Source organism: Carassius carassius, chromosome 24 (assembly GCF_963082965.1).
Source record: "Carassius carassius chromosome 24, fCarCar2.1, whole genome shotgun sequence".
Classification (NCBI taxonomy): Eukaryota; Metazoa; Chordata; class Actinopteri; order Cypriniformes; family Cyprinidae; genus Carassius; species Carassius carassius.
This window is the reverse complement of record NC_081778.1, coordinates 31,542,108-31,606,128: the sequence shown is the minus strand read 5'-3', so window position 1 is coordinate 31,606,128 and position 64,021 is coordinate 31,542,108. Positions and strand designations below refer to the sequence as shown.

The following is a 64,021-nucleotide window of genomic DNA, read 5'->3' as shown; positions in this document are numbered from 1 at the left end:
TCTCGTTGCTTCCAGTAAAGACAGTAAAAGACAAGAGGAGTAAATGCAGATCCGCAGCGAGAGACGCAGAGGGAAGATTGAGCACGTGGGTGAGGTGCTTCCTGTTTTCATTTGGGTTAATTATACTCGTCTCCAGAGGACAACTCGTATCTCAAGACAAGAGGTTCAAGATACAACCAAAACACATGTGCAAAATAACCTTGCACACCTTGGAGCTCAAATAGCAGCTCATGCAATGCCAAGATCATGGGATCGATTCGAACTGATCAGATTTAAAGCTTGAATGCATTGTAAGTCACTTTGGATAAATGCATCTGGCAAATGCATGAACGGAAACGTCACGATGACTGTAGTGTAACTAACAGTGACGTCAAACAGAGAGCGTACAATTAGGCTTTAATGGCTCTGTGAAGTTTCTGCGTGGACTGCATGTAACGTAATTTGGGAGGATTGTGGGTTAGAGTTATACACTGCCAGTAAACACTTGGATTCATTAAGTCTCTTCTGCTCACCAAGGCTGCATTTATTTGTTTATATACAGTAAAACTGTGAAATATTATTACGATTTTAAATAACTGTTTGCTATGTGGATATCTGTTAAGGTGTAATTTATTTCTGTGATGCTCCGCTGTATTTTCAGCATCATTCCTCCAGTCTTCAGTGTCATCTTCAGAAATCATGAAAATATGACGATTTACTGCTCAAGAAACATTTCTGATTATTATCAGCGTTGAACAAAGTTGTGCTGCACAATATTTTGGTGGAAACTGTGATGGATTTAATTTTTCAGGATTCACAGATGAATAGAAAATGTTAAAAAAGCAGCATTTATTTGAAATTGACACTTTTTTGTGCATCTTTTCTGTCACTTTTAAACAATTTAATGCATCCTTGATATATATATATATTTTTACTGTATCACGGTTATTTTAAAATGTAAGGATGTTTCACAATATTTACTCTATTTTTGATTAAATAAACAAGAAGCCTTGGTGAGCAGGAGACATTTCTTTCAAAAACATATTACAAATCCAAATATTTTAGTTGTTTCACAAACTGTACTAAACAAATTAGTAGCACAATGTCACATAACGGCTGCTCCTACGTAAACTAGATCATTTGCTCGTTTATCTCTATAATGGCTCTTTCCTGTTTGCTGAAGAGTTTGTCCAAGATGAATCTGTACAATTATCAAACCTTTCAAAGCACCAGAGCTTCAGCTTTTTCTGCTAAAGGCCAAAAATACACTTGATGATGAATATTTGAGTTAAAGTTGCAAAGAGGTGGAAAACTTCCGTTTAATTTCTGGAAACTTTCCAAAAATCCCTGGAATATTAAAAAAAAAAAAAAAAAAATCCTGGAAAGTTTCAGAAATTTACTAGAAATTTCCCACCTTTTTGAAGGATTTTATAGATCTTCTCAGAATGTCCTCAAGATTTGTACTTAAGATAACATTCTTAGAATATTAAACATAAACATTTAAATAATGCTATATTTCGGGTGAGAATAAGTTAATATGAAGGTGTAACAAACTTTTTAGTAAGCTTCCAATAGCATTATAATCATGACATGAGAAAACGTACCATTTTAGCATTCGTAGAATATAAAAAAAATAAACATATAAATAATGTATTTTGTGAGAAAAGAAAGTTACTGTAAGTAATTTGTAGGTCGATCTCAAAATGTTTAAAACTGTGGCTCTACAGCAGAAGGGAAACCTGTTTGAAAACAGTAACTATTTGTGCAAACTTCACCTTTGACGATGAGAAAAACGAAGGGAAAAATCTCTGCTGTATCAAAAACTTGAATAAAGCTGGTTATGATGTCCCACAATCCTGTGCAAGGTGAATGCTATTTGATTAAAAGAGTAGAAAATGCATCTTTCAGAGCGGAAACAAGTACATTTGTTTATAATGTAGTTTTGTTTATGTTTTTTAAACATATGATTCAGTGTGTAAAAAATACAAATAAAACAGCACTATTAAGCATTAAACTCTTGAATTTGTTCTTCATTAGCAGCAGCTTTGGAAGTCTGTCTGGTTTCACCTCCACACAAACACATGGACTGACTGAGCAGAGAAGGCAGCTTCAGACACAGCCATCTAGTGGTGAACAAGAATATGATGAAATATGAATGTTCATGAGGGGCATTAGATGCAATGCTTTTCTGCTTTTACTGCAAAAGAAGCCAAATCTGAGGTAGATGCAGTGCCACAAAACACTAATACAATCTACTCCAAACTAAACACTACTTTGATGTTAGCATGCATCTCCCTCCACTCTCATGCATTAGTATTCTGGATGCACCGGGAAGAAGGAGAGCAAGAGGAGGCCACATTGCTAAGCAACTGCTTGAAGACACAGAGAATTCAGAAAGTGTTTGGAAAAAAGTTGTGAAATCGTGAAAAAGTGATTCTGTCGTGGCCACTCTTGAAATCTTATTTCATGCATTGCTTTATTATTATTATTATTATTATTATTATTATTATCTGCGAGTCCAGATTTGTTATTTAGCAATGTTCCTTACAGATTTTGAAAGTTGGTTTGGAAGATATTTTATAATATTATGTAAAATACAATATATATATAGTAAATATATGTGCTTGTGAATGCTGAATTTGCAAAGAATGTACATTTCTTACATTATACATTTTGTATTTTGTATAAAAAATTAAATAAATTATATAAAATGTATTTACACACATATGTGTGTGTGTGCGCGCATATATATATATATATATATATATATATATACTTTTTATTTTCAAAAGTGAAAGTGAAAAAATATGAAAAATACAAATAATATATAATAATAGAATAAAAATAGGAAAATATGAACATATATATTTTATATAATAAAATAAAAAATATATGTTTTAATATTTCCCATAATGAATTTATTTATTTATTTATGTATTAAAAGGCAAAGTTTGCAAACACAACACACTAAACAAACAAACCAGTGAACCAGTTTCAGCAGAGAGGAAGATTGCTGAATTTACAAAGCATGCATTTTAATTTCTCCTTTTTGCATTTCTCTGACTAACAGCACAGCAGCTATCAAATGCAGAACGTGTCTGTAAAGTAAACCAGGATCAAAGCAAGATCACAAGCACACGGTGTAATACGCATTAAAACAGCAATACAATTTACCACAATGATCAACAGTATCTAAAGAGCTCTGAATCACAACATCTGCATTTAATGTGCTGTGAGATCTGCAGCCATCTATCACTCATTTAACAAGGTGAAAACACGACACACTCAAACACACAACCATGTTATAGCAATTACCTCTTAATAATAAGAACTACCATAATTACAGCAACTTGCATTACAGCGTGTACTTGGAGAAAACAACCAGTAGTGGGCCAATCTATCAATTAACCTGCTCCGTTCTTAAATATGTGTTTCATTTGAACATCGGCAAAAAAGGATCAATCACCATAATTCACATTTTTCTGTTGCAACAAATCTTCTGCATATATACCATACTGGTCTCCAGATATCAGTAAAAAATGGATAACTGTGTCAAAATAATACACTGCAGAGCTCTGCATGTACACAGCTCACGTGACTTTTCTTGTGCTGAGTGAAAGCCAGCAGGCCAAGCATGAGCAAGCAAAGACAAATGGCACTTTTATGCACTTTTTATGACTCTCTTCCGGTTTTATGCATTCTACAAACTCAAATTCAGATGCAGAGGGAGAGGAGAGAAAATCCTACCTGATTCAATTTGACTCAAATTAGTGTGGAAAGAAGAAGTGGCCCGGTTTTGTTTGGAAGCCCAGTCCTGAAATTAGTGAACCATTTTCCCCGTGGATTCAACTCAAGAGGCTCGGAGCCTAATCAAGTGGAAATTGGGGAGAGACAGTGGGGGTAGAAGGGCAGAAAGAGGCAATTGTTCAACTCGCTCTTTGATGTCACTGCAACGAAATATAAAGGCGCAACAAAATTGTGTCTCGCGAGTCTAGAAAACTGCATGATTGCTTGTGTATTGAAGCATTAAAAATGTTTATATGTACAACCAAATCCAGAATATCAGGCTTCAGTCGTGTCCAGCACTGTAAGTGAATTCTCTTCTCTTCAGACAGGCCATTATTATTGGAAAATCTAAGCTGTTCTCTTTCTCAGACAAACTCCCAGCGCCTCTATTGTGTTGCAGAGCTTTTCTCATGCGTGCGTCTCAATGCGAGTCAGGCCTGCAGATAATCACATTTTCCTAAGAAAGGCTTAGTCGTGCAAACTAGCACAAGTGTCTCTATGAGAGTAAGAAGATGCATGAATGGGAAAAGCAGCGTAACATCTCTGGGAACAAATACGCTCATAACAGCTGATGCAGATGTTTAGAGAGCAGATGGATGATGCAGTGCATCATATATTAATGCTGTCAAATCGATTAATCACGATTAATCGCATCCAAAATAAAAGTTTGTTTACACATTATGTGTGTGTGCTGTGTATATAAATACACACATTTTAAAATATTTACATGTATATGTTTATATTCATATATATAAATATATTTAATATATAAACATAACATGTTTTTCTTAAATATGCACATGCATATGCATCTGTGCATTTATATATAGAGTACACACACATATTTAATGTAAACACAAACTTTTATTTTGGATGTGATTAAGCTATTCGACAGCACTAATATATATTATATATAAAATAAATGATCATATAGGATATGCACACAAATTTTACACAACATTTACCCAATATTCATAAAATAAAAGGGAACTTTAGCTGATATTTTGGTTACATTCTGAACAGTAAAATTAGAAAAAGTTATCCTGTCCTTAATAATTAATTACAGTTCTCAAAATTTTAGCACAAAAACATTATTTATACATTGCTTCTGAAATATTCATTTAACATCTTTTAAATATTAACATCATTATGGAACATTTGTAAAAGTAATCTGGTCTTTAATAATTAACAACAGATCGCAAAACTTGCTATTTTTATATGCAACTTTTTTATATATTTATATATGGAAGGTTTTTTTCCTGAAACATGCATATAATGCTTTTTTAAATATATGTCCAAGTTACCCGATATTTCATAATATTCTCAAAACTTTATCTATAAACATTACTTACACATATTTTAAAGAAACTTTTCCTGAAACACTTGTCTAACGTTTTTAAAATGTTATTAATAGAACGTGTTTTATTAGTGTTCCCAATGGTTTAGCACTAAAACCATATTTCCTATAAACATTTGTCTAACTTTATTTAAATGTTGCTTCATGTTTCAAATAACATTTAAAAGTAACATTCCCATAATGTTTGCAAAATGATAACATGGAATGTTCACTCATCATTTGCATAACCAAGAATAAACAAAAACATTTTAAAATTAAGAGAAGAGTTTTATAACCTAGAAAACATTAGCCAAACATTTGAAACAGTAATTTGTACACTATGCAGCAATGCTACATGTAGATTTTGAGACAGACATCGGGTATCTATAAAATTGTACATAAATAAAGTCTCAAAATAACCAAATATCGTCCGATTAATCGGCCTGGATGGTATTTCAATCTATCATTTCACCCAAATACATCGTCAAAACCAAGCTTCTCAAAACATGCACTGCATGCAATATAAAGTTTCCCTGCTGAAACAACGCTTTAAGATGACTTGCTGCTGGTCTAAGGTCTCAGCAAAACCGTTAGCAAATGTTATTTTACATTAATCATGCTATTTGAGATTTTAAAAATGGTTTGCACGGTCCGTTTTGTCATCTTAGGCCCGTGTTTTACAATGTGCATGCTGAGATTGTCAGGTGGTGGATTGTAGATATCGCTCTCTTACCTTCAGCGATGGGGCGCGTCACAGTGTCGCGCGTCTCCGTCGCGCTGCGCGGTGGCGCGCAGAGGAAGGAATGCGGGTGAGCGTGTGAAAGTGGCGACGCTAAACTGGCATTATTTTCTAACTTCCACCCACTCCCACTGGAAGCAGCCACTTGTCAATGGCAGAGGAGGTTCTCTCGCGCAGCACAAAGTAGGTACATTTGCATTTCTCCGACCCTCCCCTTGCTTTTCACCACTGTCATTGTGTGGCCCGGTTGGGGTCCTTATTTGGCCCCCGATTAAATCCTCACTGGCCCGTGCTCAAATTAACGTCTTATAAGCAGTTCTAGTCTGACACATCGCGTTAAGACCTTGTTTTCTATATGCACTTCTCAAATGCACCGAAACAAGTTCACAGAAAGCTTTAGATGTTGTATTGGTAAGTGTAAAAATGAAAAGATTGACTCTTCTCAGATATCTTACTGAATGCTGAAGGAGCTGCATTATATCTCAAGTATTTCCTTTAAGATGGGGTTTCTGGAGGACAGTCTGTGAAGAAACTTATGGTTCATGTCTTGTAAGGTGATCAGAAAGTTCCACAAGTGTGACAAACAGAAATTTTACTTTTACATTTAGTCGTTTTGCAGATGCTTTTATCCAAAGCGACTTACAATTGGGGGATACATAAAGCGATTCTTCTTAAAGAGGCAAACAGACACAGGAAGCGCTTGTAATACCAAGTTCTAGACATTGTTTAAATAAGTACAAGCTAGAAAGAGAAGCCAAGCGGTTTCGAAAGAGATGAGTTTTTAGCTGTCGTTTAAAAAACGTCAGGGATTCAGCATTCCGGATCGGAGGAATTCCACCAGCCTGGAACGATGAAGGAGAATGTTCTGGAAAATGATTTTGTTAGATATTCTACTGGTTTTAATGAATAATTTCGTGTGGCGGTCAAAAATACATATATTTTTTCATTATGTTAGCACAATGAATGTACTACATATATAATTTTTTTCAACATTTAAGATTTTTTAGGAGTTTTTAATTTGTAATAAATTATATTTACGGAATAGTTTTAATGTTCACATATTGAGTGCCAAAACCTTAACCAAGTTTCATACTTTTCTGATCAAGTAAAAAATAATAAAATAAAATTTACATCAACGAAAAATAAACCATGTTGGACTTATTTAAACACTTTCTGCCTCGTGACATCATCATAACGCATTAATTATGCATGGTGCATGCAGTTAAAATAGTTTTGCCATTTATTTGCTTTTAAAATATGATTTCTAAAAAATTAAAAAGGTGAAAAAAGAAAATTATCAGGGGCACAATGCAGGATGAAACGCGGAGAAGAAGAGAAGAAGATGATCAATATAGAGGAAAAAATCACTTGTTAATGACATGTTTATGTAGTATTTTGAAATACCCTTTTTAGAACATTTTAACAGGCAACACTGACACCGTGGAATGTTTTTACTTGAGTTTTTAATGTTTTTAATTAATTTAACTATTTTCTTTACAACAAATGTAAACTTCTGTAATTTTGTTTTAATATCAGTTACATTACTGCTTGCTTTTAATTCACCAAAAAGTGTCTTGATGTCTTTTGAAAAAGACCATTATACATTGCGTTAGTTTATACTGTACATTTCTCTAATTGAGAGAAGGAAAAGGCAGATGTCAAATGCATTAGCTGTATTTTATTAAAATATATATATATATATATATATATATAAAAATGCATATGTATGAACCATGATAAATATGCATACACAGTATAATCATACAGTAAAATGTTTATATTCATATAGTTTTTATTTTTAAACATAAAGGATATTTTAGCATTCAAACTGGCAGTGGTGATATTTCCTCGGGGACGAGAGAGAGGTTCAGTCCTTGGCAGGGTCTCACGAAAGAGAAATAGCCTTTTTTTTCAGAAAAGCTACAGAGCAGCACCGTTCACCTGAGATTCACGAATATTAGAAAAAATCTGAGAGCATCATATGATATTACTTCTATGCAGTATATTTCATTACCCATCATACATGTCTGTATATACTCCATCAAATCTTTCAAATGGTTTGATTGCTGATTTTATTTTATTTTTATCTGGGTCTCTAATTGTAATCTTTCAAATATAATATGTAAAATATGTGTATTTTCACTAGCGGCCGTATGTTCGCTATAATAAAGATATTCTTATGTTTATGTCTGAATGATTTCTGAAGATCAGGAAGACTGCAGAAATGAAGCTGAAAAATTCAGCTTTGCATCACAGAAATAAATTAGATTTTAAAATATAGTGATGATAGAAAATAGTTATTTTATATGGTAATATTTCACAATACTACTGTTTTTTTTTTTACAGTATTTTTTTTTAAACATTAAAAATCTTAATTATTTCAAATTTTTGCCCCAAAGTGTGTATATAAAAAATAATAATAATATAATATAAATATATATATATATATATATATATATATATATATAATTTTTAATTTTTTTTATTATTATTTTTAACTGATAATTGATTTCTATTTTATAGGGTTGTCAGTATCACTTTGCTTCCTGTTTTGTGATTTTGGTTTGTCTCTCTAAATCATTCCATCACACTCGATCAAATAACAAATATCCATAAAAGCATGATTTAAAATTCAAAAGACGCTTGAGAAATATCCAAAGGAAGCTGATGTCTTCATGTAAACGGTCGGCAATGACCAACATTAGCTCTGTTGTCATTCTGTAAACCACAATACAGCTGATGAACGCAATAAGTGCCTGAGTTGAAGCAGAGCAGATTCCTGAATATCTGATGTATGCTTTTATAGAAATACTTGCTGAACATTCATGAAAATGAACTGGCATGCAGAGCTTCACGAGTGTGTTTGTGAAGTCATGTCTGATGGTAGTGATGGTAGTGGTGATGGTGATGGTGCTCGTGATGGTGATGGTGTTCGTGTCGCTGGACCACAGGAAGCACAAACCCGGCGTTCTGCTCGCGGTCGGGCGAGGGCTGTTGTTGTTGGGTGTGTTTTGCGGGCGACAGCGCCTGTTCTCTGGCTCTGGCTCTCATTCTCTGGCTGTGACTGTGTTGGTGACCCGCTGAGGGCTGAGGCTGGTTCTGATGGGGTCGATGGTACATGTTCTGACCCGCTGAGAAGGAAACACCCGGCACAGGCGGATAGTAGCTGTGACACTGGCTGGCTTTGGCCACAGACTGGCTGCCTTTGAATGTGGCCTTTGGGGACCTGATGGACTGGGGCCCGGCGCGCACACGGGGACCCGGGGTCACGCAGGGGTCGGTGAGGACCTGAGAGCGCCGCAGATGGGTGTGTGTCTCAGGCTGATGGGAACGGGAACGGTTCTGGGCGTGTGAAGACCGTGACGGCTGCTCTTGAGGAGCCACAGGAGGAGAGGAACCTTGCAGAAGGACTATATATTACAACAGGTCGGCAACATGATCATTAATGAAAATTAAGGGTTGTATTTTATAAAGGGTCAGAACAACTATGAAAATTACGGGAATATATTATATAAAGGGTCAGCGCAAATATTAAAATTAAGGGAAATGTAAAAAAAAATATGTATAAAAAAAAGGAATAAGGAATTTTATACTATAAACAGTCAGCACAATAATCAAAATTAAGGACACTATAATTTATAAAAGGTCAAAAACATGAAAAAAATTAAGCAATCATATTTTATGAAGGGTCAGAAAAATGATCAAAATTACAGTAAAAATATAAATTTTTAAAAAGGTCGGCAAAATGAAAAAAAAAATAAGCAATCATATTTTATAAAGGGCCAGAAAAACAATTATATTTTTTATAACAACAATTATTTTATATTTATATTTTATATAACAAAAATGATATTTTTATATTTAGAAATACCCCAGAATTAAGGAATTATATTTTATAAAGGGTCAGAACGATTATGAAAGTTACAGGAAAATATATTATATAAAATTAAAATTAAGGGAAATTTAAAAAAAATATATGTATAAAAAAAAAGGTTGGCAAAATGACCAAAACTTAAGGAATTTTATACTATAAACAGTCAGCACAATAATCAAAATTAAGGAAACTATATTTTATAAAAGGTCAAAAACATGACAATAAATTAAGCAAATTTTTTTTTTTATTATACAACAATTATTTTATATTTATATTTTATATAACAACACTTATATTTTTATATTCAGAATGAACAAAAATTAAGGAATTATATTTTATAAAGGGTCAGAACAATGATCCAAATTAAAGAAAATATATTTTATAAAAGTGAACAAAATGAACAAAAATTAAGGAATTATACTTTTAAAAACTATAAAATTATATTTCATATAAAAGGTCCGAACAATGATCATGGTTATTAAGTAATAATATTTTATAAAGGGTTGGCACAATGAACAAAAATTAAGGAAATGTATTATTTTAAAGGGTCAGAACAATGATAAAAATAAATAAATAATGATAAATAAAATAAATGAAACGTAAGAAAAATAAGCAATTGTGTTATAAAGAAAATAAAAGATAACATTTTGGATAAAGAAATGATTGTTAAATTAAAATTCTGCATGAATGAAAAGCAGCAACAATTCCCACAATGATGAGGAAAGACTTTACAACTAAAATAATATTATTATTCTTCCTTTTGTATTTCAATCATGAGATTTTTTAATGTTTGAAAATAATGTCAAATAAAAATAAATAGATAAATCCTAATGCCGAAAGGTTTCAAAAATCTGCTTATTTTTATGCAAAATATTTCTTATTTCTTTTAATTTTGTGGTGAAACATTTCCTGATGGGTTTTCGTGAGATTTCAGTGTTTGTGGAATAACTGATAAATAATTTTGGAGTGAAACCTGCCCCTGAGATTCTGTGTTTTCTGTGTTTCTGTTCAGCAGAGTCTTACTGTCGAATCTGGAGCTGTAGTTCTCTATTCCCGCCAGATCCAGGTAATGGTTTCGTCTCTCTGTGTTCTCGTCCACACAGTAGTGATTCCTCTCGTGAACCGACTCAATGTGACTCAGACGATTCACGTCTCTGTCTGGAGCAGGACGAAAGAGAGGTCAAAACGTAGGCTCAAACCCTTCAAATATGTCTTATGCAATCAGAAATATAATAAAAACTATAATAGTATATACATAATACTACAATTACACCGCGAACAACAAAGACAGTAATACAATAAACACTGTGGTACAATGTATATACAGTATATATAAGAAAAACATAAAAATACAAAAAAATCACTAAAGATTAAAATGAAATCTGAAAATATAAAAAGAAACGTTAATACAAAATATTAGTTAAAAACTCAAATCTGAAATAAAGAACAAATACAATATTTAAAAAGAGTATGCTAAATTTAAATAGTACCGGTATATTTTTTTTTATTAAAAGTGAGTGTGTGTGTGTGTGTGTGTGTGCGTCTGTGTGTGTGTGTGTGTGTGTGTGTGTGTGTGTCTGTGTGTGTGTGTGTGTGTCTGTCTGTGTGTGTGTGTCTGTCTGTGTGTGTGTGTGTGTGTGCGTCTGTGTGTGTGTGTGTGTGTGTGTGTGTGTCTGTGTGTGTGTGTGTGTGTGTGTGTGTGTGTGTCTGTCTGTGTGTGAGTGTGTGTGTCTGTGTGTGTGTGTGTGTGTGTGTGCGTCTGTGTGTGTGTGTGTGTGCGTCTGTGTGTGTGTGTGTGTGTGTGTGTGTGCGTCTGTGTGTGTGTGTGTGTGTGTGTGTCTGTGTGTGTGTGTGTGTGTGTGTGCGTCTGTGTGTGTGTGTGCGTCTGTGTGTGTGTGTGTGTGTGTGTGCGTCTGTGTGTGTGTGTGTGTGTGTGTCTGTGTGTGTGTGTGTGTGTGTGTGTGTGTGTGTGCGTCTGTGTGTGTGTGTGTGTGTGTGCGTCTGTGTGTGTGTGTGTGTGTGTGTGTGTGTGCGTCTGTGTGTGTGTGTGCGTCTGTGTGTGTGTGTGTGTGTGTGTGTGTGTGTGTGTGTGTGTGTGTGTGTGTGTGTGTGTGCGTCTGTGTGTGTGTGTGTGTGTGTGTGTGTGTGTGTGCGTCTGTGTGTGTGTGTGTGTGCGTCTGTGTGTGTGTGCGTCTGTGTGTGTGTGTGTGTGTGTGCGTCTGTGTGTGTGTGTGTGTGTGTGTGTGTGTGTGTGTGCGTCTGTGTGTGTGTGTGTGTGTGTGTGTGTGTGTGTGTGTGTGTGTGTGTGTGTGTGTGTGTGTGAGACTGGCACCGGTCGTGGTGTGTGTCGTGTCTCTCCGGCGAGCTCCAGGTTCAGGAGTCACCGTCAGCTTCACTCGGAGGATCTTCTGTTTGCGGTTACTCGAGTGATTGACGGAGGAGTCCACCACATCATAGATAGTGTGCATCAAACTGGACATGTCCTAAACACACACACACACACACACACACACACACACACACACACACGTGTTTCACTGAAGGGAATGAATGTCAGGTGTCTGAATGAGGTCTGTATAAACGTCAGTATGTACCTCCTTTGTGACTCTTCCGCTGTTGTCGAAGTCGTAGAGCGTGAAGACCCACTCCTGCCTGTTCTCATCAACCAGAGACACGTTACACTCCAGACCCTGACACACACACACACACACACACACACGCAGTTACACACCTGACCAGCAGGAGGACCTCAACGACTGCACATCACAAATAAGAAGAATTCACTCAAAGATCAAAACTGTCACCATTTACTCACATCATCTCATGTTCTGTATTTATGTATTTATTGGTTTTTTTCAAGAGGGAGAATACAGAATAAGATTCATGCACAGGCCTTTTACTACAAACTGAAGAAATACAGCAAACGACCAGGGTTATTACAGTAAAAACTACAGCTATTCAAAACATTTATTTCATTTAAATACAGATTAAATTAAATTAAATATCAATTTTAAATGAATGAAAATGAAAAAAAAAAAGTTGCATTGGCAACTAAATGTCCAATGCAAGTTGAACTACTAAAACTGGTAACTAGAAATAAAAATAAAATAAAAATAAAAACACTAAAACCAAAATAAAGGAAATTTAAACATAAATAATAATATTAAAAAAGACAAAAGCATGTAATAGAATTATTAAAACAAACTTAAATGAAAAAGAAATTACAAAAATACAAATATAAGATAATTTCAAATATAATATATACAATTAAAACACAGTAATACAATATTAGAAAATAAAAATGTATTGCTCCAAACCATTATTTTCTTTCAAATTAAACCTAAATTGTAATATAAAAAAGTGAATAGAAATGACAAAACCACAAAACAAATTTACTAAAGAAATTCACTAAAACCACAATAAAAACTGAGAAAACAGAACTAATATTTGATTTGATTAAATTATTAAACTAAAAAACATATAAATAATACTAAAATAACAATGCAACCAACAATAATCTAAAATTTAAAACATTATTATACTATAAACAATTATTATTATTATTATTCAAAACCTTTTTATTTATTTATTTTATTTGAACCAAAAAGAGATAATACATCAACTTTACTGTACTGCATGTATTGTTTTTAAACAGAATAAAAGTCAAACAAATTAATGATTCAGTTGGTTTGGATGATGAATCAGTTCAGTGAATCGGTTCATTAATGACTCATCAGTTCATTTGAGTTATCACTTAATAACGTTCCCACAAATTTCTATGTGTTGTTTTGTAGAGAGATAAATATAAAAATGTTAATGACAAATGAAAATATACACTGAATTTATATTTTCTTTTTAAAATTTAGCGGTGTGTTTTGTAAAAATTTGTATGTTTGAGTTCAATAAAATATAAAAATGTGAAATAAATTAAATATTTAAAATTGTTATGCTGATGATACTCAGCTCTATATTTCTTCACGGCCCGGTGAAACACACCAATTTGAAAAACTAATGGATTGCATAGTCGATATAAAAAACTGGATGACGAGTAATTTCTTACTGCTAAATTCTGAAAAAACAGAGGCGTTAATTATAGGACCTAAAAACTCTGCTTGTAATAACCTAGAACACTGTCTAAGACTTGATGGTTGCTCTGTCAATTCTTCATCATTAGTTAGGAACCTAGGAGTGCTATTTGATCGCAATCTTTCCTTAGAAAGCCACGTTTCTAGCATTTGTAAAACTGCATTTTTCCATCTCAAAAATATATCTAAATTACGGCCTATGCTCTCAATGTCAAATGCAGAAATGTTAATCCATGCATTTATGACCTCAAGGTTAGATTATTGTAATGCTTTATTGGGTGGTTGTTCTGCACGCTTAGTAAACAAACTACAGCTAGTCCAAAATGCAGCAGCAAGAGTTCTTACTAGAACCAGGAAGTATGACCATATTAGCCCGGTCCTGTCAACACTGCACTGGCTCCCTATCAAACATCGTATAGATTTTAAAATATTGCTTATAACTTATAAAGCCCTGAATGGTTTAGCACCTCAGTATTTGAATGAGCTCCTTTTACATTATAATCCTCTACGTCCGCTACGTTCTCAAAACTCAGGCAATTTGATAATACCTGGAATATCAAAATCTACTGCAGGCGGCAGATCCTTTTCCTATTTGGCGCCCAAACTCTGGAATAACCTACCTAACATTGTTCGGGAGGCAGACACACTCTTGCAGTTTAAATCTAGATTAAAGACCCATCTCTTTAACCTGTCTTACACATAACATACTAATATGCTTTTATTATCCAAATCCGTTAAAGGATTTTTAGGCTGCATTAATTAGGTAAACCGGAACCGGAAACACTTCCCATAACAACCTATGTACTTGCTACATCATTAGAAGAATGGCATCTACGCTAATATTTGTCTGTTTCTCTCTTGTTCCGAGGTCACCGTAGCCACCAGATCCAGTCTGTGTCCAGATCAGAGGGTCACTGCAGTCACCCGGATCCAGTACGTATCCAGACCAGATGCTGGATCAGCACCTAGAAAGGACCTCTACATCCCTGAAAGACAGTGGAGACCAGGACAACTAGAGCCCCAGATACAGATCCCCTGTAAAGACCTTGTCTCAGAGGAGCACCAGGACAAGACCACAGGAAACAGATGATTCTTCTGCACAATCTGACTTTGCTGCAGCCTGGAATTGAACTACTGGTTTCGTCTGGTCAGAGGAGAACTGGCCACCCAACTGAGCCTGGTTTCTCCCAAGGTTTTTTTCTCCATTCTGTCACCGATGGAGTTTCGGTTCCTTGCCGCTGTCGCCTCTGGCTTGCTTAGTTGGGGACACTTCATCTACAGCGATATCGTTGACTTGATTGCAAATAAATGCACAGACACTGTTTAACGTAACAGAGATGACATCACTGAATTCAATGATGAACTGCCTTTAACTATCATTTTTTCATTATTGACACTGTTTTCCTAATGAATGTTGTTAAGTTGCTTTGACGCAATGTATTTTGTTTAAAGCGCTATATAAATAAAGGTGACTTGACTTTTGACTTTAAAATGGGGGGGGGGGGGGGTTAAAAAGTGCCCCCCTCCCACATTTAAAATTCACTAAAATTGTGAAATAAATAAATAATCATTAAAAAGTGTCTCTCATAAATTTGAGATCACATTTTAATAAATAAAAAAGCATTTAGCGACATTTTGCTGTTTGATGTGAACTCACATCTAGACTGATGCGTTTCTTTCCTTTGCAGGTTTCCTTTGCATCTTCAGACGGAAGAAAACTCTCACATCCTTCAGCCTTTTCTGGAGGCAAAACCACTGAAAACACACACACACACACACACACACACACACTGTGAGCACACTACTGAGTGCACTACAACCAGTGCACTACATACAGTAGGGTCCAAAAGTATGAAACGCATTGCAAAAAGTGTCTAAATATTCTTACATCAAGATACATTTGCTAGAGACACAAAATAGTTAAGATATGAAGTCTGGTTTTCAGAAATCATGTGAGTTTATGCTTAAAATAAGAACAAATAACTACCAATGAAGTCAGAAAAATCTAATTAATTTCAAGAAAAACTAAATTATTATTCCTCACCCCACTTTTGAGCATAATATTTTAGTATTATTTATAAAATATTGTAGTATTTATTAATATTTTGAGTGAGCTTTTATTTTTTATACTTTCAGTATATAATATAAAGTATATTTATTTTAATATTTTCAGTTTTCCGTATATAATATAAAGTATATTTATTTTAATATTTTCAGTTTTCTGTATATAATATAATATTTTTTTTTTTGTATTTTTTTTTCAAATAATATATTTATTTTAGATATTTTGAATTACTTTTTATTTTACTTTTTGTGTTTTTATTTTAACCTTAGTTTAAGTTTTAGCCATTTTGTCATTTTTTTATTTAATATATTTATTTTTATTTTTATTTTTTTTATAATTGCAGTACAACTCACTTCATTTGGATCATTTTCTCATTTTAATCTTGTGTCATTTTGTATTTTTAAATCAATGCATCTCATTTATAATAATGTTTCTATATTTTGTTCTGGAAAACAGGACACAAATCCTGACTATTTCCGTCTGTCGGGTGTCTGATGTCTGTACTCACCCTGTAGAGGGCAGCGCTGGACCTGACTCTGTCTGTCCTTGAGCTCCTGGAGGAGAACCACAGAGAAAAAAAACACAAGAGAGGAGATGAAGAGAGGAGTGTTAGTTCAATATACAGCCCAGAAACCACAGGAAAAGCAAACACCTCCATCTGAAGCATCTGAAACCATGACGGCATCACATGCGATTACATCTCCTGAAAATTCAGTAACAGAGGAACGAGGAGATCTGATGTTTCCCTGAGGCTGCTGTTGTGATGATTTGAGACATTATCATTTTCTCGTACCTTTCTGACAGGAACGTTTTGAGGTTTTGTTGCTCAATGATCACACAGACCGAGTCAAATCCAGAAAAATGACTGAGATCTGCCATAAACACCTTCAGGAACAGACTAAATCATCTGACGTCTGGACCACAAAAATGCTCAACCGCACATCGACGTACAAATCCCAACCTGCTCACGATTACACACGTAAAGAAGCAGTCGACAACCACCTCAAATCAACCATCAGAATTTCAAATAACTGTTTTCTATGTGAGTATATTGTAAAATGTAATTTATTTCTGTGATCAAAACTGTATTTTCAGCATCATTCCTCCAGTCTTCAGTGTCACATGATCTTCAGAAATCATGAAAATATGATGATTTACTGCTCAGGAAACATTTCTGAGTATTATCAATGTTGAAAACAGTTGTGCCGCGTGCAAACCGGATTCACAGATGAATAGAAAGTTGAAAAGAACAGCATTTATTTGACATAGAAATCCTTTTTAATGTTATAAATGTATTTACTGGCACTTCTGATCAATTTAATGCATCTTTCATGAATAAAAGCATCAATTTCTTTTTACTAAGCACAAAATGTCGAACATTAGTGTACAAGTGCATTCACATAACTAATTTGAACATCTTGTAACAATTAGTAATTAATTTTTTCCCTTAAAATCTATTTTAATTTGTAAAAAAACAAATGCAGTTGATATGAAATATGAATGATCTTAACATGATTTTTATTCCACACTTTTAACATATGCTGAAACACACTCGTGCAATCGACCAATGAGAAGCTCCGAGAGGCGGGTCCAAACATGTTTTCTAGAATCCAATTAGCAAACGGATCCGCCTCCCAGAATGCGATGATCTCCAGAAGTTTTCTTTAAAGTCACATGTCTGTAAACTCATTACCACCCAGCACAACAGATGCATTGCAGATCTGACCGCCCTCTGCATTTTAAAGACTAACACATGGTATTTTACCCATAATGCCATTACACACTGAGGCCCTTTTTAAGCAGCAATGTGTGGGCCATATGCTTCATTAAGAGAGAGCTGGTTCCAATCCACAGCTGAGGAAAAAAAACAGGCCCTGGTTTCTTTATTGTCTCGCGCCGCCTTGGTTTCTGACGCTTCAAACTCTCATCAGAGACTGGAAGTGAGTTGAAAAGGCATCATGTGTTCTGAAGGCCTAGATTTGTGAAATAAGCATCTAAAATGCGTCAGATCTCAGCATCACGAAGCCTTTGCTTCTGCTTCATGCAGAGTGGCTTCAGACGTTACATGTGTGATTGAGTAACTAAATAAACCCGTCTCACTACTAACCAGAGTTATCATTTACTAGAACCAGTGGCATTTTAGTATCACTGATATACTTTTAAAAATCTTTGTTAATGTTGATGAATAAAATTCAACTGTTCAGATTTCTAAGATAGTAAGAAATGAACATTGATTCAGCAGGGACGCATTCAGTGGATCAAAATATTCTGTTTTCAACATTGATAATAACCAGAAATGTTTCTTGAGCAGTAAATCATCATATTTTCATGATTTCTGAAGATCATGTGACACTGAAGACTGGAGGAATGATGCTGAAAATACAGCGGAGCATCACAGAAATAAATTACACTTTAACACAGATTCACATAGAAAAAGAAATTGGTGTAATATAATTTGTATAATAGCATGCTGCAATATGATTCAATAACAGTCCAAAAAAAAAAGAAGAAAACTATGGCAAAATTGCTCATTTGTAATATTTAAGCATGCATACAAAATCACAGAAAAAACAAGTTAAGCATTCAAAGATTATATTAAAAATAAGTTATGCATGCATCTCTTAGTTCCATTTCATTGATGTGCTTTGTTTCGGGGAGCGTGCTGATGGATAACACAGCACCAGTGTGCCACAGATGTCCGAAGGGCTTTTACTCCAGAGCCGGGAGACTTTCCACCCTGAGGTCAGATGTGAGGCAGAGGCACAGTGTTTTCTTGGCAGGACATGAAGCGCTCCAGAGGCATCAGAAACAACAGCTGTGAAGCGAGTTTCTTCGCTCATCTGCGTCAGAGGCTCGGCCAGACGTTTGAAGTGCCCCAGGCCTGTAAATCACAGAAAATCTCCTAGACTTGTCCAAAGCTCCCATTCGCTAATCTCAGCCATGGCCCTACTGTCACGACTATTTCAGCTCGTCCATTACTGCGCTTATCTGCTTCCTCTGTATGTGTAACACTGCTCATTTCATCAAGCGAGCTACAGGCCAAACGCTTCTGTTGTTCAGATTCACGAGGAATTACTTGTCATTTACTCACAATCTCTTGTTTTAGCACTTAATTTAATAAAACAGTTGCAAAAATAAATTAACCTTCTTTCTGTAAGTAGACTCATCTCTGTCCTGGATGAGGATGATGACTGTAGAGTCGTCTGTGAACTACGGCAGCTTGACAGAGAGCTCTTCAGAGGTGCATTCATGTGTGTAAAGGGAGAAGAGCAGTGGGGAGAGCACATATCCCTGGGGGGCACCAGTGCTGATGGCACACGGCTCTTTGACAGGACATTTCCCCAGTCTCACTAACTGTAGCCTATCTGTCAGAAATCTGGTGATCCAATGACAGATAGAGCTAGGACCAGAGGGCTGGGTTAGTTTGATCTGGAGGAGTTTTGGGATGATGGTGTTGAAGGATAAACTGAAGTCCACAATTACAAGATACCCAGACATAATTATGAGATAATAATGGCATTATCAATATCATGACAACACTTAAATAATTGTAAAAATGATACAAAGGTACAAATGCACACAAAAGGCATGTGCTGATCCCAATCTGCATGCAGCAATTGTTTCAGTCAAACTATCACACTAGTTACCAGGTTTTTGTCTCGTTGCAGTGAGTCTTGTCCAGAGAAATACATTTTCTAAATACATTTGGCTGTTTCTGAGCCACTTACACACAGCTGGCTAACTGACTTCAAGCCCTACAGTACAAGGCCTTCTCTCTAAATCCCGAATCCTCTAGAGAGCCTCTCTGAAACATCTACCAGATGTCTCTTTATGAGCAGCCCCTCCTCATGCAAATGTGGCGCACACTTGAACCTCAGCAGCACCTCTCAAACAGCTTTTACGGGCCGCTCTTAAATGGGAGTTGCAGAACACTTTCTCAGACTTTCAGTGTGGTTTGTGTATAATATTTAAAGGTTAGTATGAGCACAAGACATAGAGTTCAGTGAGATGGTGTGGTTTAAATTTAGTAAATCTAGCTTAGTTATTCTAGAACGTCAAACAACTACATTGCTCGAGTTATTCTGGGTGTTTTTCTGATCCTAATAAAGATGTAACTGGTTGTATTTTTACTTGAAAATCACATTGGCTTCTGGCTAAATGTGGAACCATGCTTTGGTAAATCAATAAAAAAAGACATTTATTGGATAAAAAGTTTAAAGTATGATATAAAAAAGTAAACTTGACAAGTCAAAATTATGATATTCTAAGTAACAATTATGAGATAAAATGTAAGTTGTGACAAAAAGTCAAAAGTATTAATTCAATAATTGAATTTTGATATTAAAAGTTGAAAAACTGAGATACTAAGTCATAATAATGTTGCAAAGTCAGAATTATGAGATACAAAACTCTAATTATGACAAAAGTTAAAATTATAAGAAAAGTCGTAATTATCTCATAATTATGTACGTCATCATTTTGACCTCCTTTTTGACTTTTTATATGATTCCAAATTTATATCTTAATTATGACTTAGTATGTCATATTTATGACATGTTGAGACACTATCTTCATGACATACTTAGTCATAACTTTGAGATAAAAAGATATAAAAAGTAATGTCATAATTATGATGTGCAAATCATAATTAACAATCGGAATAAAAAATAATTAGAGAAAAAGTCATAATTGTGATTAGAGTCATAATTATGATACAAAGTCATTATTATAGGTCATAGTTATGACATAAAAGTAAACTTTTTATATCTCATAATTATGACTTAGTATGTCATCATTTTGACTTCTCGTATCTACTGCAACTTTTTTCTCATAATTATGACATTAAAAGTTGAAAAAAAAAGATTTTAATTCATAATAATGCGATCAAAAGTCATACAAGTCATATTTTTGACATAAAAAGTCATAACAAAATCAAAATGATGAGACTAAGCGATAATTAGGACATAGTAGTAGTTGAGATAAAAGTTTAATTATTGCATATGACATGATTTTCATTTCAGAATTACTTTTCATCTCATAATTTGAACTATATCATAATTATGATTTACCAAAGCATGATTTCTGGGGGGAACTAGTCTTCCATGAACCAACATGAAGTGCCTTTTTACATTTTACTTCCATAATCTGATGCATTTTTAAGTGAAATTGGAAAATTCAACAGGAGAAGATATATTTGGCGGAACAACTGTGAAATGCAATTTTACTTTGATGAACAAATGCATCTTTAAACATAATGGAGGGTTTAAACATGCAATAGTAGCATGCAACTTTACACTATGTGCTGTATGTTCCACATACTGTTTTAAAACAAAAGTCACATGCTATGCTGTATCCAGTGCACTAGTACTTCATTCATAATTTTGGCCAGTAAAATGTATGCTTCAGCTACGCAACATCTAATGAAAGAGTCTGGAGTTCAGAAATTGTGCCACCTTAATCATAAGATCCAACCGCATGGCGTCTGATCGCACAGCAGATTAAAAGCCCTTTAAGAGCTTGACCCGTATCCACTCCAGAGAGTGTCTGAAATACGAGGGTTATCTCTCTATTGCCTCATCTCTTTAGCACACACTGCACACGCTTCTCCCAGCTGGGCTGGCAGACCAAAGAAACAGGCTCAAATCCAAGACGTGAAGTTCCTCACGCCCGTGACATCGGCCAGGGGTCACCGACAGGTCAACTGTGACCCGCTCCTAAAAATACAGCCCTGCTCCTCCACGGGAAGTGAAGGCATCTGGAGATAGCAGTGGAGCCAATGGACCCTTGGTGTTAACAGCACATGGACGGACGGATCAACACAATGATTTAGTTTTAAAATATATTTGAATAAATTAATTGGCACAAAATGCATGTGATAGCATTACACCGTATTATTTATATGAGCCTAAAACACGGTGAGCAGCAAAATGTAACAAAATATTTAAATACAGAAAATGTATGCCAAGCAGAGATTCAAATTAATCAGAGAATCTTTTATAAGACAGTTCACTGAAATGAATCATCCATATGAACAGATTCACAATAAATAATAAATGAAATAATAAAGTAAAAAATAAATAAATAATAAAGTAATAAATTAAATAAAAAATACAAATAAAGTGAAACAATAAAACCAATAAAAAAAACTGATTAAAATAAAATAAATAATACTTACAATTAAATATAAAATGTAAAATAAAAAAAGAATTGAAAAAATGTTAATACATGATAATAAATACATTTTGTAAAAAATAAAATAATAAAACAAAATAAAAGAATTCAGATATATTCTCTGAAAACAAGTCTTATCTTACACATTTCTGCTCGTCAGGGAAATACAAGTCAAAAATACAGATAATGACCCCAAACGTTTGAGCTGATCTCAGCTGCGCTCGGGAGACCCTGAGGAGCCCAGACACACAAAGATCAAAGGTCTCCACCTTCCCTGTTCTCCACCGCACCGTTCCAGAGATATTTACTATGAAACGCAAGACCGTGACAAAATCTAGACTAAACCCAGCTGTCTACAGCCCACACAGACGACCTCCAAACACTGCTGATTAAAACAAACTAAACTAGAACCAAGTCAATTTCAACTGAATTTGACAGTAAAAAGTTGCTAAGCTAATGATGCCACACTTCAATAAGCATCCAAAATACATTACAGACGCAAAATACTTCATATTTAACTATTTTGATATATATATATATATATTTTTTTCACCACTGAATGATTTATATTTATACAAATAATAAACAAACTAAATATAATATGTACATCCTCCAAATTTGGAGTTCATCATTGAAATTCTGAAAATAAAATGTAAAAATTTGACATGGGAGCATTATATATATATATATTTCAAATAATATTATAAGTTGCTATCTATATTTTTGTTCACTACTGAATTATTTATAATTATAAAAATAATAAATGAATACACACACACACACACAGAGACACACACAAATCATAGATTAAAATTCTAAAAATAAAATAATATAAAATAAAATATATTCTGATGGACAGAATAAAAAAAATTATATATATATATATATATATATATATATGCATTCATCCATGCATTATATATTTATATAAATAATTTGTCAGAATACATATACATTTTTAAATACATAAAAATATATATGTAAATAAATGTATTTACATACATATGTTTACAATTAAATTATTATTAAATTATTGTATATTAATATTATATATAGTATATATATATTACATTTTTACCGTTGAATGATTTACATATATATATATATATATATATATAAGATATATATACACAACTGCACACTTCACCATTAAAGCATCAAGAGCTGTAACAGGAAGAGAGACATATAAGAAACCACTGGATAGAGCCGGCACAGAAACAATGATGAGGAGAAACAGGAAAACCGAGCACTTCCCAAACATGTAAACCGGTCGAATGAGAACGAGGTGAAGAGTTCAGACGTGCTGATACAGGACTGATACCATCAGCCAGACCCCTGTCAACAAACAGGAAAAGATGTCGAGTGCATCCTGAAAAACACCTCCACATGTCTCTGGAGTCATCTTGGGTTTCTAAACGCCTCTGAAACAAAAAAAAAACACCTCAAAACAGCGTGAACACAACGCTCTCCACGTTCCCTCCATATGACGCCTTCAGAAAGGCACGAGTGTTAAATATCCGTCTGAATCAGTAAAGGAGGAGTTTGATGTTTATTTCTGCAGGTCAACAGTGCGTGAAACAGCAGACAGACGTTTGAAGTCACGCTGCCTGTGGAGGAAGTCACCGAGAGAAAAGAGAAACCGTTTGTTTTCAGGAAGACATCGAAACAGTGGCGTCTTTCAGGCCGTTCAAACGCTCATCCAGTCCTCGTCTCGTGATGAGATGCCGGCGTTTCTTCAGAAAAGAGTCTGTGGCTGTTCTGAGAACCACAACAGAAAGTAATCGACTAAAAAACCAGCTCCGGTCTCTAATTCATCTACAGTCAAGATACTTATACAAGCTACTAATACATGTAAATATATTTTTAAATAAAAATAAAAAATAGAAGTATATATATACACATATATATATATATATATATATTACAAAATTAAATATTTATACATATGCATTTACATTCATATAATTATAAATCATTATATATAAAATGTAAATATACATGCATTCATTATATTTTATATTTATAGTATATTTCTATAAATCATCTATATATATACACAATAATAAATTATTTATTATTATATTGTGTAATTTAATATATTATTAGATATTTATTTATACATTTATACACATATACATATGACATATCAGCAATCGATTTACATTCTCATTTAAAGTGACAGACAGTATTACACAATTTGTATTACATACTATCAAAAACGAGTGATTATTTGATAGTAAAAGAAATGCAGATTCATCTGAGCAGCGATTCAAATGAATCAGTGAATCAGTTTTTTGGGGAATCCTAAAATCATTTCAAATAGCAGTCAAATGAAGGAAACCCAAACACACTGACTCATTCAAATCAATCTCATTTCCCAACTCTCCATACTGCAAAATGCTAACAAGTTAGCAGCGTCGCTAGTTACTTCACGAATTACCCCACAACACAGACAGCGATGGTTTATGGTGTCTGTGCTTCATAAACAGTCAAATTACATTTTGTTGGTGCCAAAATTTCAAAGACCAACCCGAGCACTTCTCTTAAACACGGGACTTCATCAACCCCAAAATGCCTCGTGAAAGATAATGATTTAAACATTTGATTCTTGCGGTGGAGCCACATCTGGAAGTGGCTTTTGATGGAGCGAGTGCTTTGTCCAACTAACAAAGGCCCATTCGCAGCTATTCCCAATCCGAGAGGAATTCTGCTCCGACTGCAGCCCCAACCCCGCGCTTTGAAGCCGCCGGTGAGTTTCAACAGCTAACCACTTTCAGATGTGGCCGTGTAGTTTTATGGCTTGAATAATAGCGATACCTACACATGTGCGAGCTAGAGGTCCAGAACGGGGAGAAAAATCTGCTTCCATTCACTCCTGCTTTTCTTATGTCACAGGAATATCCAGTTCTCACCATTTCTGAACGCCTCCAACTTCAAAACTTCACAAAAGTGTGTCGTTTCTGAATGCAGCAATGTGCAGCATTTCAAGGCGTCTTCAAGCTGCCTTACTCGTTAATTCTGTTCACAAAAACTAACCTTTTTTTGGCAATGATTGAGACTAGATGACACTGAGAACATTACACACAAATTGTGACTATATCAGCATTAAATATTGATGATGACAACAGAGACTACAATTTAGTAATAACAAAACTCTACTTCTCTATATTTTCATCAACAACAAAAAAGAAGAAGAGGAAAAATATATATGCTTAGGGTTGCCAGATGTCAAGATCTTAAATCCCCAAAACAGAGCTTTTCTCTTTCAAGAACATATTTTCTGTCCTGTGTTTAATTTATCTTCACATCCTGGCAACACAGGCAAAATAAAAGCACTGATGATCTGAAAACATTGACAAACATGTAATTTCACAGGGACCCTCATGATATGATACGATACGATACACGGCTCACGATACCAATAATATCATGATACAGCAATTCTATGATAATCAATATACATTTATAAACATAGTACAGGTTCTCTCTCTTTATTCAAGTCCAAACGTCTGAAAATTGATAATTTACTCACGTTCAATTAATTTTAAACCTGAAAGAGTTTCTTCTGTTGAACATAAAAGTTATTTTGAAGAATCAGTTTCTGGTCCCCATTGACGTCCATAGTATTTTGTTTCCTTCTATCAAAGTTAACAGGGGGACCAGCAACTGTTTGGTTACACAGAATAAAAGAAAACATTTGCGTTCAGAACAAGAAAGAAATGAATACAGGTTTGGGACAACATGAGAGTGAGTAAATAATGACAGACTTTACATTTTTGGCTGAACTCTCCCTTTTAATGACAAGCGGCAGCATGGTTAATACTATTAGACTGCTGTCACTTTAAGAGCTACATGCATATAATATTCAGTACAGGAACACATCTATTTTTCTCTAAACAGTTTAAATTTGATTTAGACATAAGCAACTATGTTTATATTAAAACCTTGTGTGTTTTTGACAGTATTAGTGCAATCAGATGCGAAAGCACACTTGTGCGCATGCTTCAGGTGTACGAGCTCAGAAAAAGCACATTTCAGAACAGCACGCAAATTAAATGTTTAACTGGCAAGGCTTTAAAGCACATGCAAATAATGCAGTTCTTTGTTGATTTTGTTTGTCCAATCAATGGTATAAAAGCCGACATTGGACTTAAACTTGGCCGGGGCATCTATTATTTAACTCCATTAAAAAGCTCTTTTTCTTCGGCAATTAACTTATATTCACGTTTCCCTCATTTACATGTTGAGCGCCACCTCGAGGAGCCATGAAGTAGTGATGCTGAGAGCAGGGAAATCTATTTGGAGCGCCTTATTAATTAATTAAAATATTGATATTTAGCGTCAGCATATCGATTCTCATATATTACGGAGAAGGACAACATAATATTTTGCCATATCAATATTGTTCCCCACACCTAATATAAATATCCAAGAGATTTTCAAGAGATTCAAGAGTCTGGGGTAAAAATGGGTATTGTCTGTACTGTATTTATATCGTATGGTATAGTAGCAATAGCAATATCACATGAGAAATAAGTGCAATATCACACGAGTGCTGTTTTTGTCCCAAATAGCACGGGTGCAAATTTGATATTGATTTTATAAAACACCTCAATAAATAGGAAGTTAATATTGTGCTATATTTCAGACACAATATTGTCTGTTTTTGCAGATTTTGTAAATTTCCACTGATAAATTTGAACTATTGTGCGTCTCAGAGTCACTCGCAATTTCTGAATGAATCAGGTGAATCATTGATTCAATGGCCCATTCATAAAGAGATACTACTTCATTGCAGAATGAATCAGCCATTTGAAGGAATTAAATGAATCAATGACACAATGACTTACTGATAAAGATATTTACACCACCTACTGGCAGCGTGAGTTTCTTATTTAGACTAAATGCTTTAGATGCTTTTCTCATTTAACACAATAGCACTTTAAAAAAATGAAATGGTGATCATTATTTTGCCCTATTAACAATAAACAAAATGCACATTGCTCTGTTCGGTGTTTCAAAGGAATCAGTGAATCACTTAGATCTTTTAATCCAAGTTCATTTAAATTACCAGGCAAATGAACAAACAACAAATGCACTGACTGCCTGAAATGAGCTTTTAATCAACTAAAACAAAAACAGGACAGGTTGACTAAATACGCTATAAACTAAAAAGGACACAGGACTAAGACTTTATTAAAAAACGGACTAAATGAACACTAAAGAAAGAGATGCATTGTGTGAAAATGCACAAGATTCGTGCCGTTTGTTTCTGGCTCAGTGTTTGTTTAGGGCTCAGACAGGAAGCTAGGTTTCGGGTGTCTGTCTGTGGCCGTCTGTCTGGGGGAATGTGGAGAAAGGATGAGGTTTCTGAGGCTTTCACAAAAGGAATCTCTTTGAGGCATTATTACATAAGAAAACACTGATACACCGCGTCTGAAAGCGACACGTTTAGAGTTCGAATTATCAGATTTATGAGCACGAGTGTCTGTTTGCAGCACCTGAGCAAAGAAACACAGGCTTTTCTGTGATCAAACATTCAGAATAACAGCGTTTACAATCCCCCGTAACATACCGCAAGCAGAAATATCAGTCACGGAGACTTACGAACAATCTGCATCGCAAAACACAGCAGAGAAACTGACGGAAAAACTACAAAGCACATTATTACTCACTTTCATACTTATTAGAGTTTGGGTGATGGTCTGAGATTCTGCTTTATAATATTGGTTAGACCAGTTTAAACTTAATACATAAACATAATATGAATATTTAAATAAACCCTAACCCTAACATACATACATATACACACACATTATTATTATTATTATTATTATCATTTATATAATTTAAATTCTTCAGATATATATAAAGTATAATATATAAATATATAATTATTTTAATAAATGTATATATGTAAATAAGGGTACATATGTATTTATTATTAATATTATTACATTTAGTATTAAACATACTGTTTTTAAAATATATTAACATTGGTTATGTTGATATTAATATTTTTTTATAATTTATTTTATTTTCAAATATTCATTAAAATATATTTATATTATATATTTTTACATATTTCTATATTTTAACATTTATAACAATTGTATTAATTAATTGCATTTATTTTAAATATTCATATAAATATATAAATAAGTGGACATATGTATTTATTATTACCATCATTAAATAAAGTATTATTTAATATACTATACTATTATGTACATTTATATATTATATACATTTATATATACTTTGGAAATCTAAAGCAATCAGCTGAGCAAAAGCAGAAATATCAATCTGAAAGAAACATGCATGCATTAAAAAAGGAAAAACTGATGTAAAAGTCACGAAGCACATTATTATTTCGAGGTTGGGCGGTGTTATACACTGCTTTATAATATTAGTTTGTTTTGAACTCAAGTGTTTCATCATCTGAAGCTATTTTTACACTGATGTCAGACTCATCATAAATGTATTATGAATAATCTCATCTTCCGAGTTTTTCCAAATAAAAAAGAGAAAATCATTCGTTGCATTATGCAAAAATAACTATTGCTTAATTCACACACAATACATTGTTTCTATGAAGATCCCGTAAAATACCTATTCTGATATAAAATGACTCGTACTGTGATATTTGGTCAGTAGGTAAACAAACAAAGGCAAGTGAAGCGGTGTATGTCAAACAAACATTTTAACTTTGATTGCAAAGTTTTTCCAAATGCCTCGTCATGAAACAACTAATTAAAACACAGGTATTCAATTAATACTAACCACAGTACTAAATAAATATATCAAATATTCCCCAGACTGCGCTAAGGCTTGCAAAATGTCAGTTTGGATAAGTTTTCTACAGCGGTTTATATGGAAACATACCTTACACACGAAAATGCAATAACCTCGGCGTCTCCTGCTGTTTGCCTTGGCCTAGAGCTGCACGAGATCAAACGCTGACTGCCATCCAGCAGAAAAAGTCACCGCACAGGAGTATTTTCTTTCCTTCTCCTGTAAGCGACGCAAAGTAAACGGCTGCCATAACATCCACCACAAACGCTCCATTTCCATTCACTCATTCGGCGTAGACCGCATGTATGGCATCGCTGAACAAATCTGAGATTTTCAAAACATGAACTTATAGAAATATTTTGTATATGCTCTATCAGTACCGATTACAACATAAAATAATTTCACACTAACAACCAGGCCATCATTCTGGATGACTTCAAAGCAGAAATGCGGAGCTGAAGCACTTACATCAATTAAAGCCTGTTTATTATTTGAGGTACAACTACTTTTCTAGATGTGGTGTGCAAAATCACATCATATTGACATGACATGCGGATTTTGTTTAAATCTTAAAAGGAATAGTTCAGGCAAAAAATTCACTCGAGCTGAAAATGTGTTTAACCTTAGGACGTCCAATATTAGGATGAGTTTGTTTCTTCATCAGATTTGGAGAAATGTACTGTAGCATTGCATCATGGGTGAATGGGTGCCGTCAGAATGAGAGTCTGATAAAAACATCACAATAATCCACAGCACTCGAGTCCATCAGTTAACATCTGAAGAAGACAAAAGCTGAAACAAATCCATTAAGACGTTTTTAACTGTAATATGAGTATATAATCCATAATAACATGAAAAAGTGGTCTGGTCTGAATCAGGAGAGAAATCTGCACAGATCAAGCACCGTTTACAAGCCAAAACATATATGTGGTTGGATTTTGATGTGAGAGACAACAGGAGATGCACTTTTTCGCTGGAGGAAGTGTAACTATGGATTATTGTGGATTATTCATTCTGACGGCACCCATTCACTGCAAAGGATCCATTGGTGAGAAAATGATGCAATGCTACATTTCTCCAAATCTGATGCAGAAACTGAAGGTTTCATAGGTGAACTATGCCTTTAAAGTCAAGATAAAATGCCAAAACACAGTGCTTTCCAAATAATTTTTTTTTTTTTTTAAACCCTGCAGAATTCATGACAATCTGTTAAAAGATAAGTAAAAGTGCACTGATTAATAGTCGGCAATAAAACCAAGAATGTGAAAGTACATAGACTCAATTCTGACTTTATGTTGACTTTAAACACAGCTTGAAAACGCTTAACTGCCTAATTATGAATAATTGCACGTCAAAAGCCCAGAATAAGGAAAAGGCAACATTATTGGCATCTGGAGGAGATCAAACAGTCATCTCCTGATGGCACCTCAGTATCTTTGAAGCCATGAACACTCAACCCGCTCAGAAAGAGTGCTTAGACAAGGAAACCAGGGAACGTAAGCAAACACCTTCAAAGTGCCTTTCCCAGCATAAATATCTTCGTATAAATAAACATACAATCCGCCTGCAGTGTTCAAATGTATTTTTCCATGAAACAAGGGCCATGAAAAGTGAGAGGAGGAAGTGGGGAGGAGGAGAAAGAAAAAGATCTCGCTCATGCAGTGTAGAAGTTCTCATGCTCAAACACAAATAAATAACACGCTCTGACAGAATTTGAACAACAATGATGATACAATCCTTTTATTTGCATGCTGAGTCACTATTAGGCTTCTTTCTAAGGTTTATTTGCATATTGAATTGACCTAATTTAACAACATTTTGGCAACTACACAAATTCAGTATGCAAAGAGGTAAGAAAGATGATTGATCATAATGTAGTATGCAAATATTACGAAATAAATATTATTATGATGACATCATTACTGGTGATCATATTGCATCAATAGCTATGTTTACACTCACCCAAATAATCTGTTTTCTAAAGTGTTTTCTGGCTCAATTTAACTAAAAGGCCTTTTAATATAAACTCATAAATTCTAATAGAGCAAAAAATGAACTGTGAGATATAAAGTCTGAACTGACATAGTTTCAACTTGTCAGAACTGCCGGTTTTAAATCATGCAAATGTACAATTAGGATTTTATATCCTGAAATTTAACTTTTTTCGCAGAATTTACGTGTTTATATCTTGCGATTCTGACTTTATATCTCACAATTCTGACTTTATTTGCAAATCAGACTTTATCTCATAATTCTGACTTTGTAAATCACAATTCTGGCTTTATCTCACAATTCTGAATTTGTCTCTAAATTCTGATTTTATTTTGCAATTCTGACTTTATATCTCATAATTCTGACTTCATCTAGCAAATCTGACTTTATATTACATTTGCATTTATGCATTTACCAGACGCTTTTATCCCATGCGACTTACAGTGCATTCAGGCTATACATTTTTTTTTACCAGTATGTGTGTTCCCTGGGAATTAAACCCACGTCCTTTTGAGCTGCTAATGCATTGCTCTACCACCTAGCCACAGGAACACTATATCTCACAATTCTGACTTGATCTCGCAATCCTGACTTTATATCTCATAATTTTGACTTGATCTCGCAATCCTGACTTCATATCTCATAATTTTGACTTGATCTCGCAATCCTGACTTCATATCTCATACTTCTGATTTGATCTCGCAATCCTGACTTCATATCTCATACTTCTGACTTGATCTCGCAATCCTGACTTCATATCTCATACTTCTGACTTGATCTCGCAATCCTGACTTCATATCTCATACTTCTGACTTGATCTCGCAATCCTGACTTCATATCTCATACTTCTGACTTGATCTCGCAATCCTGACTTCATATCTCATACTTCTGATTTGATCTCGCAATCCTGACTTCATATCTCATCATTCTGATTTGATCTCGCAATCATGACTTCATATCTCATCATTCTGATTTGATCTCGCAATCATGACTTCATATCTCATAATTCTGATTTGATCTCGCAATCCTGACTTCATATCTCATACTTCTGATTTGATCTCGCAATCCTGACTTCATATCTCATACTTCTGATTTGATCTCGCAATCCTGACTTCATATCTCATCATTCTGATTTGATCTCGCAATCATGACTTCATATCTCATCATTCTGATTTGATCTCGCAATCCTGACTTCATATCTCATCATTCTGATTTGATCTCGCAATCATGACTTCATATCTCATAATTCTGATTTGATCTCGCAATCCCGACTTTATATCTCATAATTCTGACTTGATCTCGCAATCCTGACTTCATATCTCATACTTCTGATCTCGCAATCCTGACTTCATATCTCATCATTCTGATTTGATCTCGCAATCATGACTTCATATCTCATAATTCTGATTTGATCTCGCAATCCCGACTTTATATCTCATAATTTTGACTTGATCTCGCAATCCTGACTTCATATCTCATACTTCTGACTTGATCTCGCAATCCTGACTTCATATCTCATAATTCTGATTTGATCTCGCAATCCTGACTTCATATCTCATACTTCTGATTTGATCTCGCAATCCTGACTTCATATCTCATCATTCTGATTTGATCTCGCAATCCTGACTTCATATCTCATCATTCTGATTTGATCTCGCAATCATGACTTCATATCTCATAATTCTGATTTGATCTCGCAATCCCGACTTTATATCTCATAATTCTGACTTGATCTCGCAATCCTGACTTCATATCTCATACTTCTGATTTGATCTCGCAATCCTGACTTCATATCTCATCATTCTGATTTGATCTCGCAATCATGACTTCATATCTCATAATTCTGATTTGATCTCGCAATCCCGACTTTATATCTCATAATTTTGACTTGATCTCGCAATCCTGACTTCATATCTCATACTTCTGACTTGATCTCGCAATCCTGACTTCATATCTCATAATTCTGATTTGATCTCGCAATCCTGACTTCATATCTCATAATTCTGACTTGATCTCACAATCCTGACTTCATATCTCATACTTCTGACTTGATCTCACAATCCTGACTTCATATCTCATACTTCTGACTTGATCTCGCAATCCTGACTTCATATCTCATACTTCTGACTTGATCTCGCAATCCTGACTTCATATCTCATACTTCTGACTTGATCTCACAATCCTGACTTCATATCTCATACTTCTGACTTGATCTCGCAATCCTGACTTCATATCTCATACTTCTGACTTGATCTCGCAATCCTGACTTTATATCTCATAATTCTGACTTGATCTCGCAATCCTGATATTTTCTTTATGTCTCACAATAAATATTTTCTTACAATTGTGAGATATAAACTTAGAATTGTGAAACAAATGTCAGAACTATGAGGTAAAAAGTCACGATACCAAGCATCCATTTATAACCAGACAGCACAACTGAGACTGAATGCAGTCTGTAAGTTTACGCTATGGGCTCATAAAAACGTGTTCATAGGGTGTTGCTACGCATTTGTTAAAGACCATCAATCTGGAATAAAGAAAAAGAGAATAGCCTGTCATAGCCACCTCTACTGACCACTCCCTGTCCCCCCAAAACAACAGCCTTCATCGCGCCCCACCTCAAAGCCTTCAGAAAAACAGGCCCTTATCGGCCCCCGGTCGCCCTACGGGGAGCTCGAGGATTTCTGCAGTACAAACCAGGAACAGATGTCTGAAGGGGCCACGCTGAAAGACCCTGCTGTTCTGGATGGCTGCCACATGCTTCTCATTCAGAGATGAAGCCTCAAAACCCTGAACACCATTCAAGCACTTCTTAGTTTTCCTCGAAACCACCACGGCAGTTTCGACCAGGAGAATTTCGGCTATTAAACGAAGGTGCAACATCGGGCCAATAGCACAGTTCAGCTCCATCAAGACAATGGTGTTCATCCAAAAGTCAGAGAACATGAGAAAAGCAGAAGGAGAAAGATGTCATTGAATATGACGCTCTTAAACAGGCCAGATATCCACAATACACTGCCAAAGCAAATAGCGCTGACTCAAAGCGAACAAGTGAGGAGGAGATGCCAGAGTTTGAACAAGCCCAACTAAAACAAAAAAATACACAGCTCTGCTGAGGTGAGAAATCAGATTTCTGAGAGCAAACTTGAGAGAATGAGCCCACTTTCACTGGCTATCAAGAAACATCCTCATATTTACAGGTAAAGACTGAAGTCATCCATCAGGGCCTGTTATATCTGAGGGATCATGTAACCCTCACTTTTAGAGTTTTCTAAGTCTATTCCCACCACGTTTTGGAAAATTATGATTATATTTTAGCTTAGCTTGACCGTGTTTAAAAATAAGCACAAACCAAACAACTTCAGGATCTAGCAGGGATCCAAAAAGTTGCTTTAAAATATTTCAGCCACTTTGCAAACTTTGTTTTGGTCTAAATGAAACTGCCTCAATTGCATCAACCAAATGCATGTTCATACACGTAAAATATGAGATATATGAGAAACGTGATGTTAATAATCAATGTTAAAAATGATTTACAAATTCAGTATATTTATACAAATGCATATACTTGTACGTTTATAAAACATATATATATAAACTATACTTATATTACATTATACATTTATAAACATTTAAAAGTTTTACATTTATATAGTTATACATCTAGAAAAAAAAAAAAAAAAAAAAAAAAAAAATATATATATATATATGAATTATGACATTTCATAATTTATTTATAATGAATATGATTTATTGCACATCATTTCATTTATATATAATTACATTTGTAATTATAACTTATTTTTATAAATTAATTATAATTTCTTTATTTATACAGTTTCTTGACTTCATTATAAAAAATTGCACCAGTCAAATACAAAAATGTTATATTCATAATGAAATTTCAAAACTTTATAATTTAAATCGCTATTTAGTGTACATTATTTAATTTATATACAAATGCATTTTTTATTATAATAAATTATTTATTATAATAAATATATGTATATATATATATAACATTTAAATTATGATTTACAATATAATCATACAGTAATATAACAGTAAAATATATATTTTATATAATTGTTAACATTAATTATTCACATTTAATATACATTTCCTCATTTACATATCTCATTTATAGTTTATATTATGATTTACTGTACATCATTTCATTTATATATATTTTTTTCTTTAATTATGAATTGTTTATTATTATAAACAATGATTACATAAATTCTTACATTATTAATATTCTTCACTATACAATATTGCACTATGCATTTTTTATTTTTTTTATTTATGGACCATCTTTTACCAGAATACTTGAAATACGTATTGCTGATTGTGTACAAGTGGAATTTACTTCAATTAATACCAGTAGGCTACCTGTGTTCCTGCTTCCCCGCACCATTTGTATCAGATTGTTCCTACTTCGCTGGCATCAGCGGCTTCACGCCTGGGAACGTTTAAGATGAGAGGAGCGTTGAGAGGTAGAACTGAGCGCGTGTGTCATTATTTGGTCAGTGTGCAGCAGACTGTTGATGTTTCCAGTGTTGAAGCACACTGAGGCCTCACAGGCCGGCTCTTTAAGAACGTCTCCAGCTCAGTGATTTCCGTGCTGATTTTTCACAGAGAGGCCTCTTGTATGGCTTTCCAACAACATTCTGAGCCGCTGCTGCTATTTTTGCAGCTCATTTTGATCTCACCTCTGGAGATCTCTCTAACCCCGTGCCAGGTGTTTATACAGGTAAGAACCGAACACCTGCAATGATCCGTCAAACTCGCCTTTCTAAAAACCAGCTAACTCATTCTTTCCCTATCGCCGTTTCCTTTGATCAGCCAACAGTCACCTCTGTGTCCAAGTCTGTAATTACCGCATACGCCGCTCCAACTTTTTCACTCCTTTCACTCAATGTGCTTTAATTGGAAGTGCAAATCTTTCAGGAAGAGCTCAAGAAAAATTCAAATCTGTCATGTCGTTCCAAACCCATATGCAACATGAAAGAAGGGGTTTTAATGAACTGTCATTTTCCACACAATAGTGACTCTAAAAAGGACAAAAGGTAGATGATTCACATCCACTGAGGATTTCATTTAAAGTCCTCTGAAGTTATATGATACCTTCATGTCTACATTTTGACTCTAAAATTACATAAATGTCCTCATTTGGACATTTTTGCAGCTTAATAGATGTGTTGTACAGGGGAAAAAGCTGCATAAACGTGTTATTTTAGTATCACTGATATGCTATTATAGTTTCTGTTAAAGGGTCATATGATGCAATTTACATTTTTCCTTTCTCTTTGGAGAGTTACAAGCTCTTGGTGCATATAGAAGATCTGTAAAGTTGCAAAGACTAAAGACTCAAACCCAAAGAGATATTCTTTATAAAAGTTAAGGGTCAATCAAACCCTCCTAAAACGGCTCGTTTAAACACTCCCCCACGTGTCTACATCACTATGTGGGAAGATTTGCATAACCCCGCCCACCTGTTCTCCAGAAGAAACAAGGCTTATGTTTTATTGTGGAAGTGAAACTAATTTGTCTGGTCTGCCAAAAGAGGACACGACTAGAAATCAGTGGTTACGTTGTATTCACAACACTTTTCCAGAACAGTTCAACCAAAATATACAGATGTATGCAGTGCATTTTCCAGAGGATGAGGACTGTTTCTATAAAGTTGGGCAGTTCGACAGTCTGGCGTTCTGACATACAGTCTGTAAGTACGTTTTAATATTTAAAGGATTTCCCATTGGTGATTCAAACGTGAGTTTTGATCAGTTTGTTAAGCGGCGTAAAATTTCCGTCACACGCTTGAGGTATTCAGCCAATCACAACGCTCTGCGTAACTGACCAATCAGAGCACACTGAGCTTTGTAAAATTAGACGCGTTTCAGAAAGCCGGGGGATAGAGGAGCAACAATAATGTACATTATGTGGAAAATAATGTGTTTTTTTTTTAACCGTAATCAGGTATAAACACATTGCATTACACCAAAAACACAAAATAATGTTATTTTTAGCAGCATCATATGACCCCCTTTAAGAAAACATCTGACAGCAGCTAATGAGCTCATTATTGCTCACTGAACACAAATGGCTTTCAGAGTTAATACTCAGAGCTCCACACCAGGAAAACCCTCGGGATACTCGCCCGTCTGTCTCTGTCCGTCCGTCCGCCCTTCCCCCAGATCCGGGCTATCAGAGAGCTTTAATAACTCCCAGCTTCGCTTTGAAGTCACAGCCAGGCAGCTGAAGAATCCCATTCCCTCTGCTTCCCTGACAATGGGATGGGGGGGGGGGGGGGTTTGCCGAACGCCGGATCTGGCCCTTTTCTAATCTGCAGCCATCAGGATTTTACCTGTCTTTACCTGGGTTTAGTGCGAATTAAGAGGTTTCAACAGCAGCTGTGGCCGGAAAATAATTTTGACTCTTTGACTAAATTCTTTGAATAAATGCATGCACAGATTATGAAATCATGATTGTTCTGCTTATAGTGTTGCTTATTAAAGAAATAATTGCCCATCACTGAATCATCTTTTATGAACTATAGCTGCCATGCACATGAAAATTGCCCTGTGGATTGAAAGCACAGCCATGCAACTTTAACATTCACATTATATATGTAAACATAAGATTACAGGAGTAGATCACAAAAAAAATAAAATCGTCAGATTTGGAGAAATGTAGCATTGCATCGCTTGTTCTGCAGTGAATGGGTGCCGTCAGAATGAGAGTCTGATAAAAACATCACAATAATCCACAGCACTCCAGTCCAGACAAAAGCTGAAATAAGTCCATCAGGATGTTTGTAAAATTTTAACCAGTGAAAAAGTGCATCTGCTGTTGTCTCTCAAATGTAAAAAAGCAGACACATATTTGTTTAGAACGGTTTAATCTGCTGTGCAGATTTCTCTCCTGATTCAGACCAGAACACTTTTTCACTGGAGGATTATGGATTATAGACTCATGTTTTAGTTAAAACGTCTTAATGCTGGATTTGTTTCATCTTTTGTCTTCTCCAGATGTTGACTGATTGACTCTCATTCTGACGGCACCCATTTACTACTGAGGATCTATTGGTGAGACCCTGATACAATGCCACATTTCTCCAAATCTGATGAAGAAACAAACTCATCCTGATCTTGGATGGCCCAAAGGGGAGTAAAATTACATCTAATTTTTATTTTTGTCTAAACTCTAAACTAAGTTTTTTCTTTTCATCTTGCCATAATTGAAGCGCTGCTTTGTTCACAGCGGTAAATCATTTTCCTGTTCATTACATGCGAAGCTGCTTTGAAACGGTATTGTATTGTTAAAAGCAAGGAGAGGTAGAAAAAGCACTTGATGTAATCCAGAAATACGTCATCTTTACAGAGATTCCTAAACACTGAGTCTCAGATGATATATCTTCTCTCTCTGCCGTGAGCACGAGCATCAGTCTGTGTGGAGGTGTCTGCTTTCAGTTCATTTAGAGGACAGAATTACAGCTGCTCTGGGCCACAGAGTCAAACCACACTTATAATGACAATACAACACTACGAGCGGCTCGACAAATGTCAAAGCATCCCTAGAGGTGAGGGACATAATCACCTCGATTCTACTTACGCTGACGCAACTGAACGACTCCAATCAGAAGAAATTATAGTAACAAGAATTGTATGGAGTCGTTGCAGCATCAAAGAGAAATGACATGTAGACAGACTATAAAAAGATAACAGGTCTGGAATATAATTTACACCAGCTCAACTGCATTATAAACCAGCATGGCACGATTCCTGATTATTACGAAGAGAAACAGAATGAAATAAACTCGTTCTCATGCTGGAAACGTGATGGGGCTTCAAATACTGTAAAATAGATTGGCACAATAGATATTTACATACAGCATAAACTTAAAGAGCCCAGTGGACTCATCTCAATGACAATTAAAGGGAAAAATGATGCATGATGCATCATTTAGTCATATGCACAAGTCTAAATGTACATGATTATTGTATTTCCCTGCATAGAAAATCATCTGAAATGTGCTGACTTATTTTTCAAAGTGACTTATATTATGCAATTAATGTCAAATATGCAAAACAACACAAAAAATATTGTTTGTTGAATGCATATGAATGCTTGAATGAATTGTGTCTATTTAAGACAATGTGAATGTAATAATAAAGCATGACTTATGCACCAATTGTGATCCAGTGTGACTTATTTTCTGGAAAAAAGAATATAAGACTCTTCTTTTGTACTTTATAGGAACTTAACGGTTAAATTCACCATCCACTTTTAGGTAATTGGAAAACAAAAGTGTTCATAATCTCCTCAGGATCACCTTTATGCTTCACGATAAACAAAGAAATATTAATAACATGGGGTTGAAGCAAGAATGAAGCAACTCCAAAAAACCAAATGTGCTCCACTCACACAATGGCTATTTATCCCTGCAACTCTAAAGAAATTTCAACAGCGCGATTCATAAGCCTATAGTTCACATGCACACATGCATTAGTTTTGTTTGCTTTGATATAAATATACACAATATGAGAAACTGCAAATTAATTTGCAACTAAAATTCCACAAGTGAGATGGCAAAACAAAAGAAAATGTTTGTTGTGATATAAAAACTGCAAAAAGTAATGCAACGAAACTAGTTCAATCAAGTGACTCATGGTTTGATTGTTGGGTCCAAACCAGAGTTTCACATCAACTAAACTCTGACCTGAAATGGACTCAGATTAAAAGCTCCGGTTTGAATTTGGCTCTTTCACTTCATCCACCCTAAATAAACAACTTAAACACATTTTATCGCAAATCAAAAGTCTCCCGCGATCTTGCTCACCGTTTCAAAGAGTCTTTCAGGTACTTGACGACTGACAAAACACAATCCAGAGCCAAAACATTGATGAAATCAAACCCTGGACCTACTCATTAATGACACATGACGGCGGTGGTTTCCCCTCAAGGCCGCTGTCAGATTTCCCAAATAACGTTCCCATTCAAAAGGGGAAGGACTTTTATAGGGCTTCTATTAGAGCAGGTTTATCATCAGTTAGAGTCTTTTTACTAGGATGTCCTTCAGCATCCTTCAGTGACTAATTGAAATGATGCAAAACCATGCACAGGCGAGAGTCATAGATAACGAGACACATCGGCTTATGTCCATTTCAATATTTCAGTTCCTTTGAGACTTTTGAGGTCAACTCACTGAACCGATTCTTTGAAATGGACAGTTTGAACCCATACAAAGAAATCAAACAGAGTTAGAGTTGGGTAAATTCATTGGGAACTTCTGTCCATTTCAAAGAATCAATTCAGAGATTTTTGAGAGTGAATCTTGAATTGGTTCTTTGAAACTGACATTTTTGAGCCCATCTAGAGAATTGATTCAAACTAACTTTGAGTCAGAGCTGGTTTGTTTCTTTCCTGTGAATTTCTGTTCATTGCAAATAAATCCAGAGACTTTTGAATTGAAACTTTAAAATGGACAGTTTGAGTCCAACCACAGAAATAATTTAAACAAACTTGTTAAAAGTCTGTATGATTCATTATTGTGGATTTCGGAGCATTCCAATGAATCAATTCTGAGATTTTCGTGATTGAAATTTCAATTGATTCTTTGAAATGGACAGTTTGAACCATCCAATGAAATAATTCAAACAAACATTTTAGAGTCTGTTTGATTCAGTCCTGTGTATTTTTATCAACTTCAATGAATCAACAGAGATTTATTGACTTTTGGATTGATTCTTTTAAAATTTGACATTTTAACCCATCCACAGAAATGAATCAAACAAACTTGTTAAGGTGAGTCAATTTGATTAATTCCTGTGAATTCTTATCTAAATCAATGAACTGATTCATTGAAATAGACAGTTTGAACCCATCCACACAAATGATTCGAACAAACTTGTAAGAGTTGGTTCGATTCATTCCTGTGAAATTCTCAATGAATCAATTCAGAGATTTTTTTGAGAATGACTTCAGAATAGATTCTTTGAAAAGGACATTTTGAACCCACGGACATTGGGAATGGACATTTTTTATGACTGAAGTATAAACGAAAGACACTAATAACAAGTGCAGTAAAAAGTGCATTGAAATCATTGCAATATTGTGTAGTATGAACAGAACAGTTACTGACATACGTATGCCATGAGGCAGGTTACTCTTTGCTCTCAACCTGTCTTATGTTTTAAAACATGCCAGAAAATAGCAGTATTGTGTGGTCAAAGAATGAGACAAAACTACTCAGGTGGAGTAGAAAGAGAAAAAAATCAACTGCATAGATACAGAAAAAAAGACATGAATATGCGCATAAATATATGTATAATCCTAGTACGTCTCACACAGATGTCATGCACGACTGTCCAGGACTAACCATGACTCTCAGCTGCACGTCAAAACGCATCAATCCCACAACTATCCCACAGCCAAACACGACAAAAACACATCGCCAGGCGCTGGACGTGTCGCTGCACAGCCCTGAGAACACACAGCACACTCCTGTCTGTTTGTTTCAGCCGCTGTAATGATGATTTCTCAGTATTGGGAATGTGGTCTTTGGCAGCGGGATGGCACACGGCTCACCGCAAGTTGTTCCTTCTGTGGTGCAACTCCCGTCTGGATTCTTGCAGCGTTTCTCTTACAGTCCAGTCTGAGACGCTTCTGGGATCTCATGGGTTACGTTTATAAAAGCATAGCAAATCTAAGTCTAAAAGATACCATTTATGGGCCAGCATCAAATTTTGAGAAGTAGGCAATCCCATAATGCAGCACCACAAATGAAACGACAGTTTTTCTTAGTCTTAGTTGCTGTGGTGTATATTAATGCTTATGAGAAAATCTAAGCAGCATGCAAACTAGGTCTGGGTATTCAGACAGATTTCATGATTCAATTTGAGATTACAGATACTAATACTTGAAACCAAACCTTGTCAGTTGGTACATTATTAAATTAAAGTGACAATGTTGTAAACAAACATTAAAAAAATTGATTTCATATTATATACATATATATATTATAAAATAAAAAAAATGTAATAAAAAACTGCACATGAGGTCATTTTTATAATAAAATTATTATAATTTATAATATATTTAAAATAAAATTTTAATGATATAATTATGTTTCTACACCAGTTTGTTGCTGAAATATAAAAATTTAAACCGTTTCATCTTTTCAAACATGCATTAGATATTTAAAATACAGGTTAAGTCAAAATATAATGAATATGTAATATACTGCACATATTTAGCAAAATACCCCTTTCTAGAATTAATTTTGTATTTTTTTGGATAGCTATCGAGTTTATGGTCACTGAATGGCTTTCCCAAGTTAAATATGACGTTATGTGACACTGTTCACTTGCTGTTTTATGGACATTTTTCCCAGTCTGAAACACTGTTTGAGTGATTACATGAGACAGGATTCGTTTCAGTAAGTTTTTGGGTTCCTTTCATCACTTTCTTAATGTTCATTCATGTTTATTTGGTGTTATAACTAGTAGTAAATAGGAAGACGTGATCGAGTCATGATAGAATTTGAAAACTGAGACTTTGTTTCATATCAAAAGTAACAAAGATTTGTTCACTTTCCTGCAGGGGAGGCACTACAAATAATGTTTCATTACGTTTTGTTCACACATCGACTGAAAACAGCATAGATTGATTCTTGGCATTTAAAAATCGAGATCAAAATCTATATTTTCAACCGAGCCCTAATGCATATGCTACAATCTTTGGAAAAAATGTATTGAAATCCATTGGGTTTTCCAAAGGAAGTGCTTTTTGAATCTATACACTGCAAATTGGCACAGAGGCACTTCATACTTTATTAACTGAGCACAAAGCAGCCTTAACTCACCTTATGATGCATAACCAGACAGATTTAGATGCTAATGCACAAAAACAGACATTTCTTACCTTGTAATCTTTAAGATTTGTGTCGTATCTCTCGCCTTCTTCAGCTCCTCTTCTTGAAATAAAGCCATTCACAACAAAACTGTCCCCTGAAAGAGGATTTGAAGAGCATTAGGAAATGTTCTGCAACATTAAATCCATTAATAGTTCATGTATAACAAAAATAGACTCAGAACTGTGTCAAAAGCAAAACTCACCCTCAGGACTTTCCCGACGTCTGCTAGCTAAACCCCAATGACAAAGACAAAAAAATATTATGTATTATGCACAATGTTTGTGCATTTCAAGAGCATTCATGGATAGGATCAGGACATATGAATGTTCCTGGAGCACAAAAGCAGTCTGAAGTCTCTGGGTATATTTGTAGCAACAGAAAAAATACATTGTATGGGTCAAAATTATAGATTTTAATTTTATGCCAAAAATCATTAGGATATTAGGTAAAGATCATGTTCCATGAAGATATTTTGTAAATTTCCTACTGTAAATAGATCAAAACTGAATTTTTGATCAGTAATATGCACTGCTAAGAATTCATTTGGACAACTTTAAAGATGATTTTCTCAAAATTGTGATTTTTTTTTTTGCACCCTCAGATTCCAGATTTTTTTTTAATAGGTTTTTTTTTTTATGACCCCTTATTATGACTGGTTTTGTGGTCACAGATAGACTTTTATAAAAAAAAAAGTTTACATTTTGTTTTTATTAAAATGCCCAAATACACCTAACGAAGCTACTTTTATTATGTAAAAATAATGACATTCCTTAATTCGATTTTATATAAAAATAATAATAATAATAATAATAATAATAATAATAGATGGCCATTTTTGCCTTTCAACCCTTAAAAAGGTTAGGGAAAAGTAATTAAAGAAACAAAACAAAAAGTTAAAAGCTATCTTATATTTTAGAACTAGATTAAAATCATAAAATCAGACAGAAAAGTTATTTTAACTGAGCATTAAGCTATAAACATGCGCGTGCACACATATTTCGGACTCGTAGATGTGTAACTCACCATGTTTTGAGTGAAGTTTCCCCATTGTATCACTGCTGTGGTTAAGAGAGCTCGTGCATCTCTCGCTCACAGTTGCACATCATATCCCGTTCAGAGAAATAAAAGCAGATCCTGCAGGTTCCACAAACACACGAGCGGCATTAAGCGCGCGACTCACGTTCACTGCGATGCTTTACTACAGAGAGGAGGAAAGAAAAGCGTCTGTCTCTGGACCACACGAGTGGATGATCCGCTGCAGATGAAGAGGTGAAGCGAAGTGAAAAGCTGGAGAAACGCGCTCCTTCAGTCCGGCCCCCTTCAGCATCACTGCTGCCCCCTATTGGACACGAGCCACATCAACACAGGACTCCAGCTGAACCGAGCACAAACCTTACAGACACAGACAGCGCATTACTTCCTCAGTTGACTCATCACAGTACTTCTCTGAAATGCTAAATTAACTAATTAGATATGCACTCATTTCCTGAACCGATAAATTAATCCAGGTTTCATTTTGTCGATATTTTATGATATGAGTTAAAAGATTTCATATAGGGGACCTCTTTTTATAACAAAATGTTAAATATATCAAGTGCATGAAAGTTTTTGCATTAATTTGATCCAAAAATTGTGAAATATTTTTACTATTAAAATAACTGTTTATTTATGTGAATCTGTGTTAAAGTGTAATTTATTTCTGTGATGCTCCGCTGTATTTTCAGCATCATTCCTCCAGTCTTCAGTGTCACATGATCTTCAGAAATCAGAATAATATGAGGATTTTCTCCTCAAGAAACATTTATGTTGCATATTGCATATTCTTTTTTTAATGGCAAATTCAAGTTTATATCTCGTGATTGAAACACTTGTTGTTTTAGCGTCTCAAACATTTCGTTGTCCAGTGTTTTGCAAGACATTACAGGCAAAACCATGTCTTGACAGACACTTTAGGAGAACCGACTTAAAACATCCACTAAAAATCACTGGATTCAAAAACACAGAGCAAATTGATTAATAAAAGTGATGTTAGTGAAGAGAAAATCAGCATTTGTCTCATATTTTCCCTAAAGGCAATGGTATTTAAATTTCAAATTACTTGCATGTCTAAACAACGTAGGCTAGGTGTTTGGTATGAACTTATTAATCCAAGTATTTAACTTTGGTCTATCAATCAAAATGCAAAGGTTTTACTTTTCTTACATTGACAGAGGGATCTGACCAACCTCAACACCAGAGAGACACGGTCAAACAATACACATTTTCTATACAAAAAGTAAAAATATCTAAAGAGTGTTTGATGATGCATTTTTCCAACTTCTGGAGCTCTTTAAACACCAGCACAAGCTCAGTCTGCATCTAGTGGAATAATGACATGACTAATGCTGAATGCAATGATTATGTTGCACTTCAGAACAAAAATGCAAATTCAGTTTTGAAGGCAGTACAATGGAAAGATCATCACTCTTCAGGCGCCGCTGATGACATGTAATCACCCACTTGATAACAGCTCAGCTGAAACTCTGTTATTACTCTCTCTCCTCAGCATGCTTGTGATGTTGTTCCACATATTCGTCTCTGGGACTTCACAAACTCTTAACCTGTGACAGCTTGTGGTTTAACGTCTCTGATGAGTAACACAGATGCTGAAATCCAAAGCCGGCTCCTCCAGGGTTGCGTCTTTCTCTTTCCTGATGGTATCGTCACATTTAGCATGTTAGTCATTCAGCAGATGCATATGAAGCATGACACCAGACCTGAACCCAAAGATTGAGAAGCTGAACTTGTTTCACACTGACATATGATACTAGAAACAACAGCTGAATTACCCCTTTGTGATTGGGACAGAAAAGACTGATTTTAACTACTAAATGGTATTAAACTACTAGAAGTGGTGTTTTCCTGTTCATGGCCAATTACCGATAAATGGCCGATATTATAAATCTATACTGCTTAAAGAAAGTTGATACTGTAAAACTAAAGTAAATTGATTTATTTAGCATTAAATAATAAATATCGGCCACTAAGTTATCATTTTCATATTAAGGCTAATCACCGATAAATGGCCGATATTATAAATCTATACTGCTTAAAGAAAGTTGATAGTGTAAAACTAAAGTAAATTGATTTATTTAGCATTAAACAATCAATATTGGCCACTAAGTAATCATATTCATATTAAGGCTAATCACTGATAAATGGCCGATATTATAAATCTATACTGCTTAAAGAAAATTTATACACTTTAAAAACTAAAATAAACTGTTTTTATTTCAAATTAAATAATAAATATCGGCCAATAAATAATCATTTTCCAATAAAGGTTAATAACTGATAAATGGACAATAATATACATTTTTACTACTTAAAGAAAAATAATACACTATAAAAACTATAAAGTAAATAGTTTTTTTTTTTATTAAATATCAGCCGATAAATAATCATTTTTACATTAAGGCCAATAACCAAGAAATGGCTGATATTATAAATCTAGAAACAAGTAGAAACAATTATCTACTTCTACTTTCTAATCACTTAGAAATTACAAGTAAATTTCACTAACAATTACAAAGAAAAAGAAACATTTTGAATTTAAAGTAAAAATTTGTAAAAAGATATAAATAGTATGTTTAATATATATATATATAAATATACATACATACGCTTATAATCTGTTTTTACAAAAAATATTTTTTTTACATTGTATGTTCTGTAAATAAACAAATAACACCACTAAACACTAAAATAAATCGCTTCTGTGCTTACAGTGAGTTTTACATTTTATTTTTAATAAGTCAAGAAAAATTGCTAAATATCTTGGTAATTTTTTTTTTTTTTTTTTTTTTTTACTTAAGCCAGACAGCAACCACATTCTTCAGAAAAAGCAAAAAGCTAGTTGGTAATTCAAACATGCACGATCCCCACAAGAACATTTTTCATGTGCAACTAGTTTGATAAAGACAGGAAGAAAAAAAAAACAGAGATGAAAGCATATTGTGTTTGCACTTGTGGAAAATATCTGATGCAATACTTAAAGAGGAGACGGATTTGCAATACTGATTTGCCAAAAAGAGCTCATGTAGTCCTACTGAACAGCCTTAAACATCTCATGTTATTAACTCTTCAACTAATGTATTAATATTGGCAGCTCTATTGATATTCCAGCGCTTGAGGCCAGAAACCCATGAAATTCAGCGGCATTACAATGTTTGCTTTGTTTCGGAATTTCACTGACAGTTTTTAACCACAAAAGCGGTATTAAACACTGAAACAATAAGGCTTTTGATCATTTTTTGTTCCTGATTAGATTCAAACAGCTGCTTGTTTTTGGACGAGGAACTGTCAGGAAGAGAAAAAAGCCTGCAGACATTGCAATTACGGGTTTGTTTATCTGGTCTGCAGCCTGACACATTTTAATCTCACATCATATCAGAAGAATGTGGTACAGATACCTGCACAATGATGGCTCGCAGGTGTTTACCTGTTTGATCCGGTATCAGCGGGTGATGATACACATCAAGAAGCTCTTTGTGATTGTGGGATTCGCATAAAACAAATTCTCACAACTCGAATCTTTCCGAACAGCACATCAAAGCAGGCCGCTTTAAACATGGGGTCAAACTGGTTTCTAAATGACTTGAATATGAAAATAATTTTTAAACACACTGTGAAAAAAATGTACGTTCTTCCTCTGATTTTGTGTTTTGGTTATGCATTTACTTGAGAAGCAAATTAATATTTTGTGAGAAATGCATCAACATTTTTATGATTAAAACAAGAACAAATATCTGCCAGTGGAACAATAAATATAAATCAAATGAAAAATAAATTTTCATACCCCGCCGACAGATGTTTGTTCTTTGTTTAAAGCATAAACTCACTTCATTTTGTTCAATTTCTAAAGATAATAAGTCTTTTTGTGTCTCAAAGTAAATGTATCTTGATTTAAGGATGTTTATATATTTATACTTGAAAACAAAAATACTGAGGAAGATATTAATTTTTGCAGTGCAAGCAACAGAAAGGTTCTTCAGATGTTAAAGGTTTCATGAGATTTCATGATATTAAAGGCATTTCTTGAATTCATGCAAGCTGTTTTTTTTCCTGCAGTAGCACCATTATGCCACCTACTGGTTGCAATGTATAAATTAAATTAGGAATTCAGGAAAAAATTTAAATTAAATGCTTTAAATATATACATATATAATATAAAGAAAAAACATCATTTTATTCATATGCACATAGCAGCTGCTACATTTCATGTTTCCAACTTGGATTAAGGACATTAAATGTTACCTAGCAGATGATAAACGCTGTTTTAAACTCTCAAATGCGAAATAAAATGATAAATTATTATAATGGACAATTATTATAAAACAAAAAGTAAAACTCTAAAAATCTGTGATGCACAAAATGCTCAGAATTAAGAAACCACTGTTTTCTCATTGACCGGACAGTTTTGAGATTTTGCTTCCGTGACATGGAAAGAAAACATCTCAAATACACATTTAGGTGTTTATTTTATTGCATTTTATCTGTTTGTGTCTGTAGATTTCAATTTCAATTCATATCTTTAAATTCATATCTTTAAATGTGTGTGTGTTTTATAATTGGCTTTTTTTCTAAAGGTTTTTATCGATGGAAAACTGACACTTGTGACTGGTTTTGTGCTCCATGGTTACAAATATCCTTTGCATGAGCACTTCTCTGCTTTTAGGAAGAGCTGGAAGTCCCTCAGGCGTTGCAGGACCTCCGCAACGTGGCGTCGATGTTCGGCCTGTCTCCGGGAATATATCAGGATGTCATCGATATACACTAGGACGAATTGATGGAGGAAATCCCGGAGCACCTCATGCATGAAATCCTGGAATACGGAGGGGGCGTTTACTAGCCCATACGGCATTACGCAGTACTCGTAGTGGCCAGTAGGGGTGATGAAGGCGGTCTTCCACTCGTCCCCGAGTGAAACTCGAGAAACTCGAAGCAGCAAGGGAGGTAGATGGGCGGATGTATCCTTGAGCCAGCGCCTCCCTGATGTAATCCTCCATGGCCTTCTCCTCGGGAACGGATAGGGGATAGATCCGTCCCCTAGGCACTGGTTCACCCGGCAGCAGATCTATGGCCCAGTCCCATGGCCGGTGTGGAGGCAGCTTGGAGGCCCGCTTCGGGCAGAAGGCATCACTGAAGGGGGCGTAGCACTGGGGTATGGAGATGGACTGGTTGACGACAGGGCTTTCAATAGAGGTGGTGTAGACTGGTAGTGATTCGGAGGGACGTTCCACGGGAACTGGACAGCCGGAGATACATGATTGAAAGCAGGCTTCGCCCCACTTCAGGATTTCTCCGGTCTTCCAGGAGATCACAGGGTTATGCTGCTCCAACCACGGGCGTCCTAGGATGACGTCAGCGGTGGAATCCTCCAGAACCAGCAGATGAATGTCCTCATGGTGAAGGAGTCCAGTTTGGAGGGAGATTGGACCCACGCAGTGGCGTACATAATTCTTGCTTAACGGACTGCCGGTGATGGTGTGGATTTGGTAAGCGGCCGGCGTGGCCGAGGTTGGGAGCCTGAGTTGACGGCAGAGGGCGCCGGAGATGAAGTTGCCGGCTGACCCAGAATCGAGGAGGGCGGAAACTGGAAGAGACACATCAGCCGCAGTAAGTGTCACAACAGTGGTGAGTGGTTTCATAGAATATCGTGAAGGAAGGATGGCACTCACCATGGGACGAGGAGGACGGACGGGGCACCCAGCTATGGTATGCCCCGGAGCTGCACAGTACAGACAAAGATTCTGGACCAGCCGTCTTCGACGCTCCGCCATAGTGTGGCGGTAGGAGTCCACGAGCATAGGCTTGCTGGCTGGTTCTGGGGAGCTAATGTTCTCTGGCCGGCAGAGCGGAGAGGAGGAATGCGCCTGGCCCTGGTGCTCTTCTAAGCACGACTGCATATGAGTGGCGAAGCGGATGGACAGCTGGATGAATCGCTTGAGGCTGATGGTATCCTCGTATGCAGCGAGATGCAACCGCACTCTGGGCTCCAATCCTTGGCGATAGGTAGTGAGAAGGGCCTGTACCTTCCATCCACTAGAGGCCGCCAGAGTTCTGAACTGCAAGGCATAATCATTGACAGACATATTCCCTTGTTTCAAGTTGTATAATCTCTCACCTATAGAGGAGTCCCAGGCAGGTTTGCCGAAAACTTCCCGGAAGTGTTCGATGAAGCTAGAATATGACTGGGTTACAGGATTATTCTGGGTCCAGAGTGAGTCTGCCCATTGTAAAGCCTTGCCTTGTAACTGGGAGATAATGAAAGCTACCTTAGCTCGATCCGTTGGGTACGAGAGCGGTTGCATCTCCAGGACCAGTGACCACTGAAGCAAGAATCCGCTGCATTCCTCCGCCGAACCAGAGTAGGGCGCTGGCCGTGCCATGGGACTGGCGTGCACGGCAGGTGAAGGAGGGATGATAGGATCCGCGGAAGTGCTCGCTGGTGGTGGTGATGCAGGTGTTGACATAAGTGTACGGCGGAGTGCATCTACTAATTCCTGGAAGGGATCCGTGAGGCTCATGCTTGTGTCTCTCGGTGCTGGTCCGGTCATCTGTTACGGATCACTCGGAGACAGAGGAGTAACAGATGAAAGATGTAGTTTATTAAATGGACACAAGCAGAGGAGCGGGAAGTGAGGAGTGGATGGGTGTTGGGATCCGTGCCGGGAAGGAGGGGACCACACACACGCACCCTGGGGTCTTTAGGAGGATCTTGGAGGTAATCCTTGGAGAGAAGACGGAAGAAGAGACTTCGGAGGTTATCCTTGGAGAGAAGGTAAAGAGGAGTTAGTCCCAATAGTTAGCGCAGGAATGATCTTGTCGCGAACGTGACCGGACAATGACTGAGTGCGTGTGTGTGGCTTTTGTGGTGCTGAGGTGGATGAAGGTGATGCGGATCAGGTGGTGATGATTAGTACTCAGGTGAGGGTGTGCGCCGTGATTGTGTGGAGGAGGAACCTGGCGTGTTTGTGACAGTCACGCATTACAAGTAACATGAGTTACGTGATCAGATGACTTTTTTCAAGTAACTGGTAAAGTAAGACATTTGTTTTCAATTTGACAGAAGATATCTGAGTTACTTTTTGAAATAAGCAGCAGAAGTTGACTAAATGTGACCTTGGACCGTGGGTCAGTCATAATTTAAACATAATAAAAAAACGAATAAATAATCTTTCCATTGATGTATGGTTTGTTATGATCGGACAATATTTGGTCGAGATACAACTATTTTAAAATCTGAGGGAGCAAAAAAATCAAAATATTGAGAAAATCATCTTTAAAGTTGTTCAGATTAATTCTTAGCAATGCATATTACTAATCAAAAATTAAGTTTTGATATATTTACGGCAGGAGATTTACTAAATATCTTCATGGAAGATGATCTTTACTTAATATCCTAATGATTTTTGGCATAAAAGAAAAATGTATGTATTTTCTTTTTTCGTATTAAATTAAGTGGCATTGAAATAGAGTTTATTTGCATAATTTTCAAAAATCATGTTTTTTATTATGTAATCATGTTTTTATTGTGTTAATTACCTGTAATTTTTTTGTTGTTGGTATTTTTTAACCTAATCAAAATAATCCAACTGCAGTTTAATTTGAGTTTAATTGGAATGCACAATGAAAAAATAACTATTTTGGGGAATTGTTAAATCTGTTTTAATATTTTTACTGTCAGGGGAAAGCAGGCTGGATTCAGGTGCGGGTAAACTCAAGGCTTTATTCACAAAGCGGAGACAGGGAAGAAAGAGTCACGCTCCACAGGTTTCACTCGCAGTGACAGGATGAACAGCAGATGAGTCACGTTTCACAGGATTCACTCGCAGTGACAGGATGAACAGCAGATGAGTCACGTTTCACAGGATTCACTCGTAGTGACAGGTTGAACAGCAGATGAGTCACATTTCACAGGTTTCACTCGCAGTGACAGGATGAACAGCAGATGAGTCACGTTTCACAGGATTCACTCGTAGTGACAGGATGAACAGCTGAAGCTACTAGGAGCTCTGGGCTTGTAAGAACTAGAGCAGAGAAATAAGCCAAACACACTGGAGCCTGAGGACAAGACACGACAGGGTGAGTACAAAGAACTGCTAGATGATCGGAGCTATTGGAACGAATAACAACAGTCTGACAATAGACAGAGAAACACAGGGAATAATAAAGGGGAAAAAATTAGAAGGACATAGAGAACAGGTGGCGAGCAATTATGGTTAACAACGGGGAACAAGGGAGGCGGGGAAAACACAAACAGGCAGACGTGGTGAGCTGTCACCATCCCAACACACACACCCACACCAAAAAGACAGGTGATTAGCCCCGAGACCCGACAGTACCCCCCCTCCCAGGAGGGTCACCTGGCGCTCTAGGAAGGGGCCTACCTCGATGCCGCCGGAAGTCCTCAATCAACGAGCGGTCCAGAATGTCCCGGGACGGCACCCAACACCTCTCCTCTGGACCATACCCCTCCCAGTCCACAAGATACTGAAACCCCCTGCCGCGGCGCCGCTCATCGAGTAATCTCTTAACCGTATAGGTAGGAGATCCATCCACAAGACGAGGGGGTGGGGGGGTGGGGCGACTGCAAGCAGGATTAAGGGGGGAAGAGAACACAGGCTTGACCCTGGAAACATGAAACACCGGGTGAACCCGACCAAGAGTAGGAGGGAGCTTGAGCCTGATCGCCACCGGACTAACCACCTTGGTGATGCGGAAAGTCCCAATGAATCTGGGTGCCAGCTTACGAGAAGGCGCCCGGAGAGGCAGATCCTTGGTAGAGAGCCAAACCCGTTGACCACACACATAGGTAGGAGGAGAGGACCGGCGACGATCAGCTGTAGCCTTGGTTCTGTCAGAGGCTTGGACCAAAATCCTCCTGACTCTCTCCCAGGTGCGACGGCAGCGCTGGACGAAAGCCAGGGCGGATGGAACCGCTGCGTCGGGTTCCTGTGATGGGAACAGAGGTGGATTATAACCAACAGCACACTCAAAAGGGGACATACCTGACGCGGCCGCAGGAAGGGTGTTATGGGCGTATTCTGCCCAGGAGAGCTGCTGACACCAGGAACTCGGATTGTTGGATGCTAGACAGCGGAGCATTCTTCCTAGATCCTGGTTGGCCCGCTCACACTGCCCATTGGTCTGAGGATGAAAACCAGATGACAGACTAGCAGAGGCCCCAATCTGTCTACAAAATTCCCTCCAGAACCGGGAGGAGACGAACTGGGGACCCCTATCAGAAACCACATCCACCGGTAACCCGTGGAGATGGAAGACGTGATCCACCACCAGTTGGGCGGTCTCCCAGGCGGAGGGTAGCTTGGGCAGGGGAATAAAATGAACCGCTTTGGAAAAGCGATCCACCACCGTGAGAATTACAGTGTTTCCCTTCGACGGAGGAAGCCCAGAGACGAAATCAAGGGCAATGTGTGACCAAGGACGGGAAGGGATAGGGAGAGGATGCAGTAGACCATCAGGAGGGCGATTGACAGGCTTACTTTGGGCACATGTGGGGCAGGCCAACACAAACTGTCTAACATCTGCGGCCATAGTAGGCCACCAAAAACGCTGTCGGATGGCAGACAACGTTCTCCGAATACCTGGATGGCAGACTAACCTGGATGAGTGACCCCACTCAAGGACCTCAGAGCGCAGCGCAGCCGGCACCAGCAACCTGCCCGCCGGACACTCTCCCGGCACCTGCACCCCTCGACCGGCCTCCTCAACTCGCTGCTCGATACCCCACGAAAGAGCCCCGACCACCACCCCCTCAGGAAGGATGACCTCGGCCGCAAACTCCCCCCCCGGAGCACCGAACAGGCGAGAGAGGGCATCAGGCTTGGTGTTCTTTGATCCCGGCCGGTACGAGAGGGTGAAATTGAATCTGGCAAAGAAGAGTGCCCAGCGGGCCTGACGCGAGCTCAGCCTCTTGGCCGAACGGATGTATTCTAGGTTCTTGTGATCCGTCCAGACCAAGAAGGGCTGCGCTGACCCCTCCAACCAATGACGCCACTCACCCAAGGCCAATCGTACCGCCAGCAGCTCTCTGTTGCCGATGTCATAGTTACGTTCTGCAGGGCTGAGACGACGAGAGAAGAATGCACAAGGATGAACCTTCCCATCATGGAGGGAACGCTGAGATAGAACTGCGCCAACCCCAACGTCAGAAGCATCAACCTCGACAATGAACTGGGCCTCCGGATCTGGAACCATCAGAATAGGTGCAGAGACAAAACGGGACTTTAAAATGTCAAAGGCTACCTGCGCCTCCCGGTTCCACCTGAAAGACACCTTAGTGGAGGTTAAGGCTGTCAGCGGTGCAGCGATCGGACCAAAATTCCGGATGTAACGCCGGTAGAAGTTGGCAAAACCCAGGAAACGCTGCAGAGCCTTCCGGGAGTCAGGGACCGGCCACTGGGCAACAGCTTCAATCTTAGCGGGATCAGGCTTGATCCCCTCCGTAGAAATAATATGGCCAAGGAACGTAACAGACTCAGCGTGGAATTCGCACTTCTCCGCCTTGACAAACAACTGGTTCTCTAGTAACCGCTGGAGAACCCGTCTGACATGCTGGGTGTGTAATTGGAGAGAAGAAAAAAATCAAAATATCATCCAAATACACAAAGACAAATTGATTAATCATGTCACCCAACACGCTGTTGACGAGCCCCTGGAAAACGGCTGGAGCATTGGTCAGACCAAACGGAAGAACCAAGTACTCTTAGTGTCCCGAAGGGGTGTTAAATGCCGTCTTCCACTCATCCCCCTCCCGAATGCGCACCAAGTGGTAGGCGTTGCGCAGGTCTAACTTGGTGAAGACCCGAGCTCCCTGTAACAATTCAAAAGCAGAAGACATTAAAGGTAGGGGGTACCTGTTCTTGATAGTAATGTCATTCAAACCTCTGTAATCAATACATGGGTGCAGGGAGCCGTCCTTCTTCTGAACAAAGAAAAACCCCGCACCAGCGGGAGAGGAGGAATGGCTGATGAGCCCAGCCTGAAGTGACTCACGTATGTACTTGTCCATGGCCTCTCTCTCTGGACCTGAAAGGGAATATAAACGACCCTTAGGCGGAGAAGAGCCCGGGAGGAGATCAATGGCACAGTCGTAGGGGCGATGCGGAGGTAGCGAGGTGGCCCGGGCCCTACTGAAGACCGCCCGAAGATCATGGTACTCCGCCGGAACACCAGTCAGGTCAGAGGGATCCTCCTGAGGAACACAAGACACAGAGACAGGACAAAAAGCAGCACCCAAACATGACACGTGACAAGACTGACTCCAGGCTAAAACAGAATTATAGACCCAATCAATGTGGGGATTGTGCTTGTGCAACCATGGGTGTCCCAGAACTAAAGGAGCCTTAGGGGAATCAATAATAAACAGTTCAATCCGCTCATGATGACTGCCAGCAATATGGAGGTCTATCTTGGGAGTGACGTGGGTGATGGTGGTAAGGGGACGGCCAGCTAATGACCATGCTGAAACGGGGCTAGCCAAAGGAACAAGCGGGATCTTCCAACGTTGAGCAGAGGCAGCATCAAGGAAGTTCCCCTCAGCCCCTGAGTCCACAAGGGCGAGTCCAGTGTGTGAATGACTCTGGAAGGAGAGTTGGAACGGCAGCTGAGTGCGTGTTGCAGGAGAGCTTGAGCTGAGAACCGTGCCCACCAGGACGCTCCGCCTCACTGGTGGACCCTGGCCCTTTAATGGGCACTGAAGGGCGAAGTGGCCTCCCTTGCCGCAGTATAGACACGCCCCCGACAACAGACGCTCCTGCTTCTGCCGTGGTGTAAGCCGTAGACGACCCAACTGCATGGGCTCCTCCTCCGAGGGCTGTCGGCTGGCTAAACTGGCTGAAGAGAACTCTAGGTGGCGCCACGGGGCGGGTGTTTGCCGTTGTTTGCGGCGCCGGCTGAGACGACCCTCAATGCGGAGCGCGAGACTAATGAGCCTATCCAATTCCCGCGGGAGCTCTATGGCCGCGAGTTCATCCGAAATGGCGAAATCCAACCCCTCAAGAAAACGAGCGCGCAGCGCGCTCTCATTCCAGCCGCATGCCGCAGCTAAAGTCTGGAACTGGATGGCATAGTCAGTGACGGAGCTCCTCCCCTGAGACAGTCGTGATAACTGGGCCGCCGCCTCGTCACCCTGATCTCTTCATCATCTCTTGACTGAAAACCGCGAAAGTGGCACAACAGGGAGCCCGCGATCTCCAAACGGCGATACCCCATTCGCGGGCACGGCCCGAGAGGAGTGTAAGGAGGTAAGCCACCTTGGTCTCTTCATTAGCGTAACGCCGGGGCTGCAGAGAAAACACCAGCGAGCATTGGGAGAGAAACGCTTGACAGGCGTTAGGATCGCCATCGTAGACCGGCGGATTGTTGGCATGGGGTTCGGACTCGTGTGACATACCGGTGTGAGGAACGGGACCCCGGCTCGTTGCCTCTTGCTGAAGATCGTCCACCCGTGTGAGGAGTTCGGAGACTCGGGCACTGAGAACTTCCACATCCAGCGCGGTAGTGTTGAGCTGAGTGGCATGCTGTCCGATCAACACTCCCTGTTAAGCGAGAGCCGCGCGAAGCGGACCAGATCCCGCTGAATCCATAATATGGTCAGACTGTTCTGTCAGGAGAAAGCAGGCTGGATTCAGGTGCGGGTAAACTCAAGGCTTTATTCACAAAGCGGAGACAGGGAAGAAAGAGTCACGCTCCACAGGTTTCACTCGCAGTGACAGGATGAACAGCAGATGAGTCACGTTTCACAGGATTCACTCGTAGTGACAGGATGAACAGCTGAAGCTACTAGGAGCTCTGGGCTTGTAAGAACTAGAGCAGAGAAATAAGCCAAACACACTGGAGCCTGAGGACAAGACACGACAGGGTGAGTACAAAGAGCTGCTAGATGATCGGAGCTATTGGAACGAATAACAACAGTCTGACAATAGACAGAGAAACACAGGGAATAATAAAGGGGAAAAAATTAGAAGGACATAGAGAACAGGTGGCGAGCAATTATGGTTAACAACGGGGAACAAGGGAGGCGGGGAAAACACAAACAGGCAGACGTGGTGAGCTGTCACCATCCCAACACACACACCCACACCAAAAAGACAGGTGATTAGCCCCGAGACCCGACATTTACAGTAATGAAATGGTTCAATAGCAAAATTTCTGAACTTTCCATGACTATCTTTACTGCTTGCATTTTAGTTCTGAAATCTGTTGCTAATTAAAAACTTTTAATCACTGTATCTATAAAATACTGTTTTTGGACGCCATTCCTCCAGTCTTCAGTGTCACATGATCTTCAGAAATCAGAATAATATGATGAAGATGTATTACTGTTTTTGTGGCTTAAAATGTTTTTGGAACCGGTGATACTTTTTTCAGGATTCTTTGATGAATAAAAAGTAAAAAAAAAAAAAAAAAAAAAAAAACATTTATTCAAATTATAATTTTTTTTTGGAACATTGTACATGACTTTTAAAACATATGAGGTTTGTAATGTTTATTTACTTTTTTTAAAGAAATGAATGCTTTTATTCAGAAAGAATGTATTACATTTATAAAAATGTGTCAATAAAGACTTATATTGTTAGAAAAGATTTCTATTTTAAATAAATGCTGTTCTTTTTTTCTTTTTTTTTTTAACTTTATTCAAAGAATCAAGACATCACAGGTTCCCAAAAAAATTAAGATGCAAAAACATTAATGCTTCAATGCGTCTGTGATGCTGAAAATACAGCTGCACATCACAGAAATAAATTACACTTTAAAAGATATTAAAACAGAAAACCATTATTTTAAATTGCAAAAATATTTCACAATTTAAAGAAAATTTCTGCATTTTTGGTCAAATAAAGGCAGCCTTGAAGAGCAGAAGAGACTTCTTTAAAAAAACATAAAAAATCCTACTGATCTCAAACTTTTGATCAGCAATTAACAATAAATATAATATATTTGCTCTCTCTTTGTGTTTTTGTATCAATAGATTATCCTTTTTAAATAAATGTGATAAACGAGTTAGGTTAAAAGTAATCTGATTATGTTTGTTTTTGTGTAAAGTGTGTTCATCCCATAGGTGTAATGGTTTTTATACTGTACAAACTGTATATTCTATGACCCTACACCAACCCTACACCTAACCCTAACCCTCACAGGAAACTTTGTGCATTTTTACTTTCTCAAAAAAACTCATTCTGTATGATTTATAAGCTTTTTGAAAAATGGGGACATGGGTTATGTCCTCATAAGTCACCCTCTCCTTGTAATACCTGTGTCATACCCATGTCATTATACAGAGTTGTGTCCTGATATGATACAAAAACAAGAGCACACACACACACACTCACACTCACACACACACACATACACACACACACACACACACACACACACACACACACACACTCACACACACACTCACACACGCACGCACACACACACACACACACACACACACACACACACACACACACACACACACATAAAGTCAGAACTGCACGATATAAACTCTTACAATGAAAGTCTCTTATGATGTGTGTGTATTCAATGGTGGAAATGTCCTTCCATAAATATGTTGTCTCTGATTAATTGAAAGTTGTTCTGTTTCTGTGACATACTGCTTTTTGTTACGTTGTACAGCTGGTTTATTTTTAAGATGATTAATAATAACTATAAATAATAATTTTATGACACTATTGCTGTTTATATTTTTGAAATAAAGGCCAGTAGATGTGTGTGGTGTGTGTTTGATGCAGCACTAGATGGCGTGTGTGTGTGTGTGTGTGTGTGTGTGTGCGTGCGTGTGTTTGTATGTGTGTGTGTGTGTGTGTGTGTGCGTGTGTGAGTGTGTGTGTGAAAAGTTAATAATTATATGTATATAAATGTATAATTATTTAATAATAATATTAATAATAATAACATATTTCAGACCAAAACATATATATATATATATACATACATACATGTCTGGCACTTTTTTTCTTTTCTTTTTGTTTTTTGTTTTCTTTTTTTGCTATTTGTAAACATTTACTTATTTTTTTTTATTATTTATTTACTTATATATTTAAAGTCTGAAATTCCTGGCACAAAATAAAGAGTGTGTCATCTAGTCCAGGGGTTTTCAAACTGTGGGTCGCGACCCACTCGTGGGTCACGGAATGGAACAAGGTGGGTCGCACAAAGTCACTTGGCTGCAGCTAATTTTGCGTTTCAATGACACACAGACACTAACACAGTTCAGTCTAGGGCTGCACGAATGTGACGAGTGGGGCGGGGCCTAGTGCCATGGGAACAGAGCTAGGCCGGTGGAGTGATTGGGAAATGAGCAACACTCACCGGTCTCAAGAACCACGGAGGAGATCGGAAAGATACAAAAGAGGAGCGATGACAGTGAAGGACGAGAGAGGACCAGGCCTGGGTTTTATTTTGTGTTTGTTTTTTATTTGTGCACGGCAGTCATCCGAGAGGGGCTGTCGCGCTGTTTTGTGTTTATTTGGTTATTAAAACTTTGTTTGATTGTCCGCCGGTTCCCACCTCTTTCCACGAAGGAGTCATCGAGGCGGTGGGCTGGAGTGAGTTCGCCCCCCCCCCCCCCCCCCCGGCAACTCACTCCAGCCCACCACATCGAGCACCCTCGGCGGCAGACTCCTTCGCCCTGCTCGATGGCACTGCGGATTCACCCCAGCGGCGAAGGATCTTCGGCAGCGCGCCCCTCCTTCCTCCCTGGCTTCGGCACCAGTGTAAAACATTAAAATCTTCACAATCACAGGAAGAAGGAGGCGGGAACTGGGAACCCACTCATCACAACGATATAGCCCACCAACATTAATAATGAACTGCAATATCCTTAGTGTGATTTTCAAATTGCAATTAAGTCCGTGTGCGTTGCGTGTTTTGAAGGTCTCAGAGCAATGTCATTAAAAGGTTCAATCGGTCTTTTTTTACCTATTTCACAATTATTTTAATCTCCAAACTGTTTTAGATAGTTCTGCTTTGCTTCTTATGCTTTTCTAAAAAAGTGTTGGATTGTGCTCCGTTCTCGCCGACACACACGGAAGGATCATGAATGCAACAAAACACAGCAGCGCAGATCACACTTCACTGGAGTGAGCCTGCTTCACGTTTTTATGGACACTACATATTTTAACGCCAGTAAACAAAAATTAAAACTTGTAAATTTGTAGTGAAATTTTCAGTTGTACTCTAAAATAAAATGGTTATTTTTCTTAAATACTTAATTTCTGTCATAAAAATTTTAAGTAAGATTAGGTTTAAAGTAATTTCACTCGTTGTTTTTTTTTTTTTTTTAATATTTTGGTGGGTCGTGAAATATATTACACTTGTCTAGGTGGGTCGTGGAATGGAAAAGTTTGGGAACCACTGATCTAGTCCTGGTCTCCCTTATATTATTATGTAGTTCTGTAACAATTTCGTGGATTTTAAACTTTATTCTCAATCCCAGTGAAATGATGCATCACTGTTTATTTATTAATGTTTCATGCATTCAGCATTTCCATTCATTTGTTCAGAATCATGTTTAGGGACAATCACACTGGATCTGGATGCTTCCAGGACCTTATTAATAATTAATCACTTTTTAGACAGTTAGATGTGGTACAGAAGTTGGGGACTTTGCACAGGCCAAAACAAGCATGGAATAAAGTTCTTTTTGTTGGTTTATACATTAGCTCATAGTAAAAGGTTGTTATTTATTATTAACAAACATTTTCCTCACGTGAACTAGTTTGAGGTGACAGCCAATCATCGCGCGGCGTTTGATCATCCTCGAGTGCGCGCACCAGCACCGCGCACATAACGCAAGGATCGCAGCGAGCGTCGCGTCGCGCCTCTCGTTCCCGCGGATGTCTACTGTAAACATGTTCTGCTAGACACCGACAGAAAGAAGAACGCGACAGAGGCGTCATTCAGGTAAGACCGCGCTTCGTCCGCTACAGCCGCGCGTTTCTCCTCATCGCGTCCAGATACATCGCGTTTAAAACTCTAATATTACGTGATTGAACGCGAGCTCGTTTATGGTTTTGTAATTTTACCTAAAACATACAAACAAAAAAACAGACCGTGCAGATGTATCGCTTTGTTATTAATGGTTGTCACGGAAGTCCGTTTGTTTTACTTTCATTTTTGCTTTGTTGCGTAATTGCGCGCTGGTTTGTTGTGTTTGTGAGTCTCGCCGCGCGCTCAGGACAATAACAGTGATCACGTGTTTCTTCAGGATGCTCGAGCTGAGTTTATATAACGCTGCGATGCTGCTGATGAACAGAGTACTGACATAAACACCAGCAGAGAAGAGCTATAGAAGTATAGATCTGAAATATAGAACTTAACATATAGATGAAATATATCTATCTATCTATCTATCTATCTATCTATCTATCTATCTATCGTCTGTCCATCTATCCATCTATATGTCTATTCATGTCTCCACCATTCATCCATCAATCCATCCAAGTTTATCAATTCATTATCCATCCTTCTATACGTCTATTCATCCATCCATTTATAGGTCTATATTGATCCATCCATCTATTTATCCATCATCTATCTGTAAGTCCGTCCATCTATATGTCTATTTATACATCAATTCATCCATGACTATTCATTCATCCATCCATCCATCCATATGTCTATTCATCCATCCATCCATCCATATGTCTATTCATCCATCCATTCATCTATCCATGCATCCACCCATCCATCGGTCTGTTGATCCAATCATCCATCCATCCATAGGTCTATTCAATTCAAGTTTATTATTTGTATAGCACTTTTTACAATACAAATCGTTACAAAGCAACTTTACAGAAAATTATGTTTCTTCAATATTTAGTAATAGCTTATAAGTGGTGACTGTCAGTTTGTGCACGTATGACAGGATTTGTAGAAAAATGTATACAAGTCGTAGTCAGCCAGATGATGAACATTATTAATATTATTAATAATTAATAGTTATTATATGATGCAGTCACACTTGTAGCAATATTTGTTAGTTCTGTTGTTGATTCAAGGTTAGCATCATCTGAGGTCCTCTGAGGGTCATCATCATCTCTTCTCAGGTGTTCTGGATCCAGACTGGAGCTTGTGTAAATCCTAGTTACTAAACATAGAAACAAATAGAGACATCATTAGCATAGATGCTGATCCAAGAAATTAAAATTAATTAGTTTAACCCAAGCTAAAGAATAAGAATGCACATTTGATCAGATACAACTATACTCACAATTTAAGATGCATTATTCAAATGCTTGGCGAAAGAGATGTGTTTTTAATCTAGATTTAAACAGAGAGAGTGTGTCTGAACCCCGAACATTATCAGGAAGGCTATTCCAGAGTTTGGGAGCCAAATGTGAGAAAGCTATACCTCCTTTAGTGGACTTTGCTATCCTAGGAACTACCAAAAGTCCAGCGTTTTGTGACCTTAGGGTGCGTGATGGGTTGTAGCGTGGTAGAAGGCTAGTTAGGTACGCAGGAGCTAAACCATTTAGGGCCTTATAGGTAAGTAATGATAATTTGTAACTGATACAGAACTTAATAGGTAGCCAGTGCAGAGACTGTAAAATTGGGGTAATATGATCATATTTTCTTGACCTGGTAAGGACTCTAGCTGCTGCATTTTGGACGACCTGTAGCTTGTTTATTGAAGAAGCAGGACAACCACCTAGAAGTGCATTACAATAGTCCAGTCTAGAGGTCATGAATGCATGAACTAGCTTTTCTGCATCAGAAACAGATAACATGTTTCGTAGCTTGGCAATGTTTCTAAGATGGAAGAATGCAGTTTTTGTAACATGGGAAATATGATTTTCAAAAGACAAGTTGCTGTCTAATATAACACCCAGATTTTTGACTGTAGAAGAAGTAACAGTACATCCGTGTTTTTTGGTCCAATAATTAATATCTCTGTCTTATCCGAATTTAATTGGAGAAAATTATTGGTCATCCAATCTTTTACATTTTTAACACACTCTGTTAGCTTAGATAATTCAGAAGTTTCATCTGGTCTCGTTGAGATATATAGCTGAGTATCATCAGCATAACAGTGGAAGCTAATTCCGTATTTTCTAATAATATTACCAAGGGGCAACATGTATATTGAAAATAGAAGGGGACCTAGGACGGATCCTTGTGGCACTCCATATTTTACTGATGATAAATGAGATGACTCCCCATTTAAGTAAACAAAATGGTAGCGATCGGACAGGTAGGATCTAAACCATCTTAGAGCCTGCCCTTGAATACCTGTATAGTTTTGTAATCGATCTATGAGTATGTCATGATCTATGGTGTTGAACGCAGCACTAAGATCAAGTAAGACTAGAAATGAGATGCAGCCTTGATCTGACGCAAGAAGCAGGTCATTTGTAATTTTAACAAGTGCAGTTTCTGTGCTATGGTGGGGCCTGAAACCTGACTGAAATTCTTCATACAGATCATTTTTATGCAGGAAGGTGCTCAATTGAGCAGACACAACTTTTTCTAAAAATTTAGACATAAATGGAAGATTTGAAATAGGCCTATAATTTGCCAGTTCACTAGGATCTAGTTTTGGTTTCTTAATAAGAGGCTTAATAACCGCCAGCTTGAATGGTTTTGGGACGTGACCTAAAGATAACGACGAGTTAATGATATTGAGAAGCGGTTCTTCGGCTACAGGTAACAGCTCTTTTAGTAATTTAGTGGGTACAGGATCTAATAAACATGTTGTTGGTTTAGATACAGTGATAAGTTTATTTAGCTCTTCCTGTCCTATATTTGTAAAGCACTGCAGTTTATCTTTGGGTGCGATGGATGAAACTGAAGTCTTAGACGCTGTAGAATCTACATTCGCTATTGTATTTCTAATGTTATCTATTTTATCAGTGAAGAAATTCATAAAGTCATTACTATTTAACGTTGGTGGAATATTTAAATCAGGTGGCGTCTGGTAATTTGTTAATTTAGCCGCTGTGCTAAATAAAAACCTTGGATTGTTTTGGTTATTTTCAATGAGTTTGTGGATATGCTCTGCCCTAGCAGTTTTTAGAGCCTGTCTATACCTGGACATACTGTTTTTCCATGCAATTTTAAAAACTTCCAAGTTAGTTTTTCTCCATTTGCGTTCAAGACTACGAGTTACTTTCTTGAGAGAGTGAGTATTACTGTTATACCATGGCACAGTACGTTTTTCTCTAACCTTTTTCAATTTGATGGGGGCAACAGCTTCTAATGTAT

At 37.1% G+C, this 64,021-nt stretch overlaps 2 protein-coding genes across 2 annotated transcripts in view; one reads left to right on the top strand and one right to left on the bottom strand.

Annotated features, from left to right (window-relative positions):
- Positions 1-8,709: 8,709 nt before the first annotated feature.
- Positions 8,710-43,895, bottom strand: LOC132103450 (protein naked cuticle homolog 2-like). The gene is made up of 9 exons (XM_059508574.1): positions 43,766-43,895; positions 42,945-42,971; positions 42,751-42,836; positions 16,373-16,418; positions 15,457-15,554; positions 12,309-12,404; positions 12,047-12,197; positions 10,738-10,872; positions 8,710-9,238 (listed from the first exon to the last, which is right to left on the bottom strand). Exons 1-9 carry the CDS (start codon positions 43,788-43,790, stop codon positions 8,712-8,714), a joined length of 1,191 nt encoding a protein of 396 aa, XP_059364557.1. The 5' UTR covers positions 43,791-43,895; the 3' UTR covers positions 8,710-8,711.
- A 16,671-nt stretch (positions 43,896-60,566) lies between these two features.
- The window catches only part of LOC132103452 (tubulin polymerization-promoting protein-like), a 19,626-nt gene continuing 16,171 nt past the window's right edge, over positions 60,567-64,021 (top strand). Inside the window, exon 1 of the mRNA XM_059508576.1 lies at positions 60,567-60,721. The gene's annotated coding sequence lies outside the window, so the exon portion shown is untranslated. The remainder of the gene's footprint in view (positions 60,722-64,021) is intronic.

Excerpts from the sequence above, each read along its gene's own strand:
- LOC132103450 (XM_059508574.1), bottom strand. The coding sequence starts at position 43,790 with ATGGGGAAACTTCACTCAAAACATG. Across the intron at positions 42,972-43,765 it reads GAAACTTCACTCAAAACATG|CTAGCAGACGTCGGGAAAGT; the intron begins GTGAGTTACACA and ends ATTGGGGTTTAG. Across the intron at positions 9,239-10,737 it reads CTACAGCTCCAGATTCGACA|GTTCCTCTCCTCCTGTGGCT; the intron begins GTAAGACTCTGC and ends TCCTTCTGCAAG.